This window comes from Pleurodeles waltl, chromosome 12 (genome assembly GCF_031143425.1).
Source record: "Pleurodeles waltl isolate 20211129_DDA chromosome 12, aPleWal1.hap1.20221129, whole genome shotgun sequence".
Classification (NCBI taxonomy): domain Eukaryota; kingdom Metazoa; phylum Chordata; class Amphibia; order Caudata; family Salamandridae; genus Pleurodeles; species Pleurodeles waltl.
This window is the reverse complement of record NC_090451.1, coordinates 633,882,771-633,948,928: the sequence shown is the minus strand read 5'-3', so window position 1 is coordinate 633,948,928 and position 66,158 is coordinate 633,882,771. Positions and strand designations below refer to the sequence as shown.

General features: G+C 50.1%; 1 protein-coding gene across 1 annotated transcript; it reads left to right on the top strand.

The window, feature by feature from the left end:
* Nucleotides 1-24,337: 24,337 nt before the first annotated feature.
* On the top strand, nucleotides 24,338-40,485 carry LOC138268436 (protein S100-A2-like). The gene is made up of 3 exons (XM_069218060.1): nucleotides 24,338-24,491; nucleotides 36,979-37,118; nucleotides 40,285-40,485. Exons 2-3 carry the CDS (start codon nucleotides 36,987-36,989, stop codon nucleotides 40,426-40,428), a joined length of 276 nt encoding a protein of 91 aa, XP_069074161.1. The 5' UTR covers nucleotides 24,338-24,491; nucleotides 36,979-36,986; the 3' UTR covers nucleotides 40,429-40,485.
* Nucleotides 40,486-66,158: the final 25,673 nt, after the last annotated feature.

Genomic DNA, 66,158 nt, shown 5'->3' with positions numbered 1-66,158 from the left:
AACCAACAAGACCTAGATGGGTTCTCAAGAGACTCTAAGGGGCTACAGGATTTGTTAACTACCCCTCCAACTCTTCTTGAGTCCAACCTATTAGATGGTCAAGAACTAGCGATGTCACAGCCACCTCAGATCACCAAATCTTTATCTCTACCTTCCTTTTCTGCATTGAGTAACCTAACCAGCGATTCTCAGGTAATTCTTTCTAGTGCAAATGCATCCACTACCTTACCCCTCGCCCTACCTTCTGGTACGTAACAGCTCAAAGCAAAAGCCTTAATATCCTCTGTTTTCTACCAATAGCGGAAACGGCAATGGGACAGTAAAAGAAAAACTGAAAGAGAAGGAGAGAGAAAGTGCTATGGTCAAGGAAAACCCACTTGGCAGTCAACTATCCCCCACCACCACAGCAAATTCATTATCAGAAGGCCCATGTCATGCTTTGTCTGCCTCGATATCCTCTGATGAGAATATCCTCCTACAAGCTCACCATCCCCCTCCACCCACCCACGATCTGGCTAATTCTTCGGGCGGCACAACTGTCGTCGCATCAATGGAGAACATGATAAGCCAGATTTTGGAGGAGCTACGGACAATAAAAGTATCTCAGGAAGAGGCTCGTAAGGAAGCTAAAGATCAGCTTAGCCAGCTAAATGCCAACCCAAACCATCTTTCTACACACGTCTCTCAAGCAAAGCAGATGGTCTCGGATCTGGAGGATGCCAAAAAGCAACAGAAGTCAGCAACATCACAGATCGAGTCAGAGCTCAAGGAACTATAATTTAAACTTAATGAGGTGGAGAACAGATCTAGTCGCTCAAATCTGAAGTTCATAGGGGTTCCTGAGGAGATCGAATCATCATCATCAGTGACTAAAGTGATCTTGGATCTCATCTATAAATGTATTCTTCCCAAAAAAGCCATGGCCAAAGAGGATCTTTCCATTATGAGGGCACAAAGGATCCCTCCAAAGCATGCCACAAATTTTAAGTATCCACATACCACGCTGATAAACTTTGGGGATAGCAGGATTAAGGAACAAATTCTGTCCAAGGCTATAAGAACGAGAAATTTTAATTCTGGTGATAACTTTAGCTTCTGTGTTTTTTCTGACATGTCTATTGCCGACGCCGTCGGTATCGTGAATTTGTTAGACTCATTGATGATTTTAAGATACTGGGGGCCCCAGATGGTATTGAGCAATTAGCTAAACTTCAAGTGTTCCATAAAGGGCAGGCTCATATCTTTCAGGGCGTACAGGATGCAAAGAATTTCTTGGAGTTGCTAAGAAAGCAATGATATGGTATTAGGACAGTGTGTTATTAGGGAGGGGTGAACTAGTGAGCTTTGTGTTTTGTTCGTTGTTTACTTCGCTCTGCATTGCTGCTTTCCCGAGGTCTAGGCTCCAGGAGTACCATGTCAGTGCACTCTATCTTTGGGTTTGGGGGGAGGAACTTAGGGGAGGGGAAGGGATCACAGGTTGGTGAGGCCATGACGGGTGGGGCCCTTTTGGGGAGGGGGGCTATCCCCCTTCTGGTGGGGGATGTATTCACTAGGTTGGGAAAAAAGAGCAGATAACAAAAAGAAGTACGGAGAGCTTGGTTGGGGTTGGACTATGGTTTTGTCGCATGATGACACAAGGGGGGCTGCGAGCAAACTAAAGGTTATTTCTTGGCAGTGTAAACAGGGCCAATAATCCTATAAAGTTTGCTGCTATACTTAATTGGCATAGGGCATCGCATTCTCAGATTTTTCTTTTGCAGGAGACTCATTTAAAGTATCAAGGTAACCAGCCAAAATGTCCTAAATTCATCACACATGCGTACTATGCATCGGCCAATGCCGCGGTCCAAGGGGTGGCTGTATTAGTGACCCACAAATTTCCTGGGAAAATCTAACAGATCCATAGAGACCCTCAGGCACAATGGGTGGTACTTAGTACACTCATTGCGAACAACCACATACATTTTGTGAGTTTTTACGGTCCAAACGAAGACAAACCGAACCCTCTTCAGGGTCTCTATAAAGTTCTGAGTACACTTCCAAGTCTGTTTATTATTGGTGGAGATTTTAACACTGTTCCGGATACTCAGATGGACACCTCACATAAGAACAAAATGCAAAATAAACCTAGAGTCTTCCGGTGGCTGGGCAAGATCATTTCTGATTTAGCACCAGTAGATGCATGGAGGGCCTCCCACCCTCAGAACTATGAATTCACCTGATTTAAAAAAAATATTATACAGCCTCTAGAATTGACTTTATATTAATCTAATTTTTTTGGGTAAGAAGTGGCACTTCTATTCTTGCCAATCCTTTCTCAGATCATTCAGCGCCCCAGGCTAATGTTAACTTGCCTGGCGAGATGCACGTTCGTCCACGCTGGAGCTTCGATAAATCTCTTTTAGCAGATGAAGGATGGGTACATATTTTTAAAATGTTGGTTACCGATTTTTTAAAGACCAACACAGACTCTGCTCCCTTATTCTACATCTGGGAAGCACTTATGGCTCACATAAGAGGGGAAACAATATCTTACAAATCTTATACAGTTAAAATGGCTAAGGAAATGTTTAAAGAGCTTCAACAGGAGCTTAATCAAGCACAAAGAGACCTTCAGACTTCTCATGATCCAGAGGCAACCGTAAGATTGAGAGAGGCACAGGCTAAATGAAGGGACAGCGTTATATCTCGCAAGATAGTTAATCAACATACAAGCTCTCAGAGATTCTATGAAGAAAAAGAACATGTGGGTACATTTTTGGCCTGGTTTGTGACAAACAATCTAATAAAGACATTACCAAAACCATTTTTGATGAGGGACAAGGTATTCACGTCAACCATTTTGAAGATATCGAAAGGGTCTTTTTATCCCACTATTCAGAAATCTATACCTCCTCTCATCCAACCAATGTCCAGCTGATCAATCAATACCTTGATGCGCTGAACTTACCAGTGCTACACGAGGCATCTCGGGCGAAACTCGTTAACACCTATCTCACTGCTTGACTTTAAGGAGACGATTATGGCTTCATCGAATGGAAAGGCCTGTGGGTAAGATGGTCTCTCCGCTGAAGTTTATAAAGCTCTTTTAGGACAGGTAGTTGAGTTTTTAGTTACTCTTCTCAACAACATTCTCCAGGGGGGAGAGATACCAGAATCCTTTACAAGGGCCACTGTTATCAGCTTTCTAAAAAAAGATAGGCCATCTCAGAAATCGGACTCTTATCGTCCGATTAGCTTACTCAATTTTGATTATAAACTTTTAGCAAAGATTTTGGCACAAACAAAGGCCTCAGTAGCACAAGGCTCAATTCATGAAGACCAGTGTGGCTTTCTGCCGGGCAGGCTGTTAGCAACCATTACCAACTTCTTTATTCAGGCTATTGATTATTATTCCCACAATAACAAACTGCCCACCATTATAATGCTGGAAGCTGAGGAAGCATTTTATTTAGTTCAATGGAAGGTGCTTTTTATGATCCTAGCAAAGTTTGATTTTCCCAGGCAGTTTATACAGGTATTGCAAAATATTTATTCAGAGGCCCAAACTAAAATCTTGGTCAATACACGTATAGCAGGAACTTTACAAGTTTGTTGGGGCAGGCGCCAGGGATGCCCCCTTTCTCCAGTGCTCTTCGCGCTTTTCATTGAACCTTTAGCTGCGGCGCTGCGCCTAAAGAATTCTATCCTCCCTCCTGTTCTGCATGTACCCAAATTGAAACTGTTCGCCGATGATATGATTCTCTATCGCTCAGCAGAGCCCACAAATATTGAGAGGGCTTTCGCAAAAATAAAGGTTTTCTCAGATTTAGGGGGGTATAGGATCAATCACTCTAAGTTGGAAGCTTTGCTATTTAATACCACTGATAATATTGTTCTTCTGGACATGTGGGCTCAGTTCCATCTTTCTCGTCCCATTAGATATTCAGTTATATATGTATCACACAACTTCTCGGATCTGTATTTCTTGAACTATTTATTTACCTTTAAGAAAGCGCAAGGATTATTGCAAAAATAGCAAGCTTCTGCATGGTCAATCATTGGATGTGTGGCATTGGTCAAAATGATGATTCTTCCGCTTTTTTTGTTTGTTTTTTCTAGTGTGATTATTAAACTCCCTCAAAAATTCTTTAAAGATCTTGATATGATGCTTTGTCAGTTTATATGGGCCAACAGAAAACCATGGGGGCAGCTCAAAATTCTATACCTTTCAGTCAAAGATGGAGGATTATCTTTACTGCATTTTAGGAAATACAATGAGGCTGCCCTTATGGATTGGGGTTCCATAGCTGCTTTATCTCCCAACTTTAATTTTTATCTCAAGTCCATGCTAGCAGAGTACAGTTTACAGCTTATACCATTTCTCAATTTTCCACGGCAGCCCAAATTTACTAGATACAAAGTTCCTACTTTAATTTGTGGTATGATTTCACGATTTCTAGATAAATATCAAGTCCCCAACTTCCACCCAGAAGTTTTACTTGCTGACTCAGAGATGATGGGGCTAAAGTTGATTCCATCTCAAGGTTAATCAAGGCTGGGGTTTACTATATTTTCCGATTCTAGTATAGTAGGCAACCAAATCAAGACCTGGGCACAATCTCAGGGCGGAGTACTTATTCCAGATACTCTTAGATTTTCATAACTTTAGATTATCCATTTTCTGCTCCTATGCGTTCCAATTGTTGACCTATCCTCTCCTTTAATCTCTCAGGCTTTTTATGGGAACCAGAAGGAGATAGGCAATTAGTACCGGATTCTGAGCTCCCAGGAAGCATCTCGAATAGTCCCTCATTTTCTGACAAAGATCGAAAACACCACTGGGTGCAAGATAGACCCACAATTGTGGAGGAACCTTAATAGTATTTCTAATAAGGCAATAAGTGGGGCTAATTTCAAAAGAATGGTATTTGTTTCAAAATAGATGCTATATTTCACTTCAGCACAATTCAAAAAAGAATACCCAGTCACTTCAGGTCTTTGTCCGCAATGTTCTAATATCCAAGGTGACTGGATCCATTTAGGTGTTACCTGTCCCAAGCTTGTAAATTACTGGGATATAATTTTCCAGTGGATTAGTTTGGAGTTGCGGGTTGTACTCATCCCTGATTCTATGGAAGCCTTGTTCGGCACCTCCTGTCACCCTGAGCTAACTATTCGGGCAAAGCAGATCTTATTTATAGCCCTGCTGATTACCAAATCTCTAATCTTATGAGCCTGGCAAACGCCTATTCCTCCATTCTATGCGGCTTGGGAGGCGAAAATGAAAGCTGTTCGTTTTAAGGAAAAACAATAAGCTCAACGAATAGGCGCAGTCCGTAAATTTAAGGGTATATGGGGATCGACTCCCGAATCACTACATCCGGATATAGGACTTTACAATGAGTACTCTCAGATGTTTTTTGATTTGTATTTCAAGATAAGATGTTGGTCCTGATAATACATCTGAGAGCTATTTCCAGTCCTGTATGATTTTAGGTGTTTTTCGTTGTTTGTTTTTTGTATGGTCTGCTTCATCTACCCGACACTGTCAATTCTTATTTAATGCTTTGTCTTGCTTAAACTATTAGGGTTATATCTGCTCAATAAAAAACATAAAAAATAAAAAAAGGTTTGTTCCAGTTAGAGTGTGATTGAGTATTAGTAAATATTTATATTTTTAACTCACTTGTAAACCTTAAACACTAAGGCCTTTATTCATAGGTTTTTTTTAATCCAGGGGCTTTTCTTTGCACGACATAAATAATAATACCCTGTGTTATTTTATTTATTGAGGGTGATAAATAGCACCTAGTACGAGTTTCTGTGGCATTACATGCAGATTTTGTTGCTTACCACACCAAAATCTGTTTGGGCCGTTAAATACCATACACGTTTTTGCTGTTGAATTCCAGCAGGTTTGACCTGTTGAAATGTAACCAAGTGTGAGCTATTTAAGGCACCTGGTAATTACCAGATGTTGTAAATACCACTGCACTCAGAATTACAATCCTTGTGCAAACAGGTTTTTGCATGTGTCAGAAAATTGCAACTAATCTGTAATCAGGGCACAAATCTCTTTGCACATTTTGCAGCAGCCTATCTTCTACTTTGCTCAATACAATTTAAAAATAATAACGTGCATATTAACAGTGCAGGCTGGGACCTGACAGCACTATAAAGACACATTCACTTTTCCCCATTGCACCAACCAGGTTTTTTAAGTGACTACTGGTTACACACATTACCAACCGAGTTTTCATAACATATAAGACTACATTTCCCAATGGTTAGTTCAACCTGCATTTATTTTTAATTTACAGTATGGATTTCCCTGAAAGAGAATGGCCTACTACAGAAATGCAGCATATTTTGTACATTTTAGCCCGTTCTATTGCCTGCCCCCGAATTCTCCTGTCCCAACCACTACTCCTCTCAGAATAGCAGTTCTTATACATTTTTTATGCACTTTGATCTCTAGATGAATTGGGAAATACCTTGTAAGAGGGTGTCACTGAGGCCACTATTTCAGCAAAGCGCTAAGACACATGATGGGGAAGGGCTGAAGCCCTTTTAACCCAATGGTGAATGTAGTAAGATGCAGACCTTCCACTCACTTTCCAGCAGCCATCAACATTGCCCTTTTCCTCACCCAGGCTCGCTCGAAGACATCCTCTGCTAGAGATCTTTTGTTAGTTAGTGGTCTCAGCTAAAACAGCAACAATGAATATTTTACTCATGAATTCATTATATTTGTAAAAGCACAGAGTTACTTTCAGGAGGGTGTCCCGGCACAATGCAAACATTATGGGTACAGCACACAACAGTGCAAAACAGCAAGGCAAACTTTTTGCATTCAGACAAAAACTTAGCACAGAAGTGGCACTACTAGGTTGTGTCTTAGTGATGGCTATTACATCCCATGCTTACAAAAGGCAGAAGTCTACAGGTGGTGGTGGAGGACTAAGAGGGGATAGATTAGGAGGGGCACTAAATTTATCTCCAGGCATCAGACTGGATACAGACTTTTTTCATGGGCAATACCCCTCCATGCTGGTAGGTGGCATTGTTCGGGTCTGTGTGGTGTCGGCAGCATCGTCTACGCTGAAAGTGGCGTTTTTGTGATGCCTATATAGGCGCCACCCTAACTCGCTGGTCAGTTTCTTTTCATAGCTTTCCATGCCAGAAGTGCGGAGCCACAAGAAACACTGACCGCTGGTGTGGAAAACTAGGGCCCTGAAAGGGAATGCCTTGTCCCTAGAAGTCCGTTTATAGAGCGGGAGGATGGGTGGGTAGGTAAAGAATCTGTGGCTAGATAGAGTCTCTACCAGATAAGACGTTACCACAGGAAAGTAACTTGCTCACCTGATAGATACTTCTAGCTGCAGATTTATTACCTTAGAATAGATACCCAAACAATACCATTCCCAGAGGTAAGTATGTAGACCAATTTCAGATGAGGAAGATGCCCATCTCAGCGGACCTGACTGTCCAAGCAGAAGTGTTTTGTAAACGTGTGCAAGGAGGCCCACGTTGCTGCCTTGCAAATGTCCAGGCCCAGAACTTTGCGTGCTAACACAGTGCTTGCAGCTTTTGCACTGGTGGAATGAACATGCAAGCCCTCAGGGGGAGATCTGGAGATAGTCCACTTCTACATAGCCCATACTTTCTTCACTCCAACATACCCCACGAAGAGTTGGATGTCCACCTGAAAAACTGTCTTGTGCGGTCAAGGTAGAACAACAATGCTCTTTTTGGGTCTAAACAATGGTGTTCCTCCTTCTCCTTGGAAGGATGTGGGGGAGTGTTAAAAGTTGGCAGAGTGATTGATTGGCCAACATGAAAAGGAGTGACTTATTTTGTTAAAAAGTAGGCCCATGTACAAAGTACTAGTTTGGCTGGTAAGATGTTCATGTAGGGAGGCTTAGATGACAAAGTTTGAAGCTCACTGACCCTCCAGGCAGATGTTATCGCCACAAGGACGGCAGTCTTGAGGGTAAACAGCCTTAGAGGACAGTAGTGAAGCGGCTCAAAGGTAGCGTGCATCAGGAATCTAAGTACCAGATTGAGGTCTCACTGAGACATAGTAAAGGGTGAAGGAGAAAACATATGTGAGAGATCTTTTGAGAACCTATGTACAACAGGTGATTTAAAGAGTGATGGCTGGTCAGGCAACCTCCGAAAAGCAGAAATAGCAGAGAAATAGCCCTTCAGAGTGCCCAGAGCAGAGCCTTGCAGGGCAAGAGAAAGAATGAGGATAACCTGAGAAAGCGGGGCAGAACAGGAATCGATTTGTCTTTCTGTACAACAAGCCACAAATTTTCCCCAGCGGCAGGCTTATATTCTCTTGGTGGAGAGACGCCTGGCTGTCAAGATAATGTTACAGACTTTGGGAAGTAGGTCAGAAGTTGTCAACTGCTGCCACTCAATCTCCACGCAAGAAGGCAAAGAGTTGACAGGTTTGGTGGAGGACAGTCCCCTGTTGCTCCTATAAGGGCAGCCTGATCGGAGGTTTGATGGCCATACTTAAAAGTTCGGGATACAAAACTCTCTGTGCCCAGTTCAGAGTCAGAAGGATGACTTGGGGCCAGTCATTCCTGATCTTCTTGAGAACTCTGGGCAGCAATGGTATGTGCAGAAAGAGGTACAGGAAGACTAAGCTTAATTCTAAACTAAATGCACCTCCGAGCGAGAACTGCCTAGGAAACTCAAGTGCGCAAAACTGCTGACATTGCGTGTTCTCAGCGGTGGCAAACACATCTAAACAAGATTCTACTCACTGCTGAAAGAGACCTTGCACCACCTCCGGATGGAAACATTATTTGTGATCTGCTAAGCATTTGAGGCAGAGTTTGTTTTCTATGGTGTTGGGTAAGCCTGCCAAATGTTGAACCACCAGGAATATGCCCTGACGTTCCAGCCATGTCCGGAGAAGCAGGGCTTCTTGACAAAGGATCCACAACCCCACCCTGCCCTGTTTGTTGTAGTACCACATGGTAGTGGTGTTATACGTGAACACCTGCACTAGTCTTCCCTTGATGGAGGGTAGAAAGGCTTCAATGCCAATCGGATCGCTCGGAGCTCCAACAGATTGATATGGAGTCTTGATTCCACCGGAGACCTGATTCCTCTGATCTCCACGTCTCCCAGATGGCCGCCCCATTCCAGGAGTGATGCATCTGTCACCACTGTCAGATCTGGTTGGGGAAGGGAGAGGGGTCTGCCGCTGACTCACTTGCAGTTCGTTAGCCACCACTGCAGATCTTTTGCAGTTACATTTGAGATCTGGACCATGTCGTAGATTCCCCTGATGCTGTGCCCACTGGAACTTCAGGTCCCAATACAGAGTCCGCATATGCCAACGGGCATGTGTCCCCAGTAGGATGCAGAAAGCCATGAGTCCCAACAGTCTTAGAGTCAGTCTCACCAAAATCCAGGATAGAGGTTAAAACATTGGTATCATAGCCTAAATATCCTGGACTCTCTGTTTGGGAGGATAGGCCTGAAACTGCATTGTCTCCAGCACAGCTCTGATGAAAGGGAGAGTCTGAGAGGGAGTTAGGTATGACTTCAGGACTTTGATAGTGAACAAAACCGAGTGAAGTAGGTCCACCGTAGTCTGGAGGTGGGAGACAACTGCCTGGGGTGAGCCCACTTTCAACAGCCAGTTATCACGCTAGGGTAAGACTGGCACCCCTGATCTCAGCACTGCCATCAACTTGGCCAACACCCAAGGGGTGCTGATGAGGCTAACGGTGAGCACGGCAAACCGAAAGTGCTTGTGGCCTACCGTGAACTGCAGGTAACGCCTATGGGCAGGCAGGATGGGGACATGAAAGTATATGGCCTGCAAGTCCAACGCTACCATCCAGTCTCCTGGGTCGAGGGCAGACAGGACCTCAGCTGGCGTGATCATTTTGAATTTTTTCTTTCTTGAGGAAGAAATTGCGAGCGTGCAGGTCTGGGATAGGACTAAGGCCTCCATCATTTCTGGGCACCAGAAAGTAGCAAGAATAGTAACCTTGACCTACGTCTGGTGTCAGTAACCTCTCTATAGCTCACTTGGCCAAGAGGGATAGGCGATCCTGTCTCAGCCTGTCACATGTTGGTAGCTAGAGGGGAGGGGTAGTCACTAAGTGGAGGGAGTAGCTCCTTCTAATGAGCTGCAAAACCCACCGGTCTGATGTTATAGACCACCAGTGAGCAGGTGATCGCAAATCCTGCCGCCCACTGGGTGCCCATGATGGTAAGAGGGCAGATTAGAAGGGTTTGGAGGCTTCGGCTGTCAGAGGGTGCTGGACTGGCAGCTCAACCCACTGGGTTTGTGGGTACCATGTCCTCGGAAAAGCAAAGGATGAGAAGCGTGTGGGCCACGGTGCCTGGAAGGGTAGAAGCACAGCTGGAAGCCCCTTCTGTGGCCATGAAAGGAGTGAAAGGTGGATTGCGAGTGATAAGAGACCATGGAAAGGACCCAAGGACCTAGCTTTAGCTCTGCTATCATTAAAACGCCCCAGCGCTGAATTCTCCCTGTCTCCGAAGAGATGGGAACCATCAAAGGGCATGTCCATTGGACATCCCCAGAAAAGCCAGCTGTCTTTAACCAGGTGCGGCACCATAAGACCACCATCCATGAAACCGCTCTGCGTGTCCAGTGAGTCAGTGGTATCTAATCCACATTGGAACGTGTATTTAGCTGTGTCTCTCTTGTTAGCAACAGCCTGGGAGAGCACGGCCCGGGCCTCCTTTGGGAGCGTTTGCAACATCTACGCAACCATATTCCACAGAGTGAGAACAGCGGCCCAAAAGGCATGCGGTGTTCATGGACCGCAGTGCCAGGCTGGTGAAAGAAAACATCTTCTTCTCTAAGGTGTCCCACCTCTTGGATTCCCTATCTGGGGGAGAAGTCGGTAATGCCCCAGGATTTACATAGGAGGTAGAGTTTTGTGCTCTCCGGGGTGGGATACTGTGTGATTAACTGTGGGTTCCCTGGAACGGGGCGGGGGGCAACCATACTGTTCATGGGATGTCAGTAAGAGCTTCATTAAAAGGGAGGAACGGTTCTGATGGGGAAAATCCAGATTGAAGTACTTCTGTCAAGACGGTCGTCCTGACTGCCATCGAGGGTAGGCTGAGGTCCAGGACCTTGGTGGCCCTCCTTACCACCATTGCAAAGGATGGTCCCTCCTCCACAGCCACAGTAGGAGGAGAAAGCATGCCAGTATCTGGAGAAGTGCACAGCCTACTGACTGGCTTCACTCAGCTCCTCACACCCGCCCATGCTGTATTAAGGCTGATATTCCTCATGATCCAGCGACCCCTCTCATTCCTTCCAGAGTCCAAACCAATAGGAATAGGGCTCAGGCTCCAGTCTAGAAGGCATGGAGCCAGAGTCTGCAACTTTCGATACCTCTCCGGATCCTCTGAGTCGGGATCAGAATGCTGACAGTACTGCTGGTGCCCGTCGCGACATCAGGACTGGACCTGGGGAAGGTTGAGGTGGCAGGGCCGGCGTCAGTCCGAATCCAGGAATGGATCCAAGGAGCCCGACTAGCGTCGGGGCTGGAGATGCCAGGGGGTGGATCCAGTAAAGGTCTCTACTGAACCCTTGGGGCCCAAAGGCACACTGGGGGGGAATGGCCCACCCAAATATGAGGTGCATGGCCACACAGAACTCTTACAATTGGACAGAGGGGTCGCTCTGGCTCCTGGAAACTCAGGGCGGCGGAAACAGCCCAGGCGCAGGTCTATGCGGAGCCAGGTCTCAAATGTCAATGCTATCTCATTTCTTCAGCCGAGAGATGAGGTAAAGTCAAAGATCTCTTCAACTTCTTCTTCTTGTGGTGGTAAGACTTATCCGAATGACCCAATGACTTCAAGTGCGATGAGGATCTCGGACTCTGAGACCGCTTCCAGGACCTTCCTCTCGATTGGGACCTCAATTGTTGTGGGCATCGCACGTCAAGCCGCCAGAAGCTTGAGGCATCGTTCCCTCAAAGCCTTTGGGATCATGGTGCAGAAATCGGCGCTGGCCTTGGGGTGGTGGACACAGTAGAGGCACCAGAGGGGTACAGCATGCGGTTCCATCATGACATTAGGCGGTGACAGGCGCAGAAGGGCTTGAAGCCAGCCTTCAGCGATGACATCCCTGCCGCACCAGGAAGAAAAACCTCAAAAAGACTTTGACAAAAATCAAAAAAAGTTTAGTCAAAAAATGACTAAGGGGGAGCTCTTCTATGGATCTGCACTGACTGGCTTGGAAAGAAATTAACTGACGGCGTGCTCGAGTGGCTCCTCTATAGGCACTGCGCTTGTCATTTTAGGTGTGGATGAAGCCATGCAGAACTGAATGGCGTCACATACTAGCGCGCAGGGCTACTGCTCATGAAAATTTTCCTGATCCAGTCTGGTGTCTGGAGATTATTCTAAGGTAAGGAATCTGTGGCTAGAAGTCTCTATCAAATACTGTAAATCATCCTCTTGTTTAAGGCACTGTAACAGTGACAGGTGTCTGGCTCAGTTCAGGAAGGACCTCAAGACCTGGCTCTTCGACTGACCCGCATACCCCATCTAGGGCCTTGAGATCCCCCGGTGATACGTTTTGCTTTGAAAATGTTTGGTTGATCGATTGTCTGCCCCTGAAAGTTCAAGCTAAACCTCACTGAAGCGCCTGAAAGTTCAAGCTATGGCTGAAGTGCCCTAACTAGGACAAAACTGGTCCTGGGTTGCTTGTGTTGTAGTTCACGGAGGGCCTGGCCTGACAGTTCAGGCTAGGCTGTTCCCATGAGGCGCAGGGTCATGACTGATCTGCATATGGCTGGGTCCAAACTGAGGCGGCATGGATGGCAAAAAATGATGGATTGGAATGTGGCCCTGAGCGATTGCCAGTGTATGAGATTGACTCAAGCATTACATCCATCATCTTGTTGTTTCTGCACCTGAAAGTTCAAGCTCTATCTCACTGTAAGCTTGATTCTTTATGTGTGTTACTAAGCCTTCTCTAGGCAGCCATAGTGCTGCTGGCTCAGGCAGTTGGATAAACAAAATAATCACAGTTACATGGAGTGGAGCACCATTTTTGTGGAAGCACCCAACTTCTGCCTAGTTGAAACATATAGGGGGTCATTCCAACCCTGGCGGTCGGTGTTAAAGCGGCGGCCAACCTGCCAACAGGCAGGCGGTAAAAAAAATGGAATTCTGACCCTGGCGGAAACCGCCAACACAGCCCGCCACTTTAACACTCCGACCGCCACGGCGGGACAAACAAACAGCGCGGCAGTCACCGCCAACAGACAGGCGGCAGACAATGTACCGCCCACCCTATCACAACTCACCAATCCGCCACCTTTTCCGGGGCGGGAGCCCCGCCGATAAAAACACGGCGGAAACAGACTACGAACGGGAAAACGCTCACCTCTACACACACCACGAGGAATCTGGACAGAATGGAACCAGAACTACACATCCTACCAGCTATTGTCTACCTGCTCCTCTACCAGGAGCACGAACGCCGGCGCAGAAGACAACGGTGAGTACTGCACCTACGACACAGGGGAGGGGGGAGGAGAAAAGATTACGGGCACACACATACGCAACACACCCAATCAATGCAGAGCAACAACTCAGAGTGACACCCCCCAAGCCCCCCCGAAGAATGCAAAGACAAAATAATATTATCATGAAATTCAAATATATTGTAAGGCAAAGTAAAAAATATTTCGAACATCTTATAACTATATACACATATGTAAATTGTCCTGTCAAAATAGGCTTTCAGTCATTGTACGTGGGCCAATGGTCCTCAACACATGGGCAAAGCCCACACAGGAGACCCGAATCCATAGAAGAGAACACTGCAGGGGCATCAGATAGCAAAACTACAGGCACCTCAGGGGGAAGGGAAGGGGGGGGCACCTCAGCCACATGAGTCCACGATGCCAGATCCACGAGGGGCCTCCATGGCCACTGTTCCATCCTGGGGAGTGCAAAGCCACAGTCTCTCAAGTCTCTACAGTGGGTGGGTTGCCCACTGTACCATCCTGGGGAGTGCAAAGCCACAGTCTCTCAACTCTCTACAGTGGGTGGGTTGCCCACTGCTGCATCCTGGGGAGTGCAAAGCCACAGTCTCTCAAGTCTCTACAGTGGGTGGGTTGCCCACTGTACCATCCTGGGGAGTGCAAAGCCACAGTCTCTCAAGTCTCTACAGTGGGTGGGTTGCCCACCGTGCCATCCTGGGGAGTGCAAAGCCACAGTCTCTCAACTCTCTACAGTGGGTGGGTTGCCATTGCTGCATCCTGGGGAGTGCAAAGCCACAGTCTCTCAACTCTCTACAGTGGGTGGGTTGCCCACTGCTGCATCCTGGGGAGTGCAAAGCCACAGTCTCTGAAGTCTCTACAGTGGGTGGGTTGCCCACTGTGCCATCCTGGGGAGTGCAAAGCCACAGTCACTCAAGTGGATTACAGACTCCACTGGTACTGGAGGAGTCTTGGTGCCCAGAGTGTATCGTGCAGCCCTGCCCGACACAGATCCGGGCCTGCCCCTTCTGCCAATGGGCCAGCGGTGCTTGAGAGGATGGGCCCAGCGGAGCGGTGCTTGAGATGAAGGGCCCAACGGAGCGGTGCTTGAGAGGAAGGGCCCAGCGGAGCGGTGCTTGAGAGGAAGGGCCCAGCGGAGCGGTGCTTGAGATGAAGGGCCCAGCGGAGCGGTGCAGAGACGGCGGTGGCCAGCGGAGCGGTGCTTGAGAGGAAGGGCCCAGCGGAGCGGTGCTTGAGATGAAGGGCCCAGCGGAGCGGTGCTTGAGAGGAAGGGCCCAGCGGAGCGGTGCTTGAGAGGAAGGGCCCAGCGGAGCGGTGCTTGAGATGAAGGGCCCAGCGGATCGGTGAAGAGACGGCGGTGGCCAGCGGAGCGGTGCTTGAGAGGAAGGGTCCAGCGGAGCGGTGCTTGAGATGAAGGGCCCAGTGGAGCGGTGCTTGAGAGGAAGGGCCCAGTGGAGCGGTGCTTGAGAGGAAGGGCCCAGCGGAGCGGTGCTTGAGATGAAGGGCCCAGCGGAGCGGTGCAGAGACGGCGGTGGCCAGCGGAGCGGTGCTTGAAAGGAAGGGCCCAGCGGAGCGGTGCTTGAGATGAAGGGCCCAGCGGAGCGGTGCTTGAGATGAAGGGCCCAGCGGAGCGGTGCTTGAGAGGAAGGGCCCAGCGGAGCGGTGCAGAGACGGCGGGGCCCTGTTCAGCGGTTCTTGTCTTGAAGGGCCCTGTTCCTCGGTGCTTGTCTTGAAGGGCCCGGTTCAGCGGTTCCCGAGACGGCGGGCCCTGTTCAGCGGTTCTTGTCTTGTAGGGCCCTGTTCAGCGGTGCTTGTCTTGAAGGGCCCTGTTCAGCGGTGCTTGTCTTGAAGGGCCCTGTTCAGCAGTGCTTGTCTTGAAGGGCCCTGTTCAGCGGTGTTTGTCTTGAAGGGCCCTGTTCAGCGGTTCCCGAGACGGCGGGGCCCTGTTCAGCGGTTCTTGTCTTGAAGGGCCCTGTTCAGCTGTGCTTGTCTTGAAGGGCCCTGTTCAGCGGTGCTTGTCTTGAAGGGCCCTGTTCAGCGGTTCCCGAGACAGCGGGCCCTGTTCAGCGGTTCTTGTCTTGAAGGGCCCTGTTCAGCGGTGCTTGTCTTGAAGGGCCCTGTTCAGCGGTTCCCGAGACGGCGGGGCCCTGTTCAGCGGTTCTTGTCTTGAAGGGCCCTGTTCAGCGGTGCTTGTCTTGAAGGGCCCTGTTCAGCGGTGCTTGTCTTGAAGGGCCCTGTTCAGCGGTGCTTGTCTTGAAGGGCCCTGTTCAGCGGTTCCCGAGACGGCGGGGCCCTGTTCAGCGGTTCTTGTCTTGAAGGGCCCTGTTCAGCGGTTCCCGAGACGGCGGTGCCCTGTTCAGCGGTGCTTGTCTTGAAGGGCCCTGTTCAGCGGTGCTTGACATGGGTCTCCAGGGCACCAGATCCGGCCAATATATGGTGTTCACTCGCCATCCGACTTCTCGCTTGCGGGGCCCTCCTGTGCTGGTGTCCCGTGCCCGTGGGTGTCCTCCTTCAACCCCGGAATGGGGCTGGTTGGCCCCTCCTGGGCAGCTCGCCTGTTGCCGGACTTGTCGGCCGTGCTGCCCTTGCCATCCTTCCGTGAGTCTCTGTGGCCCTTGCATCCCTTTGTAGATGTGCTAGGTGGCACCCCACTTCCTGACGGTGCCAGGGTAGTGCCTGTGGAGGCTGCCGTCTCTGTCCTCTCGCGCCGGGCCTTCCCTTTTTTGGATTTCTTCCCAGGGGGTGGGCTGGCTGTCCCTTTACTGCTGGCCGATGTACCTGCCCTTGAAGGTGGTGGACTCCAATATCCCTGGACGATGGTCCTTGTAGGTCCAGGGGTTGCGGTGGCTGAGGTGCTGATTGGAGTCTTACGAGATGGAGGGGGTGGGTCAGGTGATGGAAAGAGGTTAATTTTCGACAGGAAAAACATTTTAGGAGCAATGGGAAGGGTAGGGGCAGTGGGTATGGGAGTGGAGGAAGAGGATGTGGTTGTAGGAGAGTCAAGTGTGCTGTCTTTGGGTGCAGGTGCTTGTGCTGGAGGCTGTCGTGAGGTGGATGGCTGTTGGGTGGGTGGCTGCCTGCGTTTGTGTGGTTTGGAAGAGGGAGTGACAGACACAGTGGGAGAGGACACAGGGGACGTGGGGGTAGTGACTGCACGTGTGCGGAGTGTTCTGGTGGGTGTGCTGGTGATGGATGTAGTGGCTGAGGATGTTGTGCATGCAAGTGTGAGTGGAGACGTCACAGGGAGGGAGGAGGGAGACAAGGAGGAGGGGGACACAGAGGAGGCAGTGGCTGTTGGTATGTCTGCATGTGGCTGTTGCTGGTGTGAATGCTTGTGTGATGTGTGGTGCTTATGTCTGGATGAGCTGCCCTTGGGTGTTGTGGTGTGTGCAGGCTGGTCTGTAGGTATGTCTGAGATAGGCAGAGGAACAGGGGAGTGGGACTGGTTAGAGGGAGTTGGAGGAGGGAGGCAGGAGACAGGGACAATGGCTGCCGTCAGTGCTGAGGCCAGAGCGTTGAACGATCGCTGATGGGCAGCCTGACCCGAATGAATGCCCTCCAGGTATGCACTGCTCCGGTGCACCTCCCTTTCTACCCCCTGGATGGCATTCAAAAGGGTAGACTGCCCAACAATGAGCGTCCGGAGGAGGTCAATGACCTCCTCACTGAGGGCAGCAGGGGTAACTGGGGCAGGGCCTGACGTGCCTGGGGCGAAGGAGATGCCCACCTTGGTGTGCGAGCGGGCACGGGGCGAACGCTGAGGGGCTGCTTGGAGGGCGGTGCTGGTGTGCTGGGTGGCGGCTGTACCTGTTGTAGCGGTGGGCACGGATGTTGCCGCCACAACAAGGGAGCTCCCTTCCGAGGACGTGTCTGTGTCGCTGATGTCTCCACGGGTCCCCGTTGTGGAGCCCCCCTCGCCCTCCGTCTCACTGGTGAAATCAGAGTCCGTTGCATGGCCCTCCGGGGCCATGTGAGATGCAGCTCCCTCGTGCTCCGATGCCACTTCTCCTCCGCCTGATGATGCTAATGCACACATGAACAGGAAGAGCAGCAATAAAAGGGGGGGGGAACATAAAGACATATTGAGTGCATGCGTTGGCAACACAGTTGGCGGAGAGGACAGACACAGAAGCCCCCTGCACTACGCCGCGCACTTGGGGTACACTACTCAATCAGTGAGACTTGCCCTACAAGCCAATGGACGACAACTGCACACATAGGTGACACAGGGCCATGGATAGCTGTACTTGGCACCCTACAGAGGTGGGGGGCGGGGGCACAGGGCCATGCCTTACGGGTGGGACTAGCCTACAGAAATCGCCCTGGCCTAGGGATACCCACAGCCCTCCTCCCCCACCCAGACACCTCCACTGTGTGCAATATCAGCAGAATGTGCTGGTACTCACCCCCTTTTGTCTGCTGTGATGTCCTCACGCGCCCATCCAAATCTGGGTAGGCCACCGCCAGGATCCGAGACATCAGGGGGGGTCAATTGACGAGTGGCACCCCTCCTACGTTGGGAGGCCATCCCCAGCAGAGCCTCCGCGGTCTTTCTGCTCCCGCGGCGGATGTCCTCCCACCTCTTACGGCAGTGGGTGCCCCGTCTGTTGTGGACCCCCAATGTCCGGACGTCCTTGGCGATGGCACGCCAAATGTCGATTTTCTGATGGGCGCTGACCTATGTGACATGTACAGGGAGAGGAAATAAAATATCATTATTTTCTGCATGCTCGATGTGAGTGGCCCTTCTCCCCACCCTTGCCATATGGCACATGCTCTCATCTGTCGTTTGATGCATGCCTCATTCGCTCCCCTCCCCACCATCGTTCATTCACCCCACTCAACCCAGGCATTGGCCGTAAAGCATGGTCCCAGTGTACTTACCTGTTGGTCTGGAGGACCGTAGAGTAGAGCATACTGGGGGAGGACCCCATCCACAAGTTTCTCCAATTCTTCAGAAGTGAAGGCAGGGGCCCTTTCCCCAGTCGCAGCAGCCATTGTCTCTTCCAGACCGAGGTCACAGCAGCACTTGCAGTATAGGTCCTCTCCTGTGGATGATCAGGTCTCGAGTGATTAAGCAGATAGAAAATGGCGGTGACGCCCGCGGCGGTGCGTACCGCGACCGCCGGCGCACATCGTCATTGGCTCCTGAAACCCATAGGGTTCAATGTTAACCAATGCGGCTTTGCACCGCGGTCTTCGACCGCCTACCGCCACGGTGTGCCACGCCAGCGCATTGACCTCACATCCCACTGTCACACTTCACAGGTCAGGCAGCCGCCATTTCAAGGGCCCACATGGCCTAAATTCAACTGCGTCACACAGGCCTAGGCCTTGCATCGCCACTCATACAAGCCATTCAATGCATAGAGATTCGTGTACTATGCAAGCTGTGGGAACGTACCTGTGGGTTGATTGACTCTGTGCTCCATGTTGTCCTTCCTAGGCACCGTCCGCTGGGACTTGCGAGGAGATGGAGGAATGTTCCCGTGTACAGACCGCTGGTGGACCTGTCGACAATGGAAGAAAGACATGTCATACTGACATACAGACTTGACAGAGCCACTATACAGGAACTGTGTGCCCAGCTGGAGCCAGACCTGATGTCACCCATCCGCCAACCCACAGGGATTCCCCCTCTAGTGCAGGTTCTGTCAGTACTCCATTTCTTTGCAAGTGGGTCATTTCAAACAACAGTGGCCATTTCATCAGGGATGTCTCAGTCTATGTTTTCAAAGGTGTTGTCCAGAGTGTTGTCTGCCTTGATGAAATACATGCGGAGCTACATTGTTTTCCCTGAGGTGGGCGATTTGGCTACAGTGAAGGGTGATTTCTATGCCCTTGGACATATTCCCAACATCATTGGTGCCATTGATGGGACCCATGTTGCTTTGGTACCCCCCAGAGGAAGTGAACAGGTGTACAGGAACAGTAAAAGTTATCATTCGATGAATGTCCAGGTGGTCTGTTTGGCTGACCAGTACATCTCCCATGTAAATGCCAAGTTCCCTGGGTCAGTGCATGACGCGTACATCATGCGAAATAGCAGCATTCCTTATGTGATGGAACAGCTACAGAGACACCGTGTGTGGCTAATTGGTGACTCTGGTTACCCCAACCTGTCATGGCTACTGACCCCAGTGAGGAATCCCCGGACCAGGGCAGAGGAACGGTACAATGAGGCCCATGGGCGTACTAGGAGAGTGATCGAACGCACCTTCGGTTTCCTGAAGGCCAGGTTTAGGTGCCTGCATATGACAGGTGGGTCCCTAATGTAATCACCAAAGAAGGTGTGCCATATCATCGTGGCCTGCTGTATGCTTCACAACCTGGCTTTGCGACACCAGGTGCCTTTCCTGCAGGAGGATGGTCCAGATGGTGGTGTTGTGGCAGCTGTGGAGCCTGTGGAGAGTGAAGAGGAGGAAGACAACGGGGACGACACAGACAACAGGGACACAGTGATACAACAGTATTTTCAATAACACACAGGTAAGAATCAACACCGCCATTTTACATTTACTTACAGTCTCCTGCCTCTCTACTGCCTGAGTTTCCCCACAGTGTATGTTAACTGAGTTGTGACTTTCCCTTCAGTTTTCAGAGATGTGGGCCCCACTGACTGACCTCTGCTTTGTTTGCCCATGGACTACAGCTGTGTGACAGTGATATGTTGTCATCACAATGTAACTGAACATTTTGGCACCGTTATGTCTAATACATTTGTTCAAAATACAAGCAGACTCCAGATTAGTTTTGTGCAATAAGTGATTTTATTTAAGTGCTAAATTTAGGGACATGGTTGAAAATCGGTGATGGGTGATGGTGGAGTATTGTCCATGGCAGAGTCCAGATTTTCTGTCTCACAGGTGCATTGTCCATATGCCTGTGGAAGGATGGAGCAGGGGCAGTTTAAGGTTGGACAGGGTGACAATGTGGGACAGTGGGATGACATCAGGGGGTATCCTTTGCTGGCGGGGGTCTTGGCATCCTACTCTGTCTTCTTCCGAGATCTCAGGCCCCGCTTGCGGGGTGGTTCTTCTTCTGCAGGAGGTGGGGTTCTGGTGGCCTGTTGTTGTGTGGGGGCCTCCTGTCCACTAGCGCCGGCGGAGGTGGTAGCCTGTTCTTGGTCCATGCTAGTGACAGGGGCCCTTTGTGGTGCCACATGGTCCCGCAATGTGGTGACAATCTGGTTAAGAGCCACGACGATGGTCCCCATTGCGGAACTAATGGTTCGGAGTTCTTCCCTGAACCCCATGTACTGTTCCTCCTGCAGTACCTGGATCTCCTGGAACCTGGCCAGTACCGTAGCCATCGTCTCCTGGGAGTGGTGGTATGCTCCCATGATGGAGGAGAGGGCCTCGTGGAGAGTGGGTTCCCTGGGCCTGTCCCCCCCCTGTCGCACAGCAGCCCTCCCAGTTCCCCTGTTTCCCTGGGCCTCTCTCCCCTGGACCGTGTGCCCACTACCACTGTCCCCAGGTCCCTGCTGTTGTTGGGGTGGTGGGTCAACCTAGTGGTGGACACACCGCTGATTGACGTGTCCTGGAGACAGAGGCATGGGCCCGCTGGGTGGGAGCTGTGCTGGTGTTCCCAGAGGGGGTTAGGTCTGCTGTGGCCTGTGGCTGTGTGAGGGTAACCGACTGTCCCGAGGTCCCCGATGGGCCGGGCTGGTCATCTGGGTCCAGGGAGACAGAGCTGCTGTCATCACTGGGGGCCTCTTCTGGGGTGGGATGGACATTTCTGGACCCTCCTGGGCGGTGTGGTGGCGTTCGGGTCCTGCAGGGGTATAAGAGTATGGTTATTGCTTCTGTGTGTGCCATAGTGTGCAATGGATGGGTGCCCGTGTACCACAGTGCTGGCATTCCCTTGTGGGGGCTGTTGTGACGGTGGCTTGAGGGGGAGATGGGTATGTGCAGTGGGCATGCTTTGGTGATGGGTGTCCATGCTTTGTGGACGCATGCAGGCCTAGGTGTTGGGATGGGTGGGTTGTGATGGTGAGCCATTTGCAAGGAGTTGGTGTGATGGGGTGAGGGTGGGGTATGATTTGGCATGCAGGTGGGGTGGGGGGAATGAAGTAGTGAAGATTTGACTTACCAGAGTCCATTCCTCCAGCTACTCCTGCGAGGCCCTCAGGATGCAGGATGTGCAAGACTTGCTCCTCCCATGCTGTGAATTCTGGGGGAGTAGGTGGGGGTCTGCCGCCAGTGTTCTGCACCGCGATGTTGTGCAATCATACCATGGAACGCACCTTCCCCCGCAGGTCGTTCCACCGCTTCCTGATGTCGTCCCGATTTTGTGGATGCTGTCCCACAGCGTTGACCCTGTCCACTATTCTTCGCCATAGCTCCATCTTCCTGGCAATGGTGGTGTGCTGCACCTGTGTCCCGAAGAGCTGGGGCTCTACCCGAACTATTTCCTCCACCATGACCCGGAGTTCGGTTAACCTGGGTGCCCTGTAGTGGTGGACACACCGCTGATTGACGTGTCCTGGAGACAGAGGCATGGGCCCGCTGGGTGGGTGCTGTGCTGGTGTTCCCAGAGGGGGGTAGGTCTGCTGTGGCCTGTGGCTGTGTGAGGGGAACCGACTGTCCCGAGGTCCCCGATGGTCCGGGCTGGTCATCTGGGTCCAGGGAGACAGAGCTGCTGTCATCACTGGTGGCCTCTTCTGGGGGTGGGATGGACATTTCTGGACCCTCCTGGGCGGTGTGGTGGCGTTCGGGTCCTGCAGGGGTATAGAGGTATGGTTATTGCTTCAGTGTGTGCAATATCGGTCAATGGGTGGGTGCCCGTGTACCCCAGGGCTGGCATTCCTGTGTGGGGGCTTTTGTGAGGGTGGCTTGTGGGGGAGATGTGTATGTGCAGTGGGCATGCTTTGGTGATGGGTGTCCATGCTTTGTGGACGCATGCAGGGCTAGGTGTTGGGATGGGTGGGTTGTGATGGTGAGACATTTGCAGGGAGTAGGTGTGATGGGGTGGGGGTGAGGGTGGGGGTATGATTTGGGATGCAGGTGGGGTGGGGGTGGGAAGAAGTAGTTAAGATTTGACTTACCAGAGTCCATTCCTCCAGATACTCCTGCAAGGCCTTCAGGATGCAGGATGTGCAAGACTTCCTCCTCCCATGCTGTGAATTCTGGGGGAGTAGGTGGGGGTCCGCCGCCAGGCTTCTGCACCGCGATGTTGTGCCTTGATACCATGGAACGCACCTTCCCCCGTAGGTCGTTCCACCGCTTCCTGATGTCATCCCGATTTCGTGGATGCTGTCCCACAGCGTTGACCCTGTCGACTATCCTTTGCCATAGCTCCATCTTCCTGGCAATGGTGGTGTGCTGCACCTGTGTCCCGAAGAGCTGTGGCTCTACCCGAACTATTTCCTCCACCATGACCCTGAGTTCAGCGTCAGAAAACCTGGGGTGTCTTTGGGATGCCATGGGGTGGTGTGGGGTGGTGTATGTGTTGTAGAGTATGGTGAGTGTGGTGGTGTGTGGTGTTTTGTGCGTGGATATTGTGTGGGTGATGTTGTGATTTGCCTCTGTGTGATGGTGTACTCTATTCTGTGCTGTCTCTCTCTGGCCTTCTGTCTGAATTTTTTGTCGTAAGGGTTTGTGGGTGATGTGGGTGTGTGTTTTATATTGTATTGGGTGTGTGGGAGTGTTGTGTGTATGTGTCTCAGGTGTGTGTATTTTGAATTGTCCAATGTGGCTGTGTTTTGTAAAGGTGTGTGTATTTTGAGCGCGGCGGTGTGTACCGCCAATGGAATACCGCGGTTGAAAGACCGCTGCAGGGATTTGTGGGTCGTAATGGCATGGGCGTATTTCTGTTGGCGTGACGGTGGAGGTTTGGTCATCGGCAGTTTTTCGCTGGCCGTTGGTGTGGCGGACTTTTGTGGATGTCGGGTTTTTGGCGGTTTGCCAGTTGCGGGTCAGAATGACCGTGGCGGTTTACCGCGCCCGCGGCGGTGTTATGGCGGTCTTCTGACCGGCGGAAAGCGCCTTTTACCGCCGAGGTCAGAATGACCCCCATACTCCTGTCCGCCAATACGTGGAGGGAGCAAAAGCCCCTTTTTGTACAACTCCTGAAGCTCTCTTTTTTAGGTTGATCACACAAGGTCAAGGAGACAACTGCTTTGTCAAGCCAGACCTAAAAATGGTGTTCAGGGATGTAATACTAGAAACCTCCAGTGCTTGAAACAGAAATATAGAAGTGCAGGTAATCCTTGTCCCAGAGTACCTATTTGCTTCTGAGAAGTGCCAGCACTTTCCCATTAAATACACTGGAGCACGAACGTTGAGAAGTGCCTGTACTTCCCTATGTAAAGAACTGGAGCGGTGCTGAGAAGTGCCTGTACTATCCCGTTCCAAATGAAAGTGCAGGCTCTCAGTCAGTACCCGATAGTACCTGCCCATTTAGCACTGGAAATATGACACTGGCGATTAAAAACAATTTTACTTTCTTCATTAAACACCTGTGAATTCTCCTCAAATATATTCTCCTCAATTGCTTCCAGAAATAGGATGTTTTTTTCATTACGCCCTTTTCGGCAGAAAAAACGATTCGGAGATTGTTTCGAGGAAGTAAACGCTACCTCGCAGCCACACCAGCGTCCTTTACATGAGAAGCTTCGCCCTAAGTAAACGAAGAGGATATATCATGTAAGCGCTATAGAACACAGGCAAACTCAAAAACACGCGAGGAACCCCGCATCCTTGACAATCGCTGGGCTAAATACAATTTATCCATACCGGTTACAGGCAGCCATCACTATAACAGACACACAGTACAGTAAACAGAGCCTCTGGCCGGAAGAAAGAGGTGGCATCAAGCCAAGTATATTAAATGTTTTTTTTTTAAAGCATACGAGCTGTTCTGATGATCAGTGAGGGGGGTGCACCGTAGACGGCATAAAAGGACTGCCTCCCTCCCACAACACGCTCACACGCATCCCTCCGAATACCGTTGACTGCTTCCCGCTGACTGCTCACTCCGGTAAGTTTCCATCGTTTATCTGCTGTTGCGATGGATACCTTAGGGACATTATCTCTGGGGTTAAGGCTACATTTTCCACGGCAGAGGTTCATTTCAATAGTGCTTATCGAGAGTCTTGGTATCTTCGAAGCGCTGCGAGTTTGACCGAGTACATGGGTGGAGCGGCTGCATTAAGTTATGATAGATTTGTAATAAGCTGTACACGGACATTATCAGGAGTTACTATAAACGACGTACATATCAGGATAAACATTTGCCCATGATCGGCAAAGTACAAGTGTGAAAACAGCTCGGAAAGCTACGTGCATACAAAAGAGATTCGCATGGAAGCTGTAGGATGAAATTCCAGCCTGTCCTGTTTGCTATGTGCACATGAACTGTCATGCATAAATGCACTCTCGTAGTTTTTGGTAATGTTAACATCGGTTATTGGGCGCAAACACCTTGCTCCTAAATAGCATAAAAGGCTCAGAAATGAGCTCCTTTAAAAGAAACCTCCGGTTTTCTCTTAAATACATGTTTCTTTGCTGTATGCGCTCATATGGTGGTCGTCCCCTTGCAGACCAGTGGAAATTTCCAGGGCGTGGCAGCTGTGTTTCTGCAAAGTGCCCAGCAGAGCGGAAGACCCGGACAACCTCGCCACTGGCAAAGCGACCGCGAGCTTCTAGAATATCCTTACATACCATTCTAGAATATCCTTACATACTACCGGGTCACTTTTTATTTTGATTGCTTTCGGCATTTGGAAGTACCGGAGGGCTATGCAGCAACTGGCAAAGGTTGGAGAAAGCAAGGCATACAGTTCTTCTAGCGCACTTTGTGAGCAGTATTGTTTCAAGGCGCTCGGACTCTGGCATCTGAGAAGGAGGCACCTGGAGATCGAAGTACTTTATAGCAGTGTCAGCCCCTCCATGAGTCCCAAACTTATCGGTGTCTGTGCAAGGACTAGGACCTCCTTGCAGTGTTTGTACGTGTGCTTTTTAAACCCTCGCGGTGTCTCCATGATTCCCAAGCTCCTCAGAATGTCTGTCCAGGAGTCTCAAGCTCCTCAGAATGTCCACCCATGGGCTATGAGGTCATCACAATGCCAGTCCATGTGATCTTAAACCCTCATAGTGTCTGTCCATGAGTCCCAAGCTCCTCACAATGTCTGTCCATGAGTCCCAAGCTCCTCAGGTTGTCTCTCCATGAGTCCCAAGCTTCTCAGAATGTCTCTCTTCGAGTCCCAAACTCCTCAGTGTGCCTGTCCATGGACCAGGAGCTCCTTCTGTAAATGTGCTCTTAAACCCTCACATTGTCTCTCCATGAGCTCCAAGCTCCTCACAATGGCTGTCCATGAGTCCCAAGCTCCTCACAATGTCTTTCCACCTAAGCTTCTCACAATGTCCCTTCATAAGTCCCAAGCTCCTCACAAAGTCTCTCCATGAGGCCCAAACACCTCAGTGTCTATCCATGGACCAGGAGCTCCTTACAGTGTCTGTATGTGTGCTCTAAACCCTCACAATGTCTGCCCTGGAGTCCCTAGCTCATCACAGTGTCTGAACAGGTGTCCCACACTCCTCACAATGTATGTCCAGGAGTCCCAAGCCCCTCACAGTGTCTGTCCTGGAGTCCCAAGTCCCTCACAATGTCCATGGATCCTCACACTATCCATGCACCCTAAGACCCTCAAACTGCCTGTTCATGAGCACCAAGCTTCATAAGCTGTATCCATATCCAAACTTGCCATGAAGTCTATTAAAACCCCTTACACAGTTTATCCACGAGCCCCAAGCTCTTCATGCTGTGTATATATCCTAACATCTCATGCTGTCTATTAATGCCCCTCACAGTATCTCCATGAGCCCTACACTTCCCATTCTACCTGTTCCTCACAGTGCCTCTCTATGAGCCCCACACTTCCCATGGTGTCTGTTCACATCCCTCACGGTATCTCTCCATGAGACCTACACTTCCCACGCTGTCTGTGAATGCTCCTCGCACTATGTCGCCATGAGACCCAGACTTCCTATGCTGTCTGTTCATGTCCCTCACAGCATCTCTCCATGAGCCCCACACTTCCCATGCCGTCTGTTCATGTCCCTCACAGTCTCTCTCCCTCACAGTCTCTCTCCATGAGACCCACAATTCAATGCTGTCGGTTCATGCTCCTCACAGTATCTCTCCATAAGACCTACACTTCCCACTCTGTCTGTTCATTACCCTCATAGCATCTCTCAATGAGCCCCACACTTCCCGTGTCGTCTGTTCATGTCCCTCACAGTCTCTCTCCATGTGGCCCACACTTCCATGCTGTCTGTTCATGCTCCTCATAGTATCTCTCCATAAGACCTATACTTCCCACTGTTCATGTCCCTCACATCATCTCTCGATGAGCCTCACAATTCCCATGCAGTCTGTTCATGTCCCTCACAGTATCCCTCCATGAGACCCACAACTCCATGCTGTCTGTTCGTGCTCATCCCAGTATCTAAAAGCCCCACACTTCACATGCTCCTCACAGCATCTTTCAATGAAACCCACACTTCGTGTGCTGTCTGTTCATGTCCCTCACAGCATATATCCACGAGCCCCACACTTCCCATGCTGTCTGTTCATGCTCCTCACGGTATCTCTACATGAGACCAACACTTCCCATGCTGTGCCCCTAGCTCCTTACACTGTTTGTCCGTGTGTCTAAGCTCCTTACATTGTCTGTCCATGCACCCTAGATCGTCATACTGTTCTTATGCCTCTAGCGGCTTAGATCTAGGAGTCCCAATGTCTTCACACAGTCAAAGCACACAAAGCAGAAACTTGCACCCCATTATTAACAAGCCAATGGGCACTGATCATGCCTTAGGGGGTATCTTAAATTAAATATAGTTACATTCTCTAAAATCACATTTACAAATGACCAACACTGTGTAAGTATCTGAGTCTACCAACCAAGCAAAAAACTTGTCAAGGGCCCCCTTACTCCATGGAGTCTGGATCGTAATAATAACACAAACAAGCACTGGTAAAGGCAATAGGTTTGGTCATGGTGGCCAGCCTTTTGCCTTTGTCAATGCTTATTTTGTCTTGGGTTTTGCAAAACTTTAAAGTGGGCAAGCAGCTGGATGTGGTCAAACATTAAAACAAAATGTTGATAAACGCAAAAAATGTTGTTGGTCTCAGAAATTACCCTTCAGCACTGAGGGGAACTACTTTATCACTACATGTATAGACGCACCCTTTGATAAAGGGTAGAATTCAGTGAACTTAGCCAATGACTGAAGTGGGTGATCCATCAATTGCTGTATGCTTTGATAGGTGGAAGAAAAGTGTGAATGACACAACATCGGAATAATGGTAATAATTATATTAATAAAATATGTATAGGGGCTTCAAGCCCCTGAAGCGAGAAAGAGGCTGGCTTAAAGTCCTATACGTATTTTATTCATGTAATTTTAGTATAACCAAAAGGTCTTGGCTAACACCAGGCCTACAAATGCACCACAAACACTGCACTAGAATTACTAGTCAGTAATACACTACAAATACCTTCCTAATTTTGTAACCAGAATTGGGTAAATTATAATATTTTGGTCCAATGATCTATGGCTAAATTGTACTGGAATTTAATGTGAAAAAAGCATCACTGTTCAGTTTGACCAAGTACTATTTGAACTTCTTGTTCTTGAAAGTAGAAAATAAATACAGTTGTAAATGCTCATGCTTGATCTAGTACTTAGTATTGCTATGAACTCTTTCCGAAGTGATCAGGATGTTTCCAGATAAGCAGGATGATGTTCTGAGAGACAAAATGGCCTCCCCAGGATGGCACAGTGCTTAGAACTCTGTTGTTTAGCTCCACACTAGGCAAGCTGACGACCTAGAGTAGAGTACATGACTCCTCCCAAAGTAACCAAATTAATCATATGCAACACAGTATTGTCAATAAACATAGTTCTGTATGTCACAGACGGTTAAACTAAAAATTACAAGTCTCTGGTCACAGTTCTGCTTGGCACATTTGCCCTTTTGAAAGCAAACACGTGCAAGGCGTACACTTATTTATTAAGTAAGCAGAACGGTTTTTTTCCTTGAGCAGGGCGTAGAGACGATGGTCCTGTGTCAACACTGCCAGTAAATATAACAGGAAGGTGTGTCTTTTTGCCAATAATCCAGGCACAAAGCAGTTGCTCTTGGCCGAGGAACCTCCCAAAGTGCCTTGCAACTTTTCGTGAGTTTGAAGGAGTTTCTTATAAACTCTTCAACGTGCTAATGCATTTACTTTTTAATTTTTCGATGCTTCTATTTTAATCAAGCAGGTCTTGATGGTTATGCGGTCATGGAGTGGAATCTAATGAAGGGCCTTGAGGGTGTGGTGAAACTTTGTATTTGCTCTGTTCTGTTATGAGACTGTTCCAATAAATTAGCATAGATCCAAAGATTCTTGGGAGCACGATATGTCACCATGCAATGCCCTATAGCTGTATCTTAAACCTGAAATGGACATTAAAAAACTGTAAATGAGGGACACAAACTCTTAATTAGAAACAAATGCTCTGTATAGCCAAGTGGTGAGCTGAGTGACCAAGCTGTACTATTCTTGAGTGACAGGAACCCTGAAAGAACAATCAGAGCGCCGAATGGACGAGGAAAAAACGGAATGACTATTTGTTACTCTGAAGAGCAACTCTGAAATTGTGAATGACCAGTCAGAAGATCAGTGACTGAGAAGAAAGTCGAATAAATCATTAGAGCTCTGAATTTGGAAACAGAACTTTCAATGAGCAATCTGATCTCTAAATCAATAATGGGTTCAGTATTAATATTCAGAGCATTGACTGACCAGTCAGAAGGCTGCATTAAAACCCGGAATGACTAAACCGAACTCTGTACTGCAGGGTGACCAACCAGAATTCCAAACCAAAAATTCGGAATACATATGGCTATCTGAATGTTTCCAAAATAGTAGTTTTCTCAGTGTACGAAATAATACATTTCTTCCTCTCCCCGTCCTCATGCCAAAACAGGCTTCTGGTCTTAAAGACACACATTCACCAATGCTATATCCACCTAGTTTTGAGAGCAGCAACAGAAGAAGAATCATTTAAATACCTCTGGCATCATTTGTATAGGTTGTTCCAGTGCCACATAGAATGTTTAAGAAATTCGGCAATGGTTAAAAAATGAATTACAAAAAACGTTAATTTTTTTTTCTTTTTTCAGGGGAGTTGGGCCACGCCCCAGGCCAGTCTCACCCTGGGGACCCCATACAACGGGGCGCTGTCTAAATATTTTGTTTTCTTTGAGGTGGAGGGGGGCTAAGCAGTTGGAGTGTTGGCAGGCAATCAGATCTCAGCACATAATTAGGAGGGTTCGCAAAACCTTTGCGTCCCTAAATATATACATATTTGTTTTTTCTTTAGTTACTAAAACACTATTGAACAGATTTACACCAAATACCCAAAAAATTGTTTTTGGACCACAAGCTACCTTGTTGCGAAATTTGGTGTAATTCCCTGCAGTGGTTCGGGCACTATCACTGTTCAAAATCCCACTGTAAAAATGAATTGGGAATAAGCGTTTTGGGACCCCCCCTTTTTCTGCCACTAGGTAATATAAAACCTACTGGCGATAGCCAGTAAGTAGTTATAGTTAGGACCTCGTTTTCATAGGAAAAGCATTTTTTATTTTGCCTCTAACTTTGGCGCTAATTGACGAATCTTCACAAAATAGTCAACACTAGTTTGACTCTCACTACTGCTGCTGTTTGGAAATTTTTGGGGTGATTCATTAAGAGGGGGATGAGGAAAAAAAAGGGGGGGTTCCTTAGTGCATTTTCCCCATGCAATTTCCCATAGGGATTTCAGACACAATTACAGCTCAAACTCCAGAAGAACGAGTTACTTACCTTCGGTAACGACTTTTCTGGTGGATACATTAGCTACCTGTGGATTCCTCACCTAATGAATACTCCCATGGCGCCAGCATTCGACGGAAATCTTCTTACTAGTCTCTGCACATCGACGAGGACGTCACTCTAGCCCACGCGACGCCGTCTGACGTCATACAGGCAATAAGAGGTCCTCGACGACGTGCGGACGTCAGTACCAATCATTTTTTACGTGCATGAGAACAACCAGGTAATGCAATGAAAGAGCAAGGCAACATCCCATTACATTGTAAAAATACACAACATTGCATGAATAACTGTAAATCTTTTATATATATATATAACTCTCTCTTTTTAAAATATATATCTACACATCAAGTATATACACAAAGATGTATACCTATATACATATAATATATACAACATCTATTGCACCCTCAAAGACCAAGAGGAGCGTACTCAAGGATTACTTGGTAAGACCAGAAAGGCAACGGGGAGGCGGGTGGGACCGTGAGGAATCCACAGGTAGCTAATGTATCCACCAGAAAAGTCGTTACCGAAGGTAAGTAACTCGTTCTTCTGATGGATACAACTACCTGTGGATTCCTCACCTAATGAATAGAGTCCCAAAGCAGTACCACGCCCGGCGGTGGGTGCCTAAACGGTCAAACCAAGAAATCCTGCAGCACTGACCGTGCAAAATGGCCGTCCCTTCTAACCTCAGAATCCAAACAGTAATGTTTTGCAAAAGTGTGAAGGGACGACCAAGTTGCGGCCTTGCAGATGTCGACCACAGGAACACCTCTGGCCAAGGCCGAAGTGGCCGACTTAGCTCTGGTGGAATGAGCTCTAATGCCCTCAGGAGGATCCTTCTTTGCCAAAGAGTAACAGATTTTAATGCAAAGAACAACCCACCTGGATAGTGTTCTCTTGTGGACTGCCTTTCCTCTCCTCTTGCCCACGTATCCAATAAACAGCTGATCCTCCAGCCTGAAATCCTTTGTTCTATCAATAAAGAAGCTCAACGCCCTCTTTGGGTCCAGACGGTGCAGTCTTTCTTCCTCTTTGGAAGGATGAGGCGGAGGATAGAACGTGGACAAAGTAATTGCCTGAGCCAAATGGAAGGGTGAAACAACCTTCGGGAGGAAAGCAGCCTTGGTCCTCAACACCACCTTATCCCCATAAAAAGTTGTATAAGGGGGCTTTACTGATAAGGCCTGCAACTCACTCACTCTCCTTGCTGATGTTATAGCTATCAGGAAGACTGTTTTTAAAACCAAATACCTTAAGGGGCAAGAATGCATAGGTTCAAAAGGGGACCCCATAAGGAAAGTCAGGACCAAGGACAAATCCCATTGCGGCATAACGAATGGCTTTGGAGGATATTTATTTAGAAGACCTTTCAAGAATCTGATAACAATAGGGGATTTAAATAAAGATGGTTGGTCTGGAAGACATATGAAGGCTGACAAGGCCGATAAATAACCCTTAATGGTAGCCACTGCACAACCTTTCTGCGCTAGAGACAGAGCAAAAGACAAAACGTCCGATAGATGAGCATGCAAAGGATCAATCTGCCTCTCTCCACACCACGCAACAAATTTAGACCATCTATTAGCGTAGATAGATTTAGTGGAGTGTCGCCTGGCCGCTAATATAACATCCACTACCTCAGGCGGGAGAGAGAAGGAACTCAGGTTGCCCCGTTCAATCTCCAGGCATGTAGGTGCAGACTCTGGAGGTTGGGGTGTAGAACCTGCCCCTGCGACTGCGAGAGGAGGTCTGCCCTGAAAGGGAGACGGAGCGGAGGGCACATTGAGAGTTGGAGAAGGTCGGAGTACCATACCCTCCTTGGCCAATCCGGAGCTATTAGGATGACTAGAGCCCGGTCCTGGCGAATCTTCCTCAATACTCGAGGAATCAAGGGTAGGGGAGGAAACGCGTAAAGCAACTGGCCGCACCAGGTTATTTGAAACGCGTCCCCCAACGCTCCTTGCATCGGATACTGGAGGCTGCAGAATAACGGACAATGCGCGTTCTCTCGAGTGGCAAACAGATCTACCCGAGGAAACCCCCACCTCTGGAAGATTAAACGGACTTGATCTGGATGGAGACGCCACTCGTGGTCTGCCGAGAATTGGCGACTGAGACTGTCCGCACGCACGTTCAAGACTCCGGCCAGATGGTTTGCTATCAAGCAAATCTGATGGTCCTTTGCCCAGGACCATAGTCGAAGAGCTTCTCTGCAGAGAAGGTACGACCCCACTCCTCCCTGCTTGTTTATGTACCACATCGTGGTAGTATTGTCCGTTAGGACCTGTACCGACTGACCACGAAGGGAAGGGAGGAAGGCCTTGAGAGCCAGACGTACAGCCCGTAACTCTAACAGATTGATGTGAAACATCTGTTCCTCTGGAGACCAAAGGCCTTTGATCTCCAGATCCCCCAGATGAGCTCCCCACCCTAGAGTGGAAGCATCCGTTATGACTGTGGCCACTGGTGGCGACTCCTGGAACGGCTTTCCTTGTGAAAGATTGTTGCTTGCAATCCACCACTTCAAATCCACAGCAGCATCTCTGGAGATCTTGACAGTACTCTCTAGATCCCCTTTGTGTTGAGACCACTGCCTTCGGAGGCACCACTGAAGAGCCCTCATGTGCCAGCGAGCATGCGTGACCAACAGAATGCAGGAGGCAAACAGACCGAGCAGACGAAGGACCTTGAGGACTGGAACTACCGCTCCATTTCGAAACATTGGAACCAAATCCTGAATATCTTGAATCCGCTGAGGCGGAGGAAAGGCCCGACCCAATGTTGTATCCAGTACTGCCCCTATGAACAGGAGGCGCTGAGAGGGCTCTAGGTGAGATTTGGGCTCGTTCACCGAAAAACCCAGGTCGAACAACAACTGGGTTGTTGACTGCAGATGATACGACACAAGCTCCGGGGACTTGGCTTTGATCAACCAGTCGTCCAAGTAAGGGAATACTGCTATCCCCTTCCTTCTGAGTTCTGCCGCAACCACCGACATCACCTTCGTGAAGACTCGAGGTGCTGAAGTAAGACCAAACGGAAGGACCGCAAACTGATAGTGCTGCGATCCCACCACAAACCGGAGATACTTCCTGTGTGACTTGAGTATCGGGATATGAAAGTAAGCATCCTGCAAGTCGACAGACACCATCCAGTCTTCCTTGTTCAACGGCAAAAGCACCTGTGCTAGGGTCAGCATCTTGAACTTTTCCTGCTTGAGGAACCAATTCAAGATCCTCCGGTCCAGGATTGGTCTCAAACGACCATCCTTCTTGGGAATCAGGAAATACCTTGAGTAACATCCTCGACCCCTTTTCTGCTCTGGGACCAACTCCACCGCGCCCTTTGAAAGGAGGGCTTGTACCTCCTGTTCTAGCAACAGGAGGTGTTCTTCTGAACAATAAGAAGGACGGGGCGGGATGAGGGGCGGGAACTCCCGAAAGGGAAGGGTGTAGCCTTTTCCCACAATACTGAGAACCCAAGTGTCCGTTGTAACAGTCTTCCATTTGGTGAGAAAATGCTGTAATCTTCCCCCTACAGGAGAGGAGTGAGTGGGAAATGGTGGAAGCCTAAGGCTGCTTCCCCTGCTGCACCCCGCCAGAGGATGAGGAAGAGGCAGAGTGCTGCTGAGAGGCTCCTCTGGTGCGGACCCTACCTCTCCCCCTAAAAGATCTATAGGGATGGGAAGAGGCAGGTTGCTGATATCTTCCCCGAAAGGAAGAGGAGGAAGAGCCACGCCCAAATCCACAAAACCTCCTGAAAAATCTGGAAGAGGCCGTGGAAGAAGGAGCTTGGAGCCCTAACGACTTAGCCGTGGCCCTGCTCTCCTTAAAACGTTCCAAGGCCGAATCAGCCTTGGCTCCAAACAGTTTGTCCCCATCAAACGGGAGATCCAACAATGTGGACTGTACATCCGCAGAAAAGCCCGAGTTACGGAGCCAGGCCTGTCTCCTTGCCACCACAGTTGTGCCCATTGCTCTGGCTACCGAGTCGGTGGTATCCAGTCCCGTCTGGATAATCTGGGTCGCAGCAGCCTGGGCATTTGAAACAAGATCCAAAAGACTCTGGGGAAGCTCTGTAAATGATGAGGAAATGTCATCCATCAGAGCATGAATATACCTCCCCAGGATACAGGTTGCGTTGGTGGCCTTCAACGCCAGACTGCAGGACGAAAAAATCTTCTTGGACTGCGCCTCTAGTTTCTTTGAATCTCTGTCCCCAGGCACCGTCGGGAAAGAACCAGGCGCAGACTTAGATGAACAGGAGGCCTGCACCACCAAGCTCTCCGGCGTAGGGTGCCTAGACAGAAAACCAGGGTCAGTCGGAGCCGCCCGATACCTCCTGGCCACGGCTCTGTGAACTGCTGGGGAAGATGCCGGCCTCTTCCACACCTCTAACACCGGATCCAGCAGAGCGTCATTAAATGGCAAAAGAGGCTCCGCCGCAGCTGAGGCCGGATGTAGCACCTCTGTTAGAAGGTTTTGTTTAGCCTCCACCACCGGCAAAGGCAGGTCCAAAAAACTAGCTGCCTTCCGTACCACTGCATGAAAGGAAGCAGCCTCCTCAGTGTATTCTCCCGGGGACGAAAGATCCCACTCAGGGGAAGTGTCCAGCCCACTGGCCGACTCCAGACCACGCAGCCCATCACCCGAGTCCTCTAGCTCTCCTTCCTCCAGGGCTCGTTGGTACTCCTGCTCCTCTAATACACGGAGAGCACGTCTCCTCGAATGAAGCCGTTGTTCAATACGCGGAGTCGACAATGCCTCCGCCGAAGTCGAAGATCGGCGCCGATCTTCAGAAGCCACCGACGCCGCGTCCGGCGCCACAGGTAACTTCGGCGCCGACGAAAGAGCAGTTGAAGCAGATGGACCCACCGGAGTCACAGGCCGAAATCCCGACGTCGACGGGATGGAAATCCCCGGGGCCAATCCCTCTGAAGCCACCGGAGCGGCCACCGGCGCCGACACTGGCGCCGAGCCCACGGTCCCAAAAGGGAGAAAGGGCATAAAGGGTGCCGGCCGTAGAGGCGCAGGATCACCCAATGAAAAGGCCAAAGGCCCAGCCGGAGCACCCCCTGGAGCCATCTGTTGGAAGATGGCATACATCGCATTCAAGAATGCGGAACTATCGGCTCCAGGGGTGGGAAAAGCCGGATACTGGGGTGTCTGTCTCGGAGGCGACCCCGACGCCGGCCTCGACGTCTGCAACGCCGGAGAAAACACCTGAGTCTCCAATACCTCAATCACCGACGCCTGTCCAGGTGAAGTTGGAGACGCCGGAGAGGGCAACGGCGTCGAAGGATGCGGCGTAACCGTGGGACTGATCTCCCATGTCCTTCGGCGCCGATCCGAAGACCTGGAACGAGTCTCCTTCGAATGACACCGAGATTCTCTACGGCGTCGGGAGTCTCGATGACGCCGATGTCTTGGAGAAGAAGACTTCTTGTGATGCTTCTCCTTCGATTTCGCCATAAACAGCTTCGCCTCACGTTCCTTGAGGGCCTTTGGATTCATGTGCTGGCATGAATCACAAGTCGAGACGTCGTGGTCGGAGCTCAAACACCAAAGGCAATCGGAATGAGGATCCGTCACCGACATCTTGCCTCCACACTCACGACAAGGCTTGAATCCAGACTTTCTCTGCGACATTATTACCACAGCGAAAGACTACGCAGCAAAAATACACTGTAACCACAAAAGTAACAGTTGCTCCCTCGAAGATAACCGTTTCGAATGCACAGAAAAAAGGGAACTCACGTCCGCACGTCGTCGAGGACCTCTTATTGCCTGTATGACGTCAGACGGCGTCGCGTGGGCTAGATTGACGTCCTCGTCGACGTGCAGAGACTAGTAAGAAGATTTCCGTCGAATGCTGGCGCCATGGGAGTATTCATTAGGTGAGGAATCCACAGGTAGTTGTATCCATCAGAAAGATTGCTTTTTGAAATTTGTTGTAAATCTGTTCAGTAGTTTTGGAGTTATTAAAGGAAAAATAATTATAGATATCTAGGAATGAGGATCCACTCGCGGGAGGTCCACAGAAACGGCGGAAAAGCAAGGCCCTGACTGGCTGATCACAACCTGAGAGGAAAGTTGCAGCCACCACTTTCTTTCTCGCATCAGGCCAGGGGGAGCAAAAACAATAAAAAACTAACATAAAGGGGTCAGGGTACAGGTGTCCTGATCCCATAAGAGAGATGGAGGGGTCCCTGAGGAGGAACAATTGCCCAAATATTTCTTTTTGATCAATCAGTGGAGCTGTGTGTGTGTGTGTGTGTGTATATATATACATATATATATATATATATATATATATATATGCAATATGTAAACTTTCAAATTAAAACCCTCTCTAACTGTGAAGGAATTTAAAATTGGAGGTTAAAAATTTATGTGGTGACCTTATCTTGACTTGTGGGAGCAGTGGAAGTGCAGCAAACAAAATCTAACAAGGACAGTAGTGATTCAGTATAAATCAAAAGAGTAAAAACCGCTGCAGCACAACATGATTAACATACATTGATTATTCTTAACTTCAGAGACCAGAAGAACGTGATGAGGTTTCTCTCTTTTCTTTTCTGTTTTTCAGACTTCAAAATGAATCTGGAAGAGGTGATATGTAAAATGATCGAAAAGTTCGATAAATATGCAGGAGAGGATAAGGACAGCCGCACGCTGAGCCAGCCTGAACTCATCAAGTTGGCCAAGGCTGAGTTTCCCACACTCAGCGTAAGTAAATGACGCAAGCAACAGTGGGTGTCAAAGTAGATAGCGCTGAAAGATGGCTATTTATTAGGTTTGCAGAGCCTCTTTACCCAAGTGATCTTACCAACACGTGCATGCAGTAACGTAGACCGTGCCATGTCTGGTGCTCTAAGGCCACAGTGCAATTAAAGAGGCCTGAAGCATTAAGTTGACAGCTTTAGGCCCCAGACACCATTTAAATATCTCTGGTCAATCACCTCTGCACCTTTTAATGTGGAAGATGGGACCTTTATGCATTTTCTGCCTTTTTTCTGGGCTTAATTCTGCCGTTTTACATGCTTCCCTCCTGTTGTGCTAAGGAGTCTACCTCCATTTTGAAAGACACTGGGTGCCCTGAATCATCAACCTGGTTAACCCTGTGATTGCTAATGCACTTCCCTTGGGTCAGCCTCCTTTAAGACCTGTTGAGGAGCTGCCATGATGTGTCAGCACACAGTATGGAGCATAGTTAGGGATAGCAACATACTGGCCCCTTCACAGTGGAATGTGGTAGCTCATTCATTTATGTAAAGAATATGATCAGACAACAATGGTCTTCTTGTATCATAAAAATGGTGATAGTACATTGGTTATTGTTTTTTTCTCAAAGGGAGATTTGATATGCCATCTCTCTACACCTGCCACTTTAGAGGAATTGTGGCCAGTGTCGGTTTACTTTTGGAGACCAGAACCTAGAAACCTGGTAGCGTGCTAGTCACCAGAGTCATACCAAAGTGCCACATGAGCAATGTTGCGAGGTTGAGCAGAACAGGATATGATCGGTGAGTTGAAGATAGTTTTGGGATAGGATTTGATGCAGGGCCTAGCATCTAAGTCTAACGTTGGAACAGGCAATAATGCTGGACTTTATGAGGTGCATGAGAAACAGGCAGTGAACAGGGTATTTCAGATGGATGTAGAACTAGAAGAAAAAGGTGGACATGCAAAACTTCTCAGTTAAGAGGTGAAAGAACTTAAATATGAACCAAACATTGGCAAAGCTAATAGGTCTATTATAGACCAGCCTCCTTTTTTTACAATTGTTTTGTAAACTCCTACAAGACACATTTTCTTGTTCTATAAAACTAACTGCTGTTGTATAAAAGTGCCGTGCATATGTTTCCAAAAAAGGTTAGCAAAAAAATGACATCGCAAAAATAGATGCTTAAGAAACAGAAATGATAAGAGGAGTGAAAGCACGGTACGCTTAATAGTCCGGGCAATGAAGTGGATTTCTTTCAAGGCAGAGGCGCACATGTGCAAGAACAAAATGCCATCTCTCCCAGTAAAAAGAGTCAATGGCTTAAGAGGGCTGACTCACTGCCGCATGCTGTTGGCTATGGCGGGCAGAAGCAAACTGTGAACAGTTGAACATATTAGTGGATGGAGATAGTAACAGATAACGTGTTTCTAGGCCAGGCCTAAAAAGCATGTCTTCCCCAAAGTTTGATCTTTTTACCTATGAAACTTTATCAGTATCACTAAGATGAGCACAACATCTTTCACCCAAGCAAAGCCCACTGGATGCATGGTGAAACTCTAAACTAGAACAAAAACACAAATCATCGCCACATAATATAAGCATTGGCAAAGCTAATAGGTTGCATCTATCCAAGAGCTATTGGCTTTGACAATGTGTTTTAGCTATGTTGTATACCAGTCTCGCTGCTGTTCAGCATGGCTAAAAGTTAGCGGTGTAGAGGAGAGTGGCATAGAGTGGAGTGGCGTAAAGTGGAATAGAGTAGCAAAAAGTGGAGTAAGCTAGCAAAGAGTAGGGTAGAGTGTTGCAGAGTGTCGTGGTGCAAATTGTTGTAGAGGGGATTAGCGTAGAATAAAGTGTCGTACAGTAGAATGTTGTGGAGTGTGGCAAAGTGGCATAGAGTGGAGTGGCGTAGAGTGGACTAGAGTCGTAGAGTGGAGTGGCGTAAAGTGGAGTGACTTGTGGTAGAATGTAGTGGTGTATAATGGCAGAGAGTGGAGTAGAGTGTTGTAAACTGGAGTAGAGTGTCAGAGTAGAGTGGTGTAGTGTTGTGGAGTGGTGTAGGGTGGAGTAGAGTGGAGTAAAGTAGTCAAAGTGGAGGGGCGTATAGTGGAGTAAAGTGTCACAGAGTAGAGTGGCAGTGAGTGGAATGGTGTAGAGTGGGGTAAAGTGTCAGAGTTGAGTAGAGTAGTGTAGAGTGGAATAAAGTGGCATTAAGTGTATTAGAGTGGAGTGTCGTAGAGTGGAGTTGTATACCTCGCGTTAAGTGTCATAGAATAGTGTAAAGTGGAGTGTGATGGAGTGAAGTGTTATGTTGAGGAGTAGGGTGGTGTAGAGTACAGTGGCAGAGTGTGGAGTACGCATGGTGTGGTAGCACACTGCCATTAAAGACAACACATTTTCAAATGAAATTACAATTACATTTATACATACAGTTTTACTGATAAAAATATATAGCGCACAAACAATAATGTGTGGAAAAGGCATCACCTAGTGTACTGATTTATTTTAATTGTTTTAAATATTTGTTTCTACTAAACTCCTGAATTACAAAAAGATGCTTCAAATGTGCTTTTGTAATTCTGATATATTCTGAAATATGTGCAAAGTTCATTTAAAGACATTTACATTTTGTTGTGTGCTAGGAAAATGTTTCTTCCTAGTACCCAACAACATTGTCATATATATCCTCTCACTTTGTAGTCAGAGAGAGAAAAGTAAACGTCAAACTCCCTCAGAAGACAGAGCCTGACATTTGACCTCTGTTTTTGAATGCACAGCAAATGTGACAAGATAACAGCAAAATGTAAAAGCCTATTTACAAGGACTCGTGGAAGAATACATGGGGCTAGGGTGAACAAGCAGGAGTGAGAACGTCATGATGGACAGCTTAAAACAAAGCCAGCAAATAGAAAGCCAGAAAATGTGAGTTACAAACCACAAAGCCAGTGGTAAGCAATGGGCAGAATGCATTCGCAGGGCAGCTTTCAGAATGCCCAGAAGGTGTCTTTTGACAACCAGACAGTCTGGTAGGCTTCGCCCTAAAAAAAAATCAGCTAATTGTATTTCTTCTAGTACTGTGTAGCCAGAGAACTCTTTAAACACAGTTTCATGGTTTACTTTTTACTCAATGACACAAATATAATTTATATAATCTCTTCTCGTTCACAGAAAATCGACAAAAGTGGTGATGTATTGAAAGGCATTTGCGGTAAAATGGACCTCGATGGCGATAAGTTTGTGGATTTCCAAGAGTACGGCATATTCTTGATCTCCATCGCATGCATACTGAGGGAATCGGGATGTTCCAGATAATGCAATAAAAGCAGCATTACCTGAACGTGCATTTGTAATAAACATTTTTACAAATTTGTTCTGTCTCAGCGCCATTTAATTCTGCTGCGGCTATCTTTTCCAAAAACTCTTGGTGGCTGATTCGGGCCATGCATATTTTGAGCAGGTGATGGCCAGTAAAATGAGAAACAAAGAGAAGTGTTGAAAATTAAAACCTGGAAGTGTGAGATAAAGAGACAGCAGATGAAGGGAGGAGAAACTAAGAGGGATGAAATGGAAGGAATAGTTTCTTACCTGTAAGTCCAGGTCTCTTGTAGGGGTATTTCCATGACAGTCATAAGTATTGAATAGTTCAGCCCACTTGCGGAGACCCGGGAGCACTTTTTCCAATATAACTTCGTAAGTGTTCATGTTTGCCTCACTTCAGGAAGGCCTGCAAAGTCACTTAAGAATGTCAATGTGCAGCCTAAAGGAAAAGCTACAGTGTCCGAAATTCTTCATCTTGTGTACTTTATAAAGGACAAATAGCTAAGGCGCATGTATTCAAATGCCAGAATGAGTTTAAAGTTTAGTAGAAAAAATCCTTCACAAACCATTTTGTAATGCAAAATAAGGACGAACGAGTGCAGGGCAATGTAGCTCATAGGCTGCCATTAAAAATGAAGAAAAAGGAGACTGTGGGGGTCATTAAGATCCCGGCGGTCGGTGATAATGTGGCGGTAGTACCGCCAACAGGCTGGCGTTACATACCACCACAATGTACCACTCACACAGTCCGGCGGCCGCTATTGTACCACCTCAGACATTTTTACCCTGCCTACCGCCATGGTTTCCATGGCATTCGTAACGGCATGAAAACCTTGGCGGTAGGCCCTATCAGTGACAGGGAATTCCTTCCCTGTCACTGATAGGAGGCCTCCTCCCCCCAAACACTCCCCAGACGCCCCCCTCCATCCACTCTCCCGCCCTTCCAATCCCCCACCACCACACAACACACACACGCACCACACATACACACACACTTACTCACACAGGCATAAACGCATGCATTCATTCAATCATCCAAACATCCGTACCACATTCACACTGACACACTGACACACATTCACATATCTATTCATAGACGCATTCTCACACATGCATACACGCACGGACACAACACTACACATACATTCACATTCACGCACACACTCACACATTCATGCAGACACCTCCCCCCACACACAACACCTACACACCCCTCCCCTGTCAGAAACCCAACTTAACTGGATCCGGGAGGTCTTCCAGCAGGGGAGGGGATGGGGCGCTGCTACCGCCAGCAGAACACCGCCAGGCCATATTATTTTTCATAATACGGCTGGCGGCGGTCTACTGGCATGGCGCTGCTGGTGGTACCAGCGCCACCTTAACGCAGTCCACTAGTATGGCTACAGCCGGATTTCTGTCCTTCTTGTGGCAGAAATCCAGCTGTGGTCATTATTTGGCAGACGGCTGTTAGCCGCAGTGACGGTGTTTTGGCAGCCATCGCCACAGCGGTAGGCGGCACTTACCGCCATTGTCAAAATGTGGGCCTGTGTCTTTAAGAACAGCTAGTCCTCCAGGATCCCATCATGCCTGGAGAGAGGCAGTTACCGCAGGTTTTTTTGTAGGCAGTCCTAGCTAAGAGTAATAATATACCTGAGATAGTTGATAGGAGGGAGGGTTGCTTATGATTATCATATAAATAGCCCTACAAGCTACAGGTAAGAAACTATTCCTTCTCTCGTAAGGGGATTTCCATGTTTAGTCATAAGCACTGAATAGAATAGCAAGCCCATCCCTAACCATGGGGCTACCTAGGGCCTAACCTAGGGGTGCCTTACATGTAGTAAAAGGGAAGGTTGAGGCCTGGCAAGTGGGTACACTTGCCAAGTCGAATTGGCAGTTTAAAACTGCACACACAGACACTGCAGTGGCAAGTCTGAGCCATGTTTACAGGGCTACTAATGTGGGTGGTACAACCAGTGCTGCAGACCCACTAGTAGCATTTGATTTACAGGCCCTGGGCACCTCTAGTGCACTTTACTAGGGACTTACAAGTAAATCAAATAGGCCAATCAACAAACTAATCAACAGAACAATTTCTATAGGGAGCACTTGCACTTTAGCACTGATTAGCAGTGGTAAAGTGCACAGAGACAATAAACCAGCAAAAAAAGACCTAGGATAGGAGGAAGAAGCAAAAAGTTTGGGGATAACCCTGCAAAAAGGGCCATTTCCAAAAGTAGCAAAATAGAATACAACAGACAATCCATCTAGAGATCGATTGTTTGGAGGTGGACAGACCTGTGCGAACCAGACCATAAATAACAGACAATTGTGGCGATTTACAAATAGATCTAGTTTATCTAAGTAGAATTTTAAAACCCTCTTGACGTCTAGAGAGTGCAGAGCCCTCTCAGCTGAAGTAAACGGAGTTTGAAAGAAACTTGGCAAAGAAATCGACTGGTTGACATGAAAGTCAGAGATAACCTTAGGCAGTAATTGAGGATGTGTTTGCATCACTACTTTGGAGGAGTGGAATACTTTGAAAGGTTCGACAGCCTGAATCTCGCTAACCCTGCATGTTCATGTAATTGCTACAAGGAAAGCAGTTTTCCAACTTAGGTGTTGAAGAGCTGTCTTGTGTATGGGTTCAAATGGATGATGCATGAGGCGCGAAAGGACCACATTAAACTCCCATGGTGGAGAAGGGCGCCTAACTGAATGAAAGACCTTCTTTAACCCTTCTAGGAAATATTTGATGACTGCTATCCTAAAGAAAAAGGTTTGCGAAGGACCTTTTTTGTATGCAGTCAGAGCTGCCAGATGGACTCTAATAGAAGAGAGTTGCACACCAGATCTTGCTAGGTGTAACACATTTCGTAGAATGACATTCTCCTGGCAAGATGTAGGGTCTATCTTTTTGGAGGAACACCAGATGCAGAATCTGTTCCATTTGAAGGCATATGCAGCGCAGGTGAATGGCAATTTTGCTTCTTTTAGGATCTCCATACAATCCTGTGGATTATTTAAGTGTCCATACTATACTAACTCTGGAGCCATGCTCCCTAACTCAAGGCAGAGAGGTTGGGGTGTCACATCAGGAGGTCTGGCCTACATGGCAGCCTGAGATGTGGTTGGAGCGACCGGTGAAGGAGGTCCAGGAACCACCACTGCCTCACCCACTCTGGTGCAACAAGGATCATTCTGGCTGACTTTATGGAGAATTTGAGTTGGACTGCTGGATCAGGGGGATTGGTGGGAAGGCGTATACAAAATGTGTGGACCAGTCTATCCACATAGCATACCCCAACCATTCTGGATGGTAAACATATTCTGTTTTCTGCTGTGGCGAGAAGGTCGATAAAAGGTGTGCCCCGCAAATGGAGGATATATTGAACAATATCTTCATTCAGCACCCACTTGTGGTTCTATTCGAAAACTCTGCATGGGCATGCGCTTGTACATTCTAAGGGCCAGATGTAGCAAGCATTTTGCATGGTGCAAACTGCGAAAATCGCAGTTTGCGCCATGCAAAATGCCGTTTGCGATGCTCATTCACAATTTGCGAGTCGGTACCGACTCGCAAATTGTGAATGCGACTCGCAAATAGGAAGCGGTGTTCCCTTCCTATTTGCGACTTGCATCGCTATGCTAAATTGCTTTGTGACCGCGAATGCGGTCGCAAAGCAATTCGCAGTTACCACCAGTGTCTCACAAACCATTCACAAAAGGGAAGGGGTCCCCATGGGAGCCCTTCCCCTTTGTGAATGTTGCCAAAAAGGGATTTTCAGAGCAGGCAGTGGTCCAATGGACCACTGCCTACTCTGAAAAACCGAAACCAAAAGGTTTCGTTAATTTTTTAATTTTGCAACACGTTTTCCTTTAAGGAAAACGGGCTGCAAAAAAAAAAAATAATTTAAAAAGCAGTCACAGACATGGAGGTCTGCTGACTTCAGCACCATCCCTGTGAGTGCAGGGACTCGCTATGGGGTCGCAAAATGTGACCAACCTCATTAATATTAATTAGGTGGGTCTTTGCGACCCCATAGCGACTCGCAGAAGGTGTCTAAGACACCATTCTGCATATGGTTTTGCAACTCGGAAATTGCGAGTTGCTCTGAGTCGCAATTTCCGAGTCACAAAACCTAGTTTTGCTACATCTGGCCCTAAATGCCTAGAAGGAGAGTTGTTACTATCTTCAACTTCCGGGCAAGGAGACAGGGCCATATTGTCTTAGACTCTTGAGACAAGACTCTGGATCTGGTTCCCCCCTGCTTGTTCAGGTAATACATGGTGGTTGTACTGTCTGTCTGGACAAGCAGGGTGTCGGTGTTGAAGGATGGGAGAAATGCCTTGAAAGCTAGGTGCACCACATGGAGCTCGAGGAGATTGATGTGGTATGACGTCTCCTTGGGAGACCAGAGGCCTTGTGTTTGTAGGTGACCCATATGAGCTCCCCATCTGAGGAGAGAGGCATCCGTCACGATGGTCTGCGATGGAGGCTGTGGACGAAAAGGCATCCCTTGTAGAAGATTGGTTGGAAAATACCACCAACTGAGGGATCTGATTGCGTGGATGGACAGAATGATTCTGTGTTCCCAGTTTCCAGACAGTTGATTCCATTGCTTCTCCAGGCACTCCTGGAGAGGTCGAATGTGGAGGCAAGCGTTGGGTGTCAGAAAGATGCAGGAGACCATGGAGGCTAGAAGTGAAGAGACTGTTTGCACTGTTGGGCAATGCATAGTTTTGAGTGCATGACACTTCTGGAGAATGGATAAGCATCATTCCTCCAAAGGACACACTTTTGCCTGTAGCGTGTCTATGATAGCTCCTAAGTAGTGCAACTTCTGGACATGAGTTGTTGTGGACTTGAGAAAGTTGACAGGAAGCCCTAGCCGATAACGGAGACCGCATGTCCATTTGAAGTGTAACTGGGCTTCTGCAAAGGTGGATGATTTGATTAGCCAGTCATCCAGATTTAGGTAGACGAAGATCCGGTGCCTTCGAAGATGTTTTGCCACCGCAGCCATGCTCTTGGAGAAGTTCTGGGTGCTGACTTGAGACCAAATGGTAGGACCGTGTATTGGAAGTGTTCTTGTCCCACGACAAATCTCAGGAACTTCTGATGCTTTTTCACAATGCGGATATGAAATTAGGCACAGTGTAGTTCTACGGAGCAGAGCCAGACCCCCTGGTGAATCTGGGGATATATTTGCTGTAAGGCCAGCATCCTGAACTTTTCCTTTCAGATCCATTTGTTGGCAATCTTTAGGTCTAGAATGGGTCTGAACTCTTTCTTGTCCTTTTTTTGAATGAGGAAGTACCTTGAGTAAATGCCTTTTCCACGCTGGTTGAGGGGAACAGGTTCTACTGCTTTCTCTTCTAGCTAGATGGAAACGTCCACCTTTAGAAGGCCGAGATAAGAAGTATTCAACTTTGGTGGAATACTTGGTGAGGGGGGGCGCAAAACCTGAGACAGTACCCATTTTGAACAATGTTCAAGACCCAAGCATCTGTTGTAATACGTTGCCACTCTGTCTGGCAATTGGTGACGCTTCCCCCACTGGAGTAGGTAACAGATGAGGGGGAAGAACGTTTTCAGGGTTTTGAGGCTGTAGGTTGCCGAGAACCCTGGTTGGGCTGCTGTGTCACCAGTGCTATTTGTTTTTTGCGCTGAGGCTGGTAATATCTTTATAATTGCTGCTGAGTTCTTCCAGGCAGCCACTGAGGTGTTTGAACCCTCTGAGAAGAATGGTGATGCTGCAAAAGTAAGAAGGGTCTTCATTGCTCTTTGGGTTTTTAAAGGCCTACTGCCTTCAATGTGTCTACCTCAGCTGTCGTCCTTGCCATTTCATTGTCGGCGTGAGAGCCGAACAGAGTGGAGCCTGAAAATGGCAAGTTCTGAATGCGTTGCTGAGCATCTGGTTTCAGTGACGTTAGGCGCAAACAGGAATGCCTCCCTAAAGTTACCCCATGGCAGTATGTATGTGCTGAGAGCAAGGATGAGTCCGCCGCTGCACTAATGATCTGGTTAGAGACCATGGCCCTCATTATGACATTGGCGGTAAAAGCCGCTTACCGCGGCTGCGGAATTCCGCCACAGCTATTATGACCCACAGTTTGGAATCCGCCAAAATTCAGACACCCACACAAGTCCGCCGCACCAAAGGTCAGTGATAAACTGGCGAAAACAAAACCTCCACCGTCACGCCAACAGAAATACGCCCACACTATCACGACACACGAATCCACGCAACGGTCTTTCAACCGTGGTATTCCATTGGCGGTACACACCGCTGCGCTCAAAATACACACACTCTTACAAAACACAGCCACATTGGACAATTCCAAATACACACACCTGATAAACATACACACACCACTCCCACACACCCAATACACTATAAAACACACACCCACAAACCCTTACGACAAAAAATCACGCACGAAAGCCAGAGAGAGACACCACCATCAACAACACTAGCATCCACAGGCACACAACACCATCACCCACATAACTTCCATGCACCTCACAGAACACCCCACAACATAGCACACGTATCACCCCACACACCACCCCACACATCACCTACACCACCCCATGGCACAGCAAAGACACCCCAGGTTCTCGGAGGAGGAGCTCAGGGTCATGGTGGAGGAAATCGTCCGGGTAGAACCACAGCTATTCGGATCACAGGTGCAGCACACCTCCATTGCAAGGAAGATAGAGCTATGGCGAATAATAGTGGACAGGGTCAACGCAGTGGGACAGCACCCAAGAAATCGGGAGGACATCAGGAAGAGGTGGAACGACCTACGGGGAAAGGTGCGTTCCGTGGTCTCCAGACACCACCCGGCGGTTCAGCGGACTGGCGGCGGACCCCCACCTCCTCCCCCACAACTAACAACATGGGAGGAGCAGGTCTTGGCGATTCTGCATCCTGAGGGCCACACAGGAGTAGGTGGAGGAATGGACTCTGTAAGTCAAACCTTTAACTACTTCATCCCCCACCCACCTATATGCTATCACCTACCCCCACCCTCGCCCTCACCCCCATCACTTCTACTCCTCACAAATGTCCCACTATCACAAACCACACATCCCAACACCAAGCCCTGCATGCAACACCAAAGCATGGACAACCATCACTAAAGCATGCCCACTGCACATACCCATACACCCCCCTAAAACATCATCACACAAGGTCCCACACAGGAATGCTAGCACTGGGGCACACGGTCACCCACCCATTGCACTCCTTGACACACACAGATGCAATAATCATGCCTTTATACCCCTGCAGGACCCCTACCCAACGTCACCGGACAGGAGGGTCCACACATGTCCACACCACCAACAGAAGAGGCCCACAGTGATGACAGCACCTCTGTCCAACTGGATCTAGATGACCAGCCCGGCCCATCCGGGACCTCGGGACAGTCGGTTCCCCACACCCAGTCACAGGCCACTACAGAGCTTCCCCCCTCTGGAAACACCAGCACAGCACCCACCCAGCGGTCCCATACCTCCGTCCCCAGGACACGTCAATCAGCAGTGTGTCCACCACTACAGGGAACCCAGGCTAACCCACCACCCCAACAAAAACAGGGACCTGGGGGCAGTGGTAGTGGGCACACGGTCCAGGGGACGGAGGCCGAGGAACACAGGGGAACTGGGAGGGCTGCTGTGCGACAGGGGGCGGACAGGCCCAGGGAACCCACTCTCCACGAGGCCCTCTCCTCCATCATGGGAGCCTACCACCACTCCCAGGAGACAATGGCAACGGTACTGGCCAAGTTTCAGGAGACCCAGCGCCTGCAGGAGGAACAGTATATGGGCTTCAGGGAGGAACTCAGAACCATCAATTCCACCCTGGGCACCATCGTAAGGGTGCTGAAGGAAGTACTCAACACCAGGAGGGACACTATGGCACTACAAGGGGCCCCTGACACTAGCCTGGACGATGAACTGCCCACCACCTCTGCCGGCGCTAGTGGACAGGAGGCACCGCCACAGGACCACCACACCAGCACCCCACCCCCTGCAGAGGGAGAACCACCTCGCAAACGGTCCCTGAGATCCAGGAACAAGACAGAGAACGATGTCAAGACCCCCGCCAAGAAATGAGACCACCCTGATTGTCATCCTACTGTCCCACTTTGTCACCCTGTCCATCCTTAAACTGCCCCAGCTCCACTTCCTATGCCCATTTGGGCAATGCACCTGTGAGACTAATAGACTGGACTTTGCCATGGACATTCCTCCGCCATCACCCCTCACCATTTTGCTACCCCCTCCAATTTTGAGCACTAAAATAAACACCCTTAAAGCACAAAACAATCTGGAGTCTGTCTGTGATTTCGGAATACTGTATTAGCAATAACTGTGGCAAAAAGCTCTTTCATTTGTAATGTCAACATACCTATGTCACACAGCTCTAGTCCATGAGGAATCAAAGCAGATGTCACACTGTGGGACCCAGATCTGTGAAATCGTAAGGGAAAGTCACAACTCAGTGACAATACACTGGGTGAAAAAGACAGACAGTACAGAGGTAGTAGTGTATAAGTACATGTAGTAGGCAGGTTTGTATTCTTACCTGTGTTTCACTGGAAATATTGCTGGATCACTGAGTCCCTGTTGTCCATGTATTCTTCCTCTGCTTCCTCATATTCACTGTCCACAGGCTTCAAAGCTGCAACAACACTGCCATCTGGACCATCCTCCTGCAGAAAGGGCACCTGCCGTCGCAAAGCCAAGTTGTGAAGCATACAGCAGGCCACGGTGATCTGGCACACCTTCTTTGGTGAGTAGAATAGGGATCCACCTGTCATATGGAGGCACCTGAACCTCGTCTTTAGGAGGTCGAAGGTGCGTTCGATCACCCTCCTAGTTCACCCATGTGCCTCATTGTAGCGTTCCTCTGCCCTTGTCCTGGGATTCCTCACTGGGGTCAGTAGCCATGACAGGTTGGGGTAACCAGAGTCACCTGCAAATGGCGAGGGACAACTGTTAGACACACACTAACCTGGAGGAATATACCCAGACAACCATTCCCACTGACTAGCTTCCAGGTGCTCACCTAATAGCCACACACGATGCCTCTGGAGTTGACCCATCACATAAGGGATGCTGCTATTCCGCAGGATATAAGCGTCAAGCACTGAGCCAGGGAACATGGCATTCACATGGGAGATGTACTGGTCTGCCAAACATACCATCTGTACATTAATCGAATGATAACTCTTCCGGTTTCTGTACACCTGTTCACTCCTGTGGGGGGGAACCAAAGCCACATGTGTCCCATCAATGGCACCTATGATGTTGGGGATATGTCCCAGGGCATAGAAATCACCTTTCACTGTATGCAAATCCTCCACCTGAGGGAAAACGATGTAGCTCCGCATGTGTTTCAGCAGGGCAGACAACACTCTGGACAACACGTTGGAAAACATAGGCTGGGACATCCCTGATGCTATGGCCACTGTTGTTTGAAATGACCCACTTGCAAGGAAATGGAGCACTGACAGCACCTGCACTTGAGGGGGGATTCCTGAGGGATGGCAGAGAGCTGACATCAGGTCTGGCTCCAGCTGGGTACACACTTCCTGGATTGTGGCACCTTCAAGCCTGTATGTGATTATCACGTGTCTTTCCTCCATTGTCGATAGGTCCACCAACGGTCTGTACACCGGAGGATGCCGCCATCACCTCACATGTCCCAGCGGACGGTGCCTATGAAGGACAACAGCGAGCACAGAGTCAAACAACTCTGAGGTACGTACCCACAGATTACACAGAACACCATTCATACTCAAAAAGTGGCCTGTATGTGTGTTGAGTCTAGGCCTAGGTATGTGTGACGCAGTTGAAAATGAAGCAATGTGGGCCCCTGAAATGGCAGCTGCCTGACCTCTAAAGTGGGACAATGGGATGTGAGGTAACTGCGCTGACATTGTACACTGTCCCGGTAGGCCGTCGAAGACCGCGGCGCAATGCTGCATTGGTTAACATTAGACCCTATGGGTCCCAGGATACAATGACGATGTAGGCCGGCGGTGACGGTACGCACCGCCGCGGACGTGACCGCCATTTTCTATCTGTTCAATCACTCGATACCTGATCTTCGACAGAAGAGGACCTACACTGCAAGTGCTGCTGTGACTTCGGTCTGGAAGAGAAAATGGCTCGAGTGTCTGGGGCAAGGGCCCCTGCCTTCACATCAGAGGAGTTGGAGAAACTCGTGGATGGGGTCCTCCCCCAGTACACACTACTCTACTGTCCACCAGACAAACAGGTAAGTACACTGGGAGCATGATGTATGGGCTATGCCTGTGTGGAGAGGGGTGGATGTAAGAAGGAAGGGGGGAGAGTGCGGCATGCATGAAACGACGGTGAGTGCATGTGCCACCTGGCAAGGGTAGGGATGGGGCCAATCACTTTGACGATGCAGTTGGTAATAACTTTCTCTTACCCCTGTACAAATCATGTCGGTCAGCGCCCACCAGAAAAAACATATTTGGCGTGCCATCACCAAGGACGTCCGTACCTTGGGGGTCTACCACAGACGGAGCACCCACTGCCGGAAAAGATGGGAGGACATTTGCCGCTGGAGCAAGAAGACGGCGGAGGCTCAGCTGGGGATGGCCTCCCAACGTGGGAGGGATGCCCGTCGCACCATGACCCCCCTGATGTTCAGGATCCTGGCGGTGGCGTACCCGGAGTTGGATGGGCGCTTGAGGGCATCACAACAGCCACAAGGGGGTGAGTGCACTCGCATTTTGCTGACTTTGCGTGCAGTGGAGGGGTCTGGCTGGGGGAGGTGGGCTAAGGGTTTCCCTAGGTCAGGGCGATTTCCGTAGGCAAGCTCCCTCCGTAAGGCAGGCCATGTGCACCCCACGCCACCTCTGTAGAGTGACAACTACACCTAGTCATGCCCCTGTGTCATCTATGTGTGCAGATGTCGTTCATAGCCTTGTAGGCCATTTCCCAGGAATTGAACAGTGGAGCCCAAGAGCGCGGCATAGTGCAGGGGGCTTCTGTGTCTGTCGTGTCCGCCAACGTTAGCGGTAATGCATACACTCAACATGTCTTTCTTCTGTCGCCCCCCCCCCTTTTTGTGGTCTCCCTGTTCTTGTGTGCATTAGCATCACCAGGCGGAGGAGCAATGCCACCTGAGCAGGAGGGAGCTGCATCCCACATGGCCATGGAGGGCCACACTATGGACTCGGAGTTCACCAGTGGGACGGAGGGCGAGGGGAGCTCCACGGCGGGGACAGGAGCTGACACCAGTGACACGGACTCGTCCTCTGATGGGAGCTCCCTTGTGGTGGCGGCAAAATCTGTGCCCCCCCCCCATCTAAAGGTAAAGCCGCCACCCCCCCTTTCAGCACCGCCCTCAGCCTTTGCCCCGTGCCCGCTCACCCAGGAGGGTGGGCATCACCTTCGCCCCAGGCACCTCAGGCCCTCCCCCAGTCACCCCTGCTGCCCTAAGTGAGGAGGCCATTGACCTCCTCAGGTCCCTCACTGTTGGGCAGTCTACCATTTTGAATGCCATCCAGGGTGTAGAAAGGCAGTTGCAACAAACAAATGCATTCCTGGAGGGCATTCATTCTCGTCAGGCGGCCCTTCAGCGAGCTTTTCAGACTCTGGCCTCAGCACTGACGGCAGCCATTGTCCCTGTGTCTAGCCTCCCCCCTCCAACTTCCTCCACCCCGACCCAATCCCCTGTACCTCAGCCTATCCCAAGCACACCTACAGACCAGCATGCACACACGTCAACACACAAGGGAAGCTCAGGCAAATATAAGCACCACACATCTCACAGGCACTCAAGCAAGCATCACACACATGCAGACACACCAACATCCCCCACCTCCTCGTCTCCCTCCTCCCTCCCTGTCTTGTCTACACTCACACCTGCATGGACTACCTCTACAGCCACTACGTCCCTCTCCAGCACACCCACCACCACACCCCACTCACGTGCAGTCACCACCCCAACTACCATTCACACGTCCCCTGTGTCCTCTCCCAGTGTGTCTGTGACACCCCCTCCGAAGTTACACAAACGCAGGCACACACCCACCCAACAGCCATCCACCTCACGACAGCCTCCAGCGCATGCACCATCACCCAAAGACAGCAAACGAACACCTCCTACAACCACAACCTCTTCCTCCACTCCCAAACCCACTCCAGCTACCCGTCCCAGTGTGTCAAAAAAACTTTTCCTGTCCAACCTTGACCTCTTTCCCACACCTTCCCCACCCCGTCCATCTCATAGGTCCCAAACTAGCACCTCAGCCACAACATCTCCGGGACCAGTGGTGCCTGTAGTCACCGGAATCTGGAGTACACCGGCCACCAGGGCAGCCAGTGTGGCACGGAGCCACAGCACAGACAGTCCCCCACCTGTGAAGCATCAGAAGTTGGCCAGTGCCCAGCGGGAGAGGGGGAAGACTGCAGCCACCAAAGCCGCTCCCAGGGGTCCCGGTGGGAGTGTGGAGTCAGCTGTGACACCTTCCAAGGTGGGGAAGGGCCACAAGAAACCCGGCAAGTCAGGGAAGAGCAGCACGGTGGAGAACACCGCCATCATCCCCGCTGCCCAGGAGGCCACCGCCAGCACAAACCCAGCTGCCCAGGAGGCCACCGCCGGCACCAGCCCAACTGCCCAGGAGGCCACCGCCAGCACAAGACTAGCTGCCCAGGAGGCCACCGCAAGCACAAGCCCAGATGCCCAGGAGGCCACCGCAAGCACAAGCCCAGCTGCCCAGGAGGCCACCGCCAGCACAAGCCCAGCTGCCCAGGAGGCCACCGCCAGCACCAGCCCAGCTGCCCAGGAGGCCACCGCCAGAACAAGCCCAGCTGCCCAGGAGGCCACCGCCAGCACAATCCCGCTGGGCCATGAAGGACCGCCAGCACAATCCCGCTGGGCCATGAAGGACCGCCAGCAAAAGCCCCGCTGGGCCATGAAGGACCGCCAGCACAAGCCCCGCTGGGCCATGAAGGACCACCAGCAAAAGCCCCGCTGGGCCATGAAGGACCACCAGCAAAAGCCCCGCTGGGCCATGAAGGACTGCCAGCACAAGCCCCGCTGTGCCATGAAGGACCGCCAGCAGCTGAGTCCCTGCAATGGAGACCGCCGTCTCAAGCACCGCTGACCAGGGCACCGCCGTCTCAAGCACCGCTGAACAGGGCACCGCCGCCTCAAGCACCGCTGAACAGGGCACCGCCGTCTCAAGCACCGCTGAACAGGGCACCGCCATCTCAAGCACCGCTGTACAGGGCACCGCCTCCTCAAGCACCGCTGAACAGGGCACCGCCGCCTCAAGCACCGCTGGCCCATGAGCGCCAAGGTCACTGACGCTACTGAGTCCGTCACGGGCAGAATGAAGCACTCTGGGCACAAAGCCCCCTCCAGAACCAGTGGAGAGATCCATCCACTACCTCTGTCCTTAGCAGGATGAAGCACCCTGGGCACAAGGCCCCCTCCAGAACCAGTGGAAAGATCCATCCACTACCTCTGTCCTTAGCAGGATGAAGCACTCTGGGCACCATGCCCCCTCTAGAACCAGTGGAGACTGTTATCCACTTGAGAGACTGTGGCTTTGCACTCCCCAGGATAAAGCAGTGGGCCACCCACCCACTGTAGAGACTTGAGAGACTGTGGCTTTGCACTCCCCAGGATATAGCAGTGGGCAAGCCACCCACTGTATAGACTTGAGAGACTGTGGCGTTGCACTCCCCAGGATGGAACAGTGGGCAACCCACCCACTGTATAGACTTGAGAAACTGTGGCTTTGCACTTTCCAGGATGTAACAGTGGGCATGTGGCCCCCTCGTGGATTTGGCGTAGTGCACTCAACTGGCTGAGGTGCCCCCCCTTTCCCTCCTCCTGAGGTGCCTGTTTAGTTGCTGTCTGATGCCCCTGCAGTGTTCTCTCCGTCATGGTCGGGGATCTTGTGTGGGCCTTGCCCATACCGTGTGGGCCCAGTGTTCCACAGACTTAATCCGAGCACTACCTGGACTACTATGCTTGGTATATATTTTGTAAATGGTGTATATATATATTTTTGCCTACTTGATTTTAATATATTACAATGGTTACACTCATTTTCTATTGTCTTTGCATTCTTCTGGGGGGGGGGGGGGGTTGGGGGGTGTAACTGTGATGTATTAATATGCATTAGTGTGTGTGTTGTAGTGGGTGGAGGTGGGGGTGTTGCGTGTTGCGTGTGTATGTCCCTGTTTTTTCCCTTCCCCCTCCCCTGTGTTGTAGATGCAGTACTCACCGTGGTCTTCGCCGCCGGCGTTCGTGCTCCTGGTAGAGGAGCAGGAAGACTATCGCAGGTAGAATTTGGAGTTCCGGGTCCATGGTGTCCTCGTTCCTCGTGGGGTTTGTAGAGGTGAGCGTTTTCCCTTCGAAATTCCTGTTTCCGCTGTGTTTTTATCCGCGTTGAATCCGCCCCAGAAAAGGTGGCGGATTGGCCTGTCATAATAGTGTGGGCGGTACATTGTCTCCCGCCTGTCTGTTGGCGGTGACCGCCGCGCTGTTTGTTTGTTTGTACCGCCGTGGCGGTCAGAGTGTTAAAGTGGCTGTCTTTGTTGGTGGTTTCCGCCACGGTCGTAATTGCAAACTTTTTACCGCTGGCCTGTTGGCGGTCTTACCGCCGCTTTAACACCGTCCGCCAGGGTTGTAATGACCACCCATGACACCTACTTGGACAGTCTCTAAAAATCCTCCTTCTGATCCTTCAGGAGGTGGTCAGCAAAATGGAGTAGGGAGTCCCACAGGGCCGTATTGTATCTGCCCAAGAGGGCTGTTGTGCTTGCTGCCTTCATGGACATTGCAGTCAAACTACAGACTTTGCGCACTGTCAAATCCACCTTTTTACTTTCTTTGTCAGGAGAAGAGGTAATAGACGGAGACGTGGCGCGAGATTTGCAGGCAGCCAGTATTATCACTGAATCAGGTGGAGGATCGGAGCACAGAAACAAACGGTCTTGTTCCAGAGAACAATACTTTTTCAGTAGTCTGGAAGTAGCAGACTTAGTCATAGCCAGCGTAAAGAAGACTTCCATGGCGGGTTCCAGAAGACCCAGCACTAGCAGTAGCAAAGGTCTAGCGGCTATGCGCTGCTGGACAGTCTTGAATATGACCGAAGTGGATGGAGTCAGTTTCACAGCACCTCGAACTAGAACTTCTTGAAAGGTGTTGATATCGTCCAACGGTGAGGAACGAGATTGAGGCAAATCTATTACTGTGGGCGAATGGTCCCTGGTGGATGACGAGGAATTTCTATGTCGGGAGGAACGCAATCTTGATCTTTGTCGTGATCTGTGGTGGGTGTCTTGACCCTGCTGAAGAACGGCCAGATGACTGATGGCCATGATGGGTAGGATGGGGCGATCTTGAGCGCGGTCTGGGAGCTGGGGTGGTGCTAGGCACTTACGGCTCTGGAGGTGGCATGTGTGCTGGGAGAACCAGAGCAGCCAGCAGCCAGCAGCAGCAGAGTCAGACCTTGAGGTGAAGGTTGGGAGGAGGCGTAGCAGCTGGCGGAGGAAGTGTGAGGAGAAGGCGATGAAGGAAGGAGCACCAGCTAAGGAGAGACATCTCTGGAATGGTGTGATTCCAATGAGAAATAGGTCCTTCTCCGTTTTGTAGATTTCTGCATCCTCGACGTCGAGGGACTCTTTGACATCGATCATTCTCTTCAACCTCTAGGTGTCGACGTCGAGTGGGACCTCGACTTCGAACTGCAACAGCGGTGCGTCCTTCGCCGTGACATCAAGTCCACGACATCAATATACTCCTCGGCGTCATGTGCCAAGTAGCTGGAGTCCTGGACGTCATGCAGCGTCTTGACGTCGAGCGGCGACGTTTGTGCGATGTTGAGCCAGTCTTCGACAGCGAACATGTCGCCGCTGTACCTCCTCTCAACGTCGACCTCCTCGAGGTCAACCGGGACCAAAAGCGTTTTCTCCCAGAAAAACGCCTCTCAGACCTTCTACGTCCACTGGAGGCTGAGGGAAGAGCTCTGGTGGAAGAATGACCTTCCCCTCACTCAGAGGCCCCATTGGCTTCTTGTTAGCATCGTCTCTCTGCTCTCCCTTGAAGGCGATTCTTCTTGTCACGCAGGGTACACCTAGAAAATGACTTGCAGATGCTACAGGAGGTAGGAAGATGTCCTCGTGGGCGTTTGTCAAGAAAGAAAGTCAAAAGACATTGACTGAAACAGTTGTCACTGAGAATGAGAATTTTTGAAGAAAAAACGAAAAAGGTTGAGCTCAATGCTCCAGTGTCCTGTAAGCAGGAGCTGAAAAAAAGAACTGATGTAACTGCCTCTCTTAAGGCATGATGGGATACTGGAGGACTAGCTGTTCTTAAACAAAACAGTTTCCTTTTTCTTCATTTATAATGGCAGTCTACGAGCTACACTCTCCTGCACTCCTTCATCCTTATTTTGCATTACGAAAAGGTTTGTGAAGGACTTTTTCTGCTAAACTTTCAACTCATTTATGCATTTGAATGCATGTGCCTTAGCTATTTGTCCTTTTTAAAGCAAACAAAATGAAGAATTCCAGACACTGTAGCCTTTCCTTTATGCTACATATTGACATTATTAAGTAACTTTGCAGGCCTTCCTGAAGTATGGCAAAGATGAACACTTAAGAAGTTTTGGAAAAAGTTATCCGGGGTCCCCGCAGGTGGGCGGAACTATTTAATGCTTACAACTATACATAGAAATCCCCTACGAGAGAATCAGGACTAAGCAGCACCAGTTTTGGGCTCCTTTGAAAGACGCTGCACCCCCACTTGTGCTATCATATCTTATTTTATTTTGTTATTATTATGATTATTTATTTTTTTACAAATTAAGTGCTGTTGATGGTCTGTTCAAGGTTAACCTAAGAGTAATCTCCATGGTGAAAGTAAGGGAGTACTTCTTTGTGATCTGACCCGCAGCAACAGTCAGCTTGTTACCAGCATCTACTGAATCTTTCACACTCCACTTATACATTGCAAGGCTTTGTTCAATTGCCTTGAGTAGAACGTTGACCATTTAGGTTAACCCGTATTATATTTCTTCTCTCTTCAGGGCCAGCAAAAGAGATTGGTATTTGTTTGCTGACAACACCAGCTTTTCTTTTTGTAAATAGAGGTTTGGTGAAAAGAAAAAAAACAGCATGTACTTTTCATTATGTGCCTTGCATTTCCGTGCAAACCATCACATGACATGGATGGCCACTATAAAGTCAAAGATGCCCACAATATCTTAAATATGGCCTTCATTATGGCATGACCTATGCTGGACACTATAACGCCAAGTATGTCCACAATGTGACAAGAACTGTCATCCCCACACCATAATTGGCCACCATTATACATGGGCTGAAATGATTAACCAAATCAGGCCAACACTATTTCCAGTGCTTAATTTGAGCCAGTGCTGGCCATGGCACACATTTTTTCCTGACATTTCCCGGGAACAAGAGAGGTAAAACACACACAAAGGGGAATGAAGGAATAGGAGAAAGATGGGAAAAAGGGGGTGTCTGGCAGTGAATTAAAGAGGCTAGGAGCACCAGCACTCGTTCTTTTACAAATTAAGCACTGAATATTTCAAGGACATTGTGACAGGTTGGGTGAGATGAATTGAAAGCTCACTGGTGACACATGTTGATGTCTGTAAATCATACATTTTAATTCCAGCAAGCCTCACTCAACTTTACATCCGTCCAAAGTTATTAAATTTAATAAAATTAAATGGGGTATTAGTAACATACATTAATAATTGCAGTGATTTTTAACCTTTTGACATCTGTGAACCCCCACTGAATGACAACTGGAAGTCAAAGACTACCAGTCCATTTCAACAGTTTGTACAGGTTGGACCTGATATGTCCCAACTCTTTGCCTTCTATTCTCCCGTTTTTGCTGGACTTAGGACTATGCATACTTCATGATTGCTAATCAGTGCTAAAGTGCTTGTGCTCTCTCCTTAAAACACAGTAACACGTTTAATTTACTGTTTACTTGTAAGTCCCTAAAAAAAGAGGTACTACATTTACCCATGGCCTGCCCATTAAATGCTAATAGTGGGCCTGCAAAACCTATTGTGTCACCCACTTAAGTAGCCTTTCAAAACATGTCTCAGGCCTACTATTGCAGTGTGTGTATAACGTTTTAAACTGATATTTCGAACTGGCAAAATAAACCTTTTCTCAGGCCTAAATCTTCCGTGTTAATATACATAAGTCACCCCTACATTCATAGGGCAGGGAGCAGTGTATTTAAAAAGTATGATATGGACTTTTAAGTTTTACATGTACTGGTAGGGAAAAACTCTTAAATTTGTTTTTCACTACTGCACTGCCTGCCTCTCCCATAGGAAAAGCATTGAGTTACCTTATTAAATTTAATAAGTGATACCTTTTAATTGGGAGCAGGTGAGAAAGTCATCTTTGGTCTCTAAATAATTGTGATTTAAAATATTCTTTTATGGTAAAGTCGGATTGTAAGTCCCAATTCTGAAAATGCCACTTTTAGAAAGTTGCACATGTATCCTGGGTCACGTAACTAGGTGTAGCTGGGAGGTGGTCTTTATTTCTCCCCGAAAATGAGACAAAGAGTGTATATGTGTGTTGGCAGGATGGGTCATCTCTGACCTGATGGAGGGAGGAGATGTCACCTACCACACTTGCCCATCACAAAGGCTCTGCCTCAGCACACTCACAAAGGCTTTCATATCAGTCTATTGCGCCTCCAGACAAGTTGGGGCCAGGGAAGGAAGACAGGAAATTTCCACCACCTCTGGGGTAGAACCTATAGAAATGTCTTCTACTTCAAAGCTGGCACCAGGTATAAATATTGGACCCTCAGACCAGCTCTTCAGAACACTCCTGGACCTGTGGATACTACAGAAAAAGCACACCCTCCTGCACTTCTACTTGAGGCCTGCCCTACTTGCTGAGAAGGAAGACTGGACCTGTACCTTCATCCCAGAAGTGCTCCAAGGGGCAGCTGACTGACCTCCTGTTCTGAGCAACAGGGACCTAGAGACCTCCTTGCAGCTACCAGCTGACCTGCTGCTTGGACCGGCAATTGGAACTGCCTGAGCCCTTCTCTGCTGGACTGAGTTTCTCATCCTCAAGACATGCCACTCAGGTCCTGGACCCTTTGGCATCAGTGAAGTTCCTCCTCAAAGAAAAGAATTCCTGATATTTTGTCCATTTAGTGACTGCAAATGGGCCTGTTTGTCCCAAGATCTCGCAACCCACTAATGCAAAGCTCCACTGAACTTGACTGTTTGCGCTACAGCGGCCATCATCGATGACCGGCAATGTGAGATCTGCACTTCGCACTAGAGAATTAACTGTCCATGGTGGCCGCCAACACATATCCCCAGCCACGACCATCCATGACGCCCAACAGGATTTTCAGGCTACAACGATGACCATCCATGATGCCCAGCCTGCCCGTTGCGCTACAGCAACGTTCTTCTTACCCCTTACAGCCTCCCTCCAGTGTGTACTAGACTCCTTTCGCTATACGTTCAAAGGTAACTATTTTAGCAGTGCTAACCTGGTTTCTGTATCTGGCCTGCACTCCATCGCAATCGGCCTGAACTTGTGAATTTCACTCGGTCTTGCATCATCGGATAGCCACGAGTGGCGATTTGTGCTTTTGGGCGCAATACAGAGATCTTGTGCAACACTAAAATCCCAGATTAATAATTAAATACCATTTTGAGGTTCTTTTAAATTCTCCTTGTTTGGCCCTTTTGCTTTTTCAAAATTCACCTCATTCTACCTACACCTGTAAGCATGGAGTTTGAGCTTGTCAACATCAAAGTCTACTCTGTGGCTGTGCTCAAGAAGTTCTGTAGGGAGGGGGGGCTTTTAGTCAAGAGGAATGCCAGGAAACTGGAACTCCAGAGGGCTCTCAGGGCCATGGCGGAGGCTCACCAAGTACTGGCAATAGTGGATGACAAGGTTGATAAGGATTAATATATGGAATGGCAAAGAGAGGATCGGTATGAGGGTTCTGAAATGCAGCACACGGGATGGTTATCTATTGCCTCCAGAACTGGAGATCCTTCCCAGAGTGAAAAGCAGTGTGTCCTCCCACAGCCTGTCTCCAGAGGAGCCTGCACACAAGAAGGCTGACAGGTGTTTAAGTTGCCAATGGCCAAGCTCAAAATGGAAGCAGAGAAGGAGAAGGCTGAGAGAGCCTTGACACAGAAGAAGACTGAGAGAACCTTGGCACAGGAGAAGACTGAAGCTGAGAGAGCCTTACCAAAGAAAACATTGGGGGGGTGATTCTAACCCTGGCGGTCGGTGATAAAGCGGCGGCCAACCCGCCAACAGGCTGGCGGTCCAAAAAATGGAATTCTGACCCTGGCGGGAACCGCCAACACAGCCCGCCACATTAACACTCCGCCCGCCACGGCGGTACAGACAAACAGCGCGGCGGTCACCGCCAACAGGCAGGCGGCAGACAATGTACCGCCCACAGTATCATAACTCACCAATCCGCCACCTTTTCCGGGGCGGGAGCCCCGCCGATAAAAACACGTCGGAAACAGACTACGAACGGGAAAACGCTCACCTCTACGAGGAAGGAGGACAGCATGGAACCCGAATTAAACATACTACCTGCTCTCGTCTACCTGCTCATCTACCACGAGTACGAACGCAGGCGCAGACGACAACGGTGAGTACTGCACCTACGACACACGGGAGGGGGGAGGAGGAAAGCTTACAGCACACACATATGCGACCCCCACCCCCCCAAACTATGTACACACCAATGCAGAGCAACAAGTCACAGTGACACCACCCAAACCCCCCTGATAAATGCAAAAACATAATTAAATTGCGAATAAAAATTTATGTACAAAATAGGCTCTGAAAAGTTATGGTCAACTAGCCAAAAAATCAATATCAAAATAAGTCTATATACAGTGCAATGGATAACCGAGGCAATTAGTCCTGCACATCAAAAGAAAATCGAAGTGTCCGTGGGCCAAAGTGTAACAACACAAGGGCAAAGCCCACACAGGAGACCTGAGTCCTCTGGAGAGAACACTGCAGGGGCATCTGATGAAAAAACTACAGGCACCTCAGGGGGAAGGGAAGGGGGGGCACCACAGCCACATGAGTCCACGACGCCAGAACCACGAAGGGGCCACCATGCCTACTGTGCCATCCTGGGGAGTGCAAAGCCACAGTCTCTCAAGTCTCTACAGTAGGTGGGTTGCCCACTGTTCCATCCTGGGGAGTGCAAAGCCACAGTCTCTCAAGTCTCACAAGTGGGTGGGTTGCCCACTGTGCCATCCTGGGGAGTGCAAAGCCACAGTCTCTCAAGTCTCACAAGTGGGTGGGTTGCCCACTGTGCCATCCTGGGGAGTGCAAAGCCACAGTCCATCAGGTGGATTACAGTCTCCACTGGTCAAGGAGGAGGCATGGTGGGCACAGTGAACCGTTAACAGTGCAAGCAGGAAGGGCCCAGCGGAGCGGTGCTTGAGACGGCGGGGCCCAGCGGAGCGGTGCTTGAGACGGCGGGGCCCAGCGGCGCGGTGCTTGACAGGAAGGGCCCAGCGGAGCGGTGCTTGAGACGGCGGGGCCCAGCGGAGCGGTGCTTGACAGGAAGGGCCCAGCGGAGCGGTGCTTGAGACGGCGGGGCCCAGCGGAGCGGTGCTTGACAGGAAGGGCCCAGCGGAGCGGTGCTTGACAGGAAGGGCCCAGCGGAGCGGTGCTTGAGACGGCGGGGCCCAGCGGAGCGGTGCTTGACAGGAAGGGCCCAGCGGAGCAGTGCTTGACAGGAAGGGCCCAGCGGAGCGGTGCTTGAGACGGCGGGGCCCAGCGGAGCGGTGCTTGACAGGAAGGGCCCAGCGGAGCGGTGCTTGAGACGGCGGGGCCCAGCGGAGCGGTGCTTGACAGGAAGGGCCCAGCGGAGCGGTGCTTGACAGGAAGGGCCCAGCGGAGCGGTGCTTGAGACGGCGGGGCCCTGTTCAGCGGTGCTCTTCTGCACGGCGGGGCCCTGTTCAGCGGTGCTCTTCTGCACGGCGGGGCCCTGTTCAGCGGTGCTCTTCTGCACGGCGGGGCCCTGTTCAGCGGTGCTCTTCTGCACGGCGGGGCCCTGTTCAGCGGTGCTCTTCTGCACGGCGGTGCCCTCTTCAGCGGTGCTCTTCTGCACGGCGGGGCCCTGTTCAGCGGTGCTCTTCTGCACGGCGGGGCCCTGTTCAGCGGTGCTCTTCTGCACGGCGGGGCCCTGTTCAGCGGTGCTCTTCTGCACGGCGGGGCCCTCTTCAGCGGTGCTCTTCTGCACGGCGGGGCCCTCTTCAGCGGTGCTCTTCTGCACGGCGGGGCCCTGTTCAGCGGTGCTCGTCCAGTAAGTCAAGGGAGCCAGACCTGGCCTGGACTCCCTGTTCAGTCGCCCTCCGACCGTGCTGTTGCTGGACCCTTCGGTGACGGAGTCCTGGGCCCTTTGGTGTCCTCCCTAACACCCGGGATGGGGCTTGTGGGCCCCTCCTGCTCCGCGCTCCTGCTGGCTGACTTCTCCGCCCTGCTGCCCTTTCGCTCCTTAGATGGGGCTCTCGGGCCCTTGCCTCCCCTAGATGTTGTGGCTGGTGAAGTGGGCGAACTTTGCTCCTTGGGGGCAGCCGTGTCAGTCCTCTCACGGCGGCCCTTTAGTTTCCGGGTCCTCTTGCCTGGGGGGGGGCTGGCTGTCCCCTTGCTGCTGATTGAAGTGTCACTGCTGGCAAAGGGTGGACTCCAGAACCCATGCACCACAGTGACACTCGAAGCTGGGCTGGTGGTGGCTGAGGTGCTCTTGGGACTCTTTGCAGATGGAGGGGGTGGGTCAGTGGAGGGAAAGAGGTCAAGATTAGCGAGGAAAACTTTTTTAGGACCAAGGTAAAGGGTAGGAGGAGTGGTGATGGGAGTGGAGGAAGAGGATGTGGTTGTAGGAGAGTCAGGTGTGCTGTCTTTGGGTGCAGGTGCTTGTGCTGGAGGCTGTCGTGAGGTGGATGGCTGTTGGGTGGGTGTCTGCCTGCGTTTGCCTGCGTTTGTGTGTCTTGGAAGAGGGGGTGACAGACACAGTGGGAGAGGACACAGGGGACGTGTAAATGGTAGTGGGGGTGGTGACTGCACGTGTGCGGACTGGACTGGAGGGTGTGCTGGTGATGGAAGCACTGGCTGATGGTGGTGTGCATGCAGGTGTGAGTGTAGACGTCAAAGGGAGGGAGGAGGGAGACGAGGAGGAGGGGGACACAGAGGTGGTAGTGACTGTTGGAATGTCTGCATCTGGGTGTTGCTTGCGTGAATGCTTGTGGGTTCTGTGGTGCTTGTGTCTGGATAAGCTGCCCTTGGGTGTTGAGGTGTGTGCAGGCTGGTCTGATGGTGTGGATGGGATAGGCTGAGGAACAGGAGACAGAGACAGGCTGGAGGCAGTCAGAAGAGGGAGGCTGGAAACAGGGACAATGGCTGCCGTCAGTGCTGAGGCCAGAGCATTGAACGATCGTTGATGGGCAGCCTGACCCGAATGAATGCCCTCCAGGTAGGCATTGCTCCGATGCACCTCCCTTTCTACCCCCTGGATGGCATTCAAAAGGGTAGTCTGCCCAACAATGATGGTCTGAAGGAGGTCAATGACCTCCTCACTGAGGGCAGCAGGGGTAACAGGGGCAGGGGCTGAGGTGCCTGGGGCAAAGGAGACGCCCGCCTTCCTGGGCGAGCGGGCACGGAGCGTAGGCTGAGGGGCTGCTGGGAGGGCGGGGCTGGTGCGCTGGGTGGCGGCTGTACCTGTAGAGGCGGGGGGCCCGGATGTTGCCGCCACCGCTAGGGAGCTCCCATCCGAGGACGTGTCGGTGTCGCTGGTGTCACCACCGGTCCCCGTTGTGGTGCTCCCCTCGCCCTCCGGATCACTGGTGCCCTCTGTGTCTGTTCCTGGGCCCACCGGGGCCTTGTGACTTGCAGCTCCCTCGTGCTCCGATGCCAATTCTCCTCCGCCTGATGATGCTAATGCACACATGCACAAGAAGATGAAGAAGAAGGGTGGGGGGAGAAAAACGAAGACCAGGTTGAGTGCATGCAATGTCAACACCGTTGGCGGAGAGGACAGACACAGGAGCCTCATGCACTAAGCCGCGCATTCGGGGTACACTACTCAGTACTTCTGACTAGGACAACAGGTCTAGAGACGACAAAGGCGCACATGTGTGATGCTGGACCATCAATAGCTGTACTTGTCACCCTACAGAGGTGGGGGCCAGGAGCACAGGGCCATGCCTAAAGGAGAGGACTACACTACAGAAAGCGCCCTGGCCTAATGTCACCCACAACCCTCCTCCCCCACCCAGACGCCTCCACTGCGCAGAGAGATAGCAGATTGTGCTGATACTCACCCCCTTGTGTCTGCTGTGATGTCCTCAAGCGCCCATCCAAATCAGGGTAGGCCACCGCCAGGATCCGGGACATCAGGGGGGTCAGGGTATGACTGGCACCCCTCCTAGGTTGGGAGGCCATCCCCAGCAGTGACTCAGCGGTCTTCCTGGTCCCGCGGCGGATGTCCTCCCACCTCTTGCGGCAGTGGGTGCCCCGTCTGACGTGGACCCCCAGGGCCCGGACTTCCTTGGCGATGGCACGCCAAATGTCCACTTTCTGATGGGCGCTGACCTATTTGACATGTACAGGGTGGGAAGGAAAAAATCATCAATTTTCTGCATGTTAGATGCGATTGGCCCCCCCTCCCCAACCTTGCCATATGGCACATGCTCTCATCTGTCATGCGTTGCACTCCTCATTCGCCCCCCACCCCACCAACTTACATCCACCCCACTCCACACAGGCATAGCCCATTCAATGTGCACCCAGTGTACTTAACTGTTGGTCTGGAGGACCGTAGAGTAACGCATACTGGGGGAGGACCCCATCCACAAGTTTCTCCAACTCCTCCGCAGTGAAGGCAGGGGCCCTTTCCCCAGTCGCAGCAGCCATTGTCACTTCCAGACCGAGGTCACAGCAGCACTTGCAGTATAGGTCCTCTCCTGTGGATGATCAGGTCTCGAGTGATTAAGCAGATAGAAAATGGCGGTCACGCCCGCGGCGGTGCGTACAGCGGCGGTGCGTACCGCGACCGCCGGCGCACCTCGTCATTGGCTCCTGAAACCCATAGGCTTCAATGTTAGCCAATGCGGCTTCGTATAGCGGTCTTCGACCGCCTACCGCCACGGTGTGCCACGCCAGTGCATTGACCTCACATCCCATTGTCCCACTTCACAGCTCAGGCAGCCGCCATTTCAAGGGCCCACATGGCATATTTTGTACTGCGTCACACAGGCCTAGGCCTTGCATTGCCACACATACACGCCTTTCAATACATAGATAACCGTGTGCTCGGCATGCTGTGGTGAACGTACCTGTGATTTGCTTGACTCTGTGCTCCATGTTGTCCTTCCTAGGCACCGTCCGCTGGGACTTGCGAGGAGAAGGATGAATCCTCGCGTGTACCGACCGCTGGTGGACCTGTCGACAATGGAAGAACGCCATATCATACTACGATACCGACTTGACCGAGCCACTATACATGAACTGTGTGCCCAGCTGGAGCCAGCCCTGATGTCCCCCATCCACCAACCCACAGGAATTCCCCCTCTAGTGCAGGTTCTGTCAGTCCTCCATTTTTTGGCAAGTGGCTCATTCCAGACAACAGTGGCCA

What these genes read in the sequence shown, in the direction of transcription:
- LOC138268436 (XM_069218060.1), top strand. Translation starts at nt 36,987, where the DNA reads ATGAATCTGGAAGAGGTGATATGTAAAATGATCGAAAAGTTCGATAAA. An exon ending in CTGAGTTTCCCACACTCAGC is followed by an intron (nt 37,119 to 40,284) that starts GTAAGTAAATGA and finishes TCTCGTTCACAG; the next exon opens with AAAATCGACAAAAGTGGTGA.